The sequence below is a fragment of the Mytilus edulis genome, chromosome 4 (genome assembly GCF_963676685.1).
Source record: "Mytilus edulis chromosome 4, xbMytEdul2.2, whole genome shotgun sequence".
In the NCBI taxonomy this organism is placed as follows: Eukaryota; Metazoa; Mollusca; class Bivalvia; order Mytilida; family Mytilidae; genus Mytilus; species Mytilus edulis.
This window is the reverse complement of record NC_092347.1, coordinates 67,121,784-67,183,806: the sequence shown is the minus strand read 5'-3', so window position 1 is coordinate 67,183,806 and position 62,023 is coordinate 67,121,784. Positions and strand designations below refer to the sequence as shown.

The 62,023-nt window shown below is 31.9% G+C and overlaps 3 protein-coding genes across 5 annotated transcripts; all 3 read left to right on the top strand.

Moving 5' to 3' along the window:
* The first annotated feature begins 6,667 nt into the window (after nucleotides 1-6,667).
* LOC139520284 (uncharacterized protein C2orf42-like) lies at nucleotides 6,668-24,980 on the top strand. Of its 3 annotated transcripts, none has more exons than XM_071312800.1 (10): nucleotides 6,668-6,780; nucleotides 15,521-16,217; nucleotides 16,773-16,902; nucleotides 17,487-17,648; nucleotides 18,614-18,742; nucleotides 19,590-19,688; nucleotides 20,847-21,055; nucleotides 22,050-22,206; nucleotides 23,167-23,773; nucleotides 24,242-24,980. In XM_071312800.1, exons 2-9 carry the CDS (start codon nucleotides 15,522-15,524, stop codon nucleotides 23,343-23,345), a joined length of 1,761 nt encoding a protein of 586 aa, XP_071168901.1. In that variant the 5' UTR covers nucleotides 6,668-6,780; nucleotide 15,521; the 3' UTR covers nucleotides 23,346-23,773; nucleotides 24,242-24,980. The 3 variants fall into 3 exon arrangements, with proteins under 3 accessions (XP_071168901.1, XP_071168900.1, XP_071168899.1); XM_071312799.1 differs by having other exon boundaries at nucleotides 23,152-23,773; XM_071312798.1 differs by having other exon boundaries at nucleotides 6,750-6,832; nucleotides 23,152-23,773.
* On the top strand, nucleotides 7,871-10,519 carry LOC139520282 (uncharacterized). Its single transcript, XM_071312796.1, has one exon. It carries the CDS (start codon nucleotides 8,182-8,184, stop codon nucleotides 10,471-10,473), a length of 2,292 nt encoding a protein of 763 aa, XP_071168897.1. The 5' UTR covers nucleotides 7,871-8,181; the 3' UTR covers nucleotides 10,474-10,519.
* A 4,888-nt stretch (nucleotides 24,981-29,868) lies between the features above and the next one.
* On the top strand, nucleotides 29,869-42,880 carry LOC139520283 (trypsin-like). Its single transcript, XM_071312797.1, has 8 exons — nucleotides 29,869-29,951; nucleotides 30,851-30,911; nucleotides 32,841-33,042; nucleotides 34,556-34,613; nucleotides 35,021-35,138; nucleotides 35,547-35,696; nucleotides 41,238-41,377; nucleotides 42,595-42,880. The coding sequence occupies exons 2-8, from the start codon at nucleotides 30,857-30,859 to the stop codon at nucleotides 42,754-42,756; spliced, it is 885 nt and encodes a 294-aa protein (XP_071168898.1). The 5' UTR covers nucleotides 29,869-29,951; nucleotides 30,851-30,856; the 3' UTR covers nucleotides 42,757-42,880.
* Nucleotides 42,881-62,023: the final 19,143 nt, after the last annotated feature.

Below are 62,023 nucleotides of genomic sequence, written 5' to 3'. Positions count from 1 at the left end.
TTGCCTTTTCAGCGTTTTAGATGGTTTAGGTGTGATCAATTGTTCTTACCATAAACATGTGCGGGTTTTTTTAAAACCCATTCCTCCTAAATCCGTAAAGCATACAGTACGTCAGGTACATGCATGTATATATGTTATTTAGGATCGAAGTAATTTTATGAAATATTAACTACCTTTCAATCAATTGACTGATTTCCCAAACTTCTTTTTTTTTCTTTTTCCTACGTGGAATTTGAAAAATAAGAATGTATTTTGTTATCTTAATTTAAGCGTTGATATACATTATTCATATTTTTAATCAAACAGGTGGATTTGCGTATATTGTGATTGTTTAGAGTCTGGTTTTCCTTAACATCTTCAATCAACTAATTGTTAAATGAAAAACCCATCAGATGCGTCTAAATTTTTTTTTACTCTACTGTTGTAATAAAATCAAATTCAAATCAGAATTACTTACAGTATCTTAACAGCCGGTCGTTTGATGGTCGTTTAGATGTGATCGGTCGGAACTGACAAATTTGACCATATTATTCTTAAGGGTAAATATGTAAGTCAATACACATTATGTGAACGGACATGGACTCTTATGTCTAAGGTCACATCTACAAAAACTCTTTAGGGGATTTATGTACTATCATTCAAAAAATTCTTGAATAGGAATTATTCCACTACTTGCAAAAAAAAATGTAATATATAGTCAAAGGTTCCTGAGAGATATAGTTTATGTATGAGAAGATTTTTAACAATTAAAAAAGGGGCCCGATATCGGGAGAGATCCGTTTGCGCCAAAAATGCGTCCTTTTGCGCCACAACTTTTTTTTAAATTACATGGTCTCATTTGCGCCAAAAATAAAACATACGATTGCGCCAATTAGAAGAAAAATTACTTCCCTACCCCTTTATTCGGACTTGGAACCGGCAGTTTACTGAAACATATCTTATTATTACTGCTGCTGCAGGGGTACTTTCCAATTTAATGAATGAAGTAGGTTGTAACTTCACTTCATTGTCCAAAAAGAAAATCATTGAAGGTTGAAATGCATAAAACAGTTTATAATAATTCCTAATAATAATAAAGCCCATACGCATGGTTGGAACAAAGCACTGTGTCATCAACAAATGTGGTTAAAACATAATCAGCAACAGCTTCTATTTTCTTCTCTATTGGCATATCTTTATTAATTATTGAGCAAAGCAATAATAAAATTGAGAAAGGAAATGGTGAATATGTCAAAGCGACAACCACCCGACCATAGAGCAAACAACAGCCGAAGGCAACCAATGGGTCTTCAATGTAGCGAGAATTCCCGCACCCGTAGGTGTCCTTCAGCTGGCCCCTAAAATATGCATAATAGTACAGTGATAATGGACGTCATACTAAACTCCGAATTATACACAAGAAACTAAAATTTAAAATCATACAAGACTAACAAAGGCCAGAGGCTCCTGACTTGGGACAGGCGCAAAATTGCGGCGGGGTTAAACATGTTTATGAGATCTCAACCCTCCCCCTATACCTCTAGCCAATGTAGAAAAGTAAAACAATAACAATACGCACATTAAAATTCAGTTCAAGAGAAGTCCGAGTCTGATGTCAAAAGATGTAACAAAAGAAAATAAATAAAATGACAATAATACATAAATAACAACAGACTACTAGCAGTTAACTGACATGCCAGCTCCAGACCTCAATTAAACTGATTGAAAGATTATGTCTTCATCATATGAATATCAGGTACAATCCCTCCCGTTAGGGGTTTAGTATCATACTATCATAACATATATGAGAAGAACATAACCCGTGTCATGCCAACAACTGTTTTTTTAGAAATAAATGTGTTTAGTTCCGATGCAAAGACCCTATCAGTGAATCAATGTTAAAGCCAAAATATGCAATCTTTAATGACCTGACAACAGTATCGTAACTATATCCCCTTTTAATAAGTCTATTTAAAGGTTTTGTTAGTTTCTGAGGAGAATACTGACATTTTTGTGCTTTATAAAGAATATTTCCATAAAATTTTGGATGTGAAATACCTGAACGTATAAGATGTCTGCATGTTGAGTTATATTTACGAATTATTTCCTTATACCGGTGATAAAATTTAGTAAATGTTTTGACCAGTTTGTGATATCGAAAACCCTGGTGTAATAATTTTTCAGTAATACATAAATTTCTCTCGCTAAAATCTAATACATTGTTACATACACGAGCGAATCGTACAAGTTGAGATATATAAACACCATAAGATGGTGACAAGGGAACGTCACCATCTAAAAATGGATAATTAACAATAGGAAATGAAAAATCATCTCTTTTATCATAAATTTTTGTATTAAGCTTCCCGTTTATGATATAGATATCAAGATCGAGGAAAGGGCAGTGGTCATTGTTATCATTAGCTTTATTTAAAGTAAGTTCTACAGGATAAATTTCTTTAGTATACATACTGAAGTCGTCATTATTTAAGTTTTAATCTCTCTCTTTACATTGACTGTCTAATGCATTTTAAGTCATTTTTCTCCATATGCTTATCTTTATGGTGAAATATCTCCGAACATATGATACTGTTTAAGCCACAAATAAGAATACATATATATTAATCACTAATATTGATGGAAGATATGTTTACAGGTAAATTGTCGCAAATCAGTTGCGAATATTGGCGCAATTGATACATTTGGATAACAATATTTGGCGCAAATGATTCCCCTGAAAAACAGCAATTGGCGCAAAAGGACTGCTGCCGAAAAAAGTATCTAAATTTGTATATGTTCCAGACCATATAAGTATTTGGATCGTACGCGTATACTCGTACGGTCCGACCATACGCGTGCAGTCGGACCGTACGGCCTAGTACGAGGTGTATTATAAATGTATTTGAATCAGTATGGGTTAATTTTAGGCGAACAAATCTTTTATTGACTTTTACAAATTAATGTTATTACAATTAGATGAATAAAAAGTGAACATTAATTTTAATCAATTGAAATTAAGTATTTATTAAATTGTGTATATAGTTCATTCAACCTATGCCAACATTATGATTTTTAGGTATGAAATTGTGTGAAAAAATGTTGGCATAGGTTGAATAATTTGTTACAGATAATGTGTTATAAAAACATAATTAATCCAATTCTGGCACACTTACCCAGGGTGACATTTCTGCCACAAGGAACTTCAAATGCTTAATATGCAAAATTTGTATGACAGTTTGTACAAACATGAATCTTTACCACTAAAACCTTCAACCCCACATAACAATCGCGGGGAAGATCATATCAATTATTAGAGTAACACAGAACTCCACCTTTTTAAATCTTTGCATTTGTTTTCGACAAGTTTTTATTATTTTTTTTCTCATTTATTTTCCATAGATATTTTTTTATAATTTCTGACCATAATATTTGTGAGTGTTAGTTTTAAAGTCCCTATAAATATTCTCAAACAAAATCTTCCAACATTATGATTACTTCCAATAACTTCAATTATTTCAATGAGTGAAAGTTAATTCCGTGTAATTTGCTAAATACAAGAGATTAACAGAATAAAATAACCTGTCTTTTTAAAATAATTAAAATAATAAGTTTTTATTTAATTTACATTTAACTCTTGAAATTGGTTCGAGATTTCATTTATCTTGATCTGTAGTACATTCGAATCTAAAAAAGTAAACTTGACCATCTTCTTAAAATATAGGTCGAGGTAACCCATATTTTCATGGACTTTCTCCACCATCCAAAATATGCGCCTTGATAAAATGTCACCCCTCTTTGACTCGCTGTTTGTTTCGATCTAGACCTGAACCCAAAACTTAACAAATAACGAAACTCTACATTCACGCTCAAATTCCGCTTGGCAAGGGATATAAAAATAAACCACGTGGAAAAAAATAAATTGACTTAGTCTGGGAAGAGTTAAACTTTCATTATAAAAAAAAAATGTTTTATAGGAGCATCAACTCAAACCAGATGATTATCAGAAGTTATAAACTATGATGCTTTTATATATTATCGCTATTTTACGAAATTTTCCTTTGATATTGCTGACTGATAATTTCTTTTCTCAGTGGAGTCGAGTGATATGAAAAAATATTGCTAGAAGCTAAGGGGCCCGTGGCGTCGTCAATGAAATTGACATGAAAGTGACAACGTGGTCATAGGTAAAATAGCGGTCAACAGATTATCATTGGTCATCTCAACTTGATTGGTTTCCTTAGTTTGGCTGTACCGGCTCATGCGAGAAAGTCAATCTCTTTGAGATGATCAACGATAATCTATAATTATAAAAATATATTTTTGGCTATTGCTCATATCAAGTTAGAAAACAAACTGCTCTTCCTGCTTAAACAGCTTGCAAAAGATGACAACAGTTGATGCAAAGTTATGATGAACCGTGACCTGTAATGAAATGCTTTAAACTGCAGCTTTTCAAATCCTGTAAACATGAATAACTCTGAAATCGATACCAAATATTGGCTCTTACATGACATATATAAACGAGATATGGTGCAAGGAAGCAACCGTTTATCTCTTCGAGTCTGAGTCAGAAAGTTTTAATGTGACCTTCTGTTTTCGGTTTTACTTTTCTGTCTAATGTTTACTTCTGAAGTCATCTGGAGCAAATGCATATTTTTCTTCACATATTATTATGCACTCTTATATATATGCAAAGATAGTTCAACAACTTTCGTACAAATCCCGATATGTATGTATATATGTAGGACTCTAAAGTGCGATGGGGACGCTAAAGTACGATGGTCACGCTAACGTGCGATGGTATACGCTAAAGTGCGATGCTTACACACGCCGCTAAAGTGCGATGGTCCGCGAAGAAACGTTGTTGGATTATGAAGTTAACAGTCGTTTATACAAATCAAAAATGTACAAGCTAGAATATATTTTCGGGTGCTGGAAGGAGAACTTGTATCTGAAGTTTATTTTGTAGACACAAAATAGTATACGTATACTTATCCTGTATCCTGCATTTATTGAAAAACGGATACATTTAAATAATTTTTACGTTAATTAAAGTTTTATAAAGAACTTTGCGGTCCCCATTAAAATATTGTGGATTTTATGGAACAGAAACGTATGTTAAATAAAGGTACATGTTCTCAAGCGTATATTTATCATGCACTTAAATCACTACCGTTAAATTATAAAGCCTATTACATATTTAAACCTAAGCTTACTAGCTTTTGCAAAAAGATTTTTTTTAACAGCCATGTACTTTAACATTTTAGCTTTATATTATCTTATCCGTTTGGTTCATCGCACTTTAGCGTGCTATACCAGTGTACTTTAGCAAACAAACAACCATCGCACTTTAGCGTGAGCCACCATCATACTTTAGCGTAGACCATCGCACTTTAGCGTGAACATCGCACTTTAGAGTACCATCGCACTTTAGAGTCCTATATATATATAATATATTGTTTTCCGTCGTGAGGCGTTCGGAAATACTGTCAGTCGATTACCTTAGTAAGTTCTTCTTTTTACTTAAACTATTAAGTGTTGGTTTATTTTGACTTTCTCTAAAGCAAATGGAACAAGTTACTTCAAATGTGTATCAAATAGTATTAATTAACCCAGGTTACTATCCTCAAAACCGATGAAAAATGTTTAAATTTGCCGTTAAACATGTTAAAGCAATTTTGAACAGATATATCATGTTAAGGAGGGGTATTTGCGAAAAATACCAGTCGAGAGAATGTTAAATTTCACGAGCCGTAAGGCGAGGGAAATTCATTCTCAAGACTGGTATTTTTCGCAAATACCCCTCAATAACATGATATATCTGTTTAATTACACCGAATGTTAATGTACTAAAACGCATTGATGATCGTGACGTTACAAGCGTCCAGTCGGATAGAGTATTTTTTGGCAAATACCACGGCAGAGAGGGTAAAAAAGGCATATCCTTTTAGCAAATACCCCGGCGGCGTTAAAAATGAACGATATTCATTTGATAACAGCAAATTGGTGAAAAATACACTGGCTATAAACCAATCAAAACCCCGGATTCTTACATAAGGTGTAATTAAAAAAAAAATGCGTTTGACAAAATCTTTGTTGAACGAAACGCGCGTCTGGCGTACTAAATTATAATCCTGGTACTTTTGATAACTATTTACACCACTGGGTCGATGCCACTGCTGGTGGACGTTTCGTCCCCGAGGGTATCACCAGCCCAGTAGTCAGCACTTCGGTGTTGACATGAATATCAATAATCATGATAATGTGATCATTTTTATAAATTTCCTGATACAAAACTTTGAATTTTTCGAAAAACTAAGGATTTTATTGTCCCAGGAATAGATTACCTTAGCCGTATTTGGCACAACTTTTTGGAATTTTGGATCCTCTATGCTCTTCAACTTTGTATTGTTTGGCTTTATAACTATTTTGATATGAGCGTCACTGATGAGTCTTATGTAGACGAAACGCGCGTCTGGCGTACTAAATTATAATCCTGGTACTTTTGATAACTATTTGAATTGACAACTTCATTGTTTTCTGTTATTTAGTTTTTGCTTTTTTTTTATGTGTGAACATGGTGAAAAGGTTGGTAATTATTGATGACTTATCCGAAAAAACATACGTATCCGTCACGACAAAATTACCGTTTTTTATAGTCTAAAATGATTATCCAATCAAATAAGGTCAAAGATCATGTGTTAAATTCTGACCAATGAGAACAGTCGTCTTGACGATCTTTCGAGGGAGAAGACATCATGGCGGAAAATTACTAATATAAATATCTCCCCTGTTTGACAAGTAAGATAAAGGGTTTCCTCACTATTTTCAGTGTCATGCATCAATCCCAATTGTATGAGATCGTTTGAATTCATTATTTCAGTGGAATTGTTCATTTATTTATAATTAGTATCTGCTAAACGCCCACTGTCCCTGGAAAATATGTAAACCCGTTGTTGGCCTTCGGCTGTTTTGTGCTCCTAGATAGGGTATTTGATCGGGAATTTGTCTCACACATTTCCCATTTCCACTGAATTATAGTCCAAGATTGCGCTGACGTCAAACGGTTGTTATGCCGTGTAACGTGAGATCACAGCGGCTTGTTACAATTGCCGGGTTTACTATCCATACGAACCCCTAAAAAAACACAAGGGAGGAAGCTAATTTGCGACAATGCTTCAAATTATTGTTGTAAATTTTTTCTAAGACTTTCACTTACTTTGTGACCTGAATAAATATGTTCCCACTTGAATTATCTCTCCAATGACATATATTTGTTACCTTAAATAACCTCTATAACTATTGTAATCCATAAAACAAACTCGACATTTTTGAAATAGAACGAATCGAGGCCCTACATTTGAAAATGAAAGTTCTAAAGCGACACCTACCGGAAAATATATTTTCGGCTCTCTCAGGAGTATACCGAAATATGAGGACGAAAGACAGTATGTTCCTAATAATTCCCGCCAATTTTTACATTATTGCAATAAAAAATACCGTAGACTTCCGAAAAGCATATAACATTTATGTAAACACCCGAGAGTGCGGAAAATATATTTTCCGATAGGTGTCGCTTTAGGCATAAAAAAAAAGATATGTGTTTCCGGTAACATCATTTTGAAAAATATGGTCGGTAGGTCGGAATTTTTTTTTTTTTTTTCTTTTTTTTTTTTGACATCGTAAATGAAATCCGGAAAATTATCATGGTTTTTCCAAGTCCGGATCCGTAATTAGTTTCAAAAACCGGAAGTGTGCCATTTGCAATGTTTTTGAAGCACCTGCTGTGCAAATTTCTTGGATTTTAACCTATTTGGAATACCTTTTGACATTAATAAAATGTTTTACTGGCTTTCTATGCAAGTAGAAGCAAGAGAGAAAAAATATTATGCATAGATGCCAACCATTACGATTTTCCCGTAGTTTTTACGATTTTGCCATCAAAACTACGCTATTACGGTCAATAGTCCAATATTTACGGATTCCTAGTCGCCGCCGTTCAATTTTTGAAAAACGCGGATTTTTTACATTGCCTTTCCGGCATGGTCCGGTTTTTAGAAAACTCCAGTTTCAGTTCCGTTTTCTCGGGAGTTATCGAGTATCGTTAGGTAACTAACTGTCTTCCGAAGAGTCAAACACGCATTTGAACCATGATTTCTAGTGGCTTTCCCCGTTTCTGTTCTTCTCCTTTGCAGAATAAAAATGTCAGAGTCTGGGCCGTCTGCCCCCAAAATTAAAAAGAAAGCCAAGGGTCAGCGATATAGGGCTGAATATTCAATCGAATACCCATGCCTTATAAAGTCAACAAAGGAAAATTGCGTGTTTTGCACATACTGCAATCAAGATGTAAGTGTTTTGCACGGAGGTCGGGACGACTGTAAAAGGCATGTCGAGTCCAAAAAGCATGAGAGCAATGCAAATCTCCAAAATAACAACTCGAAGCTTTCATCTTTTTTTGAAAAGAGAGTATCTCCAATGGAACTCCAAGTCACAAATGCAGAAATGTTATTTACAAATTTTATTATAGAACATAACGTCCCAATTACCGTCAGTGATCACGCAGGACCTTTATTCAGGAAAATGTTTCCTGACACTGAAATTGCTAAAAAGTATGGTTGTGCAAGAACCAAAACGTCTGCAATAATTGACAATCTCTCAAGAGACAAAATTGAAACTATTGTGGAAACACTTCAAAAAACCTTTTTTGCATGTGCTACAGATGGCAGTAATGATGTCAACACACAACTATATCCCATAGTAGTTCGTTATTATAATAAAGAAATTGATCAGATAATGACTGCTTTGTTATCAATGCCAAGTTGTAATGAAAGTTGTACTGGGGAAAATATTTTCAACTTGCTCAATCGGGAGTTTGTGAAATACAACATACCATGGGGAAATTGTGTTTCATTTGGTTGTGACAATGCGTCAGTGATGACTGGAAAGCACAAGGGTGTTGCTAAATTTGTAGCCGATCAGAATGAAAATATCTATATAAGTGGTTGTCCTTGTCATCTTGTACATATCGCTGCACAGAAAGCAGCTCAGAAAATACCAATAAAATTTGAAGATTTGCTTGTTGATATTTACTATTATTTAGATAAAAGTTCTAAGCGTAATTTAGAATTAAAAAACTGTCAACTGATGTGTGAAATAAAAACCCACAAAATCTTAAAACATGTTGCTACAAGATGGCTTTCATTGGGCAAATGTTTAGAAAGACTTCTTGAGCAGTGGGATGCACTGAAAATGTTTTTTGAACAAGAAAATGAGATCGAAAAGAAAAAAAAGGAAAAACAAAAATTAGCTAGTGAAAAAAAGGAAAAGAAAAATGCTACCTCAACTGTGACATCTGAAAAAAGTAAGGGCAAAGCAAAAACTGACAAAAATGAAGAAAAACAAAAAACTGATAAAAAAAAAGACAAATCAAAAACTGAATCAAGACCTTCTGGATCAAAAACTAACACAGTTACGGTTTCTAAACCAAGCAATCCATCAACATTTATGGCAAGGCAAGCTTCAAATGACAAAACATGTAAACCTAAACAAAAGGAAGTCATATTGCCATCAAGGGTAGAAAGAGTACACAGATTATTAAGTAGTCCAAAGACCAAGTTGTACTGTCTTTTTCTGAAACAAACAATTCCATTATTTGATTCATTTAACACATTTCTACAGAGTGACAAACCTTTAATCTATGTATTAAGGAGAGAAATTCTTGCATTACTAACTGACTTATACACCAGATTTGTGAAGCCTTCATCTATCACATCCACTAGTAATCTGTTAAAAGTTAATTACACTGAAAGGAAAAATCAAAAGAGTAGGGAAGACCTTACCATTGGAGCAGAAACCAGAATTCACTTGAGACTTGTCAAACTCACTTCTGAAGAAGAAACAACTTTTTATCAATCCATCAGAGAGTTTTTTATGGCTGCTTGTGACTATATAATAAAAAAACTTCCTGTAAATGACCCTCTCTTACACCATGCAGAAGTTGTAGATGTAAAAGTAAGATTAAATCAAAAGTTCTGCTCAGTAGAATATTTTATTGATAAGTTGTCAATGGCACTAGTGTCTGATACTGCATCAGATAAAAACAGCATGAAAGATCAACTAGAAGTCCAATTTGCCCATTATCAAATTGAGAATCTTTCGCCTGACATCACTGAAGCAGAGAGAATTGACACTACTTGGAATATGATTGCTAAGATTAAGGGAACTGATGGAAAACCAAAGTATTCAGAACTGTCTAAACTAATGCTTGGCATACTAGTAATCCCACACAGCAATGCTGACAGTGAAAGAATTTTCAGCCAAGTCAGAAAAAATAGAACTGAAACTCGGCCTAATTTATCAGTGTCAACTCTGTCTTCTTTGATGGTTGTGAAAACTTACATGACCTCCACAGACAAGAAGTGTTATGAACACACTTACACACCAAAACAATTGAAAAGTGCTAAGTCAGCAACATACCAGGCATTACAGAATTGACTGTCCAGTTCCAGAATTTAATTGACTGTTTTATATATGTTTTAAGTTTGACAGTGTGAACTCATAAAGGATTATGAACAATGTACTTGTCACATTAAAACATTTAACTTTACTATTCTTTATTATAAAACTACTTCCAACACCCAAGTTGAAGTATTGTCATTGATATAAGATGTACTAAAATCAAGGGACATACAAAATATATAAATTAAAAGAACATGCCAGTAAACATTAACAAATTCCAATAAACAAAAACAATGGTACAAAAATGTCAATCAAAATGTCTATCAGAAACAAGACTAATTATGAACAACTTACGAATGGAATACATACTACAGATAACATATGCGAAGAGACATGTTTTTGCACATCTTTTTGCATCAATTCGTCAGTGTTTATTTGGTAAATGCATGTTTTTGAATGATTACTGAAAAGTTTTCAAAATTACTGAAAATTTGATAGATTGTTACTGATTGTGTCAAAAGGGGGTTGGCATCTATGTATTATGTCATCTATCAGAATCCTGTGTCAAAAACGGGGTCGGTTGATACAATTTTTGTTTTGTTTTTTGAAGATCCAATAAAAAAGTAAGGGTCGGGGCTAAAAAACAGGGTCGGTCGGGTTACCGGAAACATCGATCTTTTTTTTTCTCGGCCTTAGTACTTTCATTTTCAAATGTAGGGCCTCGATTCGTTCTATTTCAAAAATCTTGAGTTTATTTTACGGATTACAATAGTTATAGAGGTTATTTAAGGTAACAAATATACAGTACGCCCAGAGAGTTTGTAATCGCGAACTTTTATCACCGATTTCCGAGTGTAGCGGTGTGACACCGCGAATCACGGATTCTACTCCCAATTTCCTCCAAAGATTCTCTCCCAACACCGCGTGGCTGTTAATTGGTTTATTGCCCATCGGATGAACTGAAAATTAATGACGCGTGACAACATAATCGGATTAGCCAGATTTATTACCTTTGTACATTTAATCGATCTTGATTGCACCTGTGTGCTTTAAAATACGTTATTTAAATGTCCATTCATTGTCAGATAAAAGTGTGACATTTTTATTTAAAATAAGATAATTATTCTTGTATGTATATGCCCATGTCATTGTCATATTAAATAAAACGTAAAAACGTATAAAAATATGAATAAAACACTTATTTAGTATTTTCATTGTAGTCCGATCAGGTCATAATTTTTGTTTTTTCAACAAAGTTTCAACAAAGATGATTTTACCACAATTAGAACCTTTTATGACCTACTCAGTGAATATCCGGTTCATTAATAGTTCAATATTATATAATTAATATCAACTGGCTTAAAACAAAATGTTGTTTTTACGGTAATTTGTCCAATCTAAATCAAACCCTAGAGTTAATTTATCGGACCAACAAGTGAACTCTGTTACTTTCAATTTATTTTGAAATGTAAAATATTATGTTTCACTACCTCGGTAGATTACCGACTTGAAATATTTGAATTTAAAAAAGAAACTGTAAAGTGGCAAATAGTTTTGTATGCAATGTGGCAGCCCTATATTCATAAATACTGAGATAATTCCCCGCCCAGACACAACACAATAATCACAACCTTATTTAATTATATGAAGAAATAAAATCATGTGTTTTTTATCTGTTATGATCTGTTATTGATCTTTTATTATTTAAATATAAATTGGATTGGCGCAATCCGTATTTTACTGCTGTTAAAAGTCCTCGGCGAAATATAAAAAGAAGTATTTCAACAATTTATACTATAGAATATTAAAATGAAATTATATCGTACAAGAAAGAAATATGTAAAAAAAAATGTGGATCGGATTTTTACGATCGACACATTTTCACAGAGGATCTCTACCAACGCCCATCAGGAACTGAACGACATGCATCCTGTTTTCATTTACCATTAATGTATAGTGTTGACTATGGAAGTATAAATAATGTCCAGGTTTATGTCCTCTGTTGACTGAGAAACGTATAAATAAAAGGCTGATGTTCGTTTATTCAGAAAAGGAATAAAATTTAGAATCCGGTTAATCAGTTGTAAAAGGACCTTCTAGAGCCTCAATCTTAACGCATACAAATGTCAATCATTACATGAATTTTCCCACGGTTATCCAGAAAGGTCACCTGAGTTTACTGTTACATGATACTATTTCCCGCCAAATAAAAATCTCGTGGACAAAATTGATGTCACTATTTTTAGCATTCAATATTGTGAGCGAAGTCAAGTTCAAGTTCAACCACGCACTGTTGATCACTGAGATGCGTGTCGTCTTCCCACGGCAATTAATTGTTTTAAAAATATTTAAAGATAACTGTTCTAAATACAACACAAAGGTTTACATTCATTGTGCGTAAATGAATATTATGCAACGACGAGTTGATGCAGCTATAGAAGTATTCCTGTTGTAGCCGAAATGTATTATATCCTAAAGTAATGCTAATCGTGAAGAGAAAATGCCGTAGACTTATTAAGCATAACGAATGGTGAATAGTATTTTCTTTTTTACTTGCATATACAAGTTTTAAGACACGTAATTTTCTTTAAACTCACTGCTCACATTTTATACCTTCAGCGTTAGTTTCCGTTTATTTTCACGCAAGTATGTCTCTTTTCGTAAGTTATATCAATTACCGATAAATAAAAAACGAGGTCATAATCAAGTATATTTTTTTTTTATAAAACTTTAATGCAATTGAAAGCATTAACAACAACGTTTTGGATTTTAAAACTTTTATTTTGTAATCGTAAAATGGAAATGGCGTAGAATTATTAGCATAACAGATAAGGAATAATATTTTCTTTTTTACTTGTAGTATAAAAAACTTTGAGACGTGTAATTTTTCTTTAAACTGCCCTCATTTATTCAGCGTTAGTCTCCGTTTATTGTTGCACAATTATATCTCTTTTAGTAAATTAAATATTTATTTACTGATAAAAAAACGGAAGTCAAAATCAAATATAGTTGTTTAAAAGCTTGATTAAAATGTACAGAGTAATTGAAAGAATTAACAACGTTTTGCTTTTTATTTTAATCTTTCATTTGTTTCAAGCAATCAGATATAACCTGATAATCAATAGACAGGAAATACAATTGTTTAATTACATTAGAAATCTCTCATACCTTGACTGTCGCGTGCCGGCATAGATCAGACGGATTAGGGCAATTAATTACCTGGTGTCACACCGCGTCACACCAGACTGGGAGAGATGTCGCTAATACAATAAACAAAAGGTAGCGGATTTACGCGGAAGTCGGAGGGATACTCCCAAATTTCTCCGAGAATTTTGGGAGGGATGTCGGAGTTTCCTGGTGTTACACCAGGAAAAATATCGGAGTATGGAGTTTGGGATTACAAACTCCTTGGGCGTACTGTATGTCATTGGAGAGATAATTCAAGTGGGAACATATTTATTCAGGTCACAAAGTAAGTGAAAGTCTTAGAAACAATTTACAACAATAATTTGAAGCATTGTCGCAAATTAGCTTCCTCCCTTGTGTTTTTTTAGGGGTTCGTATGGATAGTAAACCCGGCAATTGTAACAAGCCCCTGTGTTGAGATCTCGGCCCTTGAACTTGGTCCAAATAATGGCCTTCTTTGACTTTAGGGGTCCCAACCAATGATTGAATGAAGATCTATACTAAACTTTTTTTAACCCTAAACCTTACACTAACTAATACCTAAACATAACACTAGCCCTTACCCTAAAATCTAACCCTTGGGACCCTTAAAGTAACAGAAGGCAAAAATAATGATGACATCTTGTATTTTCTTCTTTGACATGTACACCTTACTGTTACATGGACAATTTAATACTAAAGCCATCTTTTGTGGTTGGATTTTGAAAGGGAATTTCTAACTTTTAGACCTTATTTAGCCATAAAATTTTCATTGAAGGCTAAAAACTTTTGCATATATAAAATGATAAAAATTCTTACTTTTTATGTGTTTGTTTGTGCAAAATTTTCCCTGTAATTCCCTAAAGAAATGATAATTAAAGAAGTAACAATTCCATCCGTGGCAGACATTTAACCATTGCTTTTTTTGAAATGTTTAGCTGTTTTTTTTTTTAGGAGAGAACAAAATAAATTTTTGCACCAATCTCTGTATCTGGAAATTCATGTCTGTCATATTTTACGGAGATCCTACAAAATATATTTCATACTCCTACTAAAGTGAAGCATCTAAAGGAGAAATCTGCTAAATGATTTAATAAAGCAGTTAATTACCTCTCGTACATGTCAAAATCCAACTTTAAATTCGAGTTCGTCGTTCTGACATTTATGTAAGGCGTCTAAGAAGAAAAATATTATAGCTTTTCAAGAGGTCATAATTATTGGAACTAGTCGCATATAAAAAAGTGGATGTATCTGCCCGTCCAAAAATTATGGATATAATGCTTAAAGTTGATTCTGGAGCCCTATGACGACCTTTGGTCCATAAAAATGTGGGCTCTATTTGTTCATTTATTGCTTCATTTATGAAAGTTTCATCAACCTGCCAACCTTTACTTTGTCATGTTTGAAAGTTTTCATAGTGACTGACCAATCAATTTAGGCATTTTGACATGTTTTAAACTAAAATATGGGAATTACTGTAACTATTTTATAGCTAAACCCATCAAGATGGGCTACATAGTTACATTTTTCCAATTGTTTTTCAAATTTATATATTCTTCCATATGAATGAAAGTAGTTTTTAAATGCAATGCTTGTAAATCTGTGTGGAAAAACCATTTATCAGGTTTGGAAACTCTAACAACAGTTAAAATCAGTTTCTGATTTCATAAAAATGTGTTCAGTTGCAAATTGGTGTAAAAAGTTTAACAGTACATGAAAATACCTACAACATGAAAATGCATGTCCTAATTCCTCATGACCATATGACTCATGCATTCACATGCGCAGTTAACAAGTACAATGTAATAAAACTATAATTTAAGTATTAATTGGTTGTTCGAAAAATAATAAAGAGACCTCTACAAATGAAGTTTTTCCTCTTATCATGCTTACATGTATGATAATTTTTTTTTTTCAGGATGGCTAGTGCTTCAACAGAGAAAATAAAGGCATTGTTTGAAGATCTTGGTAAACCAACATTACGTGGTGTCAGGAAATGTCCTAAATGTGGGACATATAATGGAACAAGGGGAATAAGTTGTAAAAATAAAGCATGTAATGTTGTCTTTAAAGAAAAAGAAAAAAAGAGAGGTCATAGTGCAGATGCTGTAAAAATCATAACTGGGTCAACAGGGCAAGTTTTTTCAGTTCGTTTAAGAGACCGTGGACCAGACTATCGAGGATTTGTTCAGCTTCCACTTGTACAGGATTTAGATGGTAATCCAGCCCCAGTTGTTGACCCAGCAATTCTGTACCAGGCTGCAAGGTGTTTTGTTGACAGCTGTACTCGTAGTTCTCAACAAGGAATACAGGAACAACCATGTCCTCACATCAAATCAGCTGTTGAATGTACAAGTGAGGCAACACCTCTGACATTGAAAAACTCTGTTCTGAACACACTGCAGGTCCCAAATGAAATCAAACAGGCAATCTGGTTATTGGCTACAGAGACTACTGGACCCCTTGTTCAAAGGGTTACTAAAAACATAATGGTTGTCAAGTGTAAACCTAATTCCAAACAGCCTTTAGGATTTTTACACTTTTCCTTGTTTGAAACAACAAGAAATAGGGCTTCACCAGAACACAAGTTTCATTGTTCTTGTAAGGCCTTTAAGGTAATCATTAACCTACTCTTTTTTATCATTTCAACCAAATTGATAGTGCCTTTTATTTTGAGAGAGCAATAATACTAATACCTCATCTTTTAATTTTCTATTGAAATTATTTTTGACATGGCTAGGACTGGCAAGCTAATGCCAACCCAAAAATAAATATCTAATGTCAATCAAGGAAATAATTTTATAAATATGAATAATTTAAGCTTATAATATTTATTTATTATGATATCCTTATGCCAGGTTTCATGTTAACCTTACCTTGTAATTGTAATTCACTTTTCTACATTGTAAATAAAAACTGAATCTAATTCATACACAGGAGTATAATAGAATTCTTCTTGCAGCAGTAAGCCTAAATTTACGTCGAATAGACATGTACACTACAGTAGTCTATCATGTCTTTTGTTTACAATTTTATGTTAAATTCCTAGATTCTTCAGTTTTTGTTTCGCAAATAACAACTTGTTCTTCCTTTATAATTTTGTTTTGTTTTTGAGTATGAATAATATATACAAATGTATGCATGACACATGTATGTACACATATTTTTAGTACTCTAAACCTGGTGCTGTAAATGACTCCCAGAAAAGATGTGTACACTTCTATGCCTGTATATGTGCATTTGCCAGTGACGAAAAGCTTAGTGAGGAGTTTTCTTACTATATTAACTTGGACAGTCATGGTTTGTATTTTTAAATTACATCATATCATTAACATGATTAACATGGTTTGTATTTTTAAATTACATCATATCTTTAACATGATTAACATGGTTTGTATTTTTAAATTACATCATATCATTAACATGATTAACATGGTTTGTATTTTTAAATTACATCATATCATTAACATGATTAACATGGTTTGTATTTTTAAATTACATCATATCATTAACATGATTAACATGTAAAAATACAGAAATTTGAAAATGAAGTTCTCTTAAAAAGCACCACAATGGAAGAAAGGAAAAGTTTGCTTGTACTATTTTAAAGATATTGTGTATAATACAGATGTGTTTCATAAAACAAAGTCTACTATTAATTGTTGTTAATCATTATTTTTAATTTATTAAAATTGATAAATAAAAACCACACACACAAATCAATGTCAAAAGATGGTCATGATTACATAGATTTGTAAATTTTCTTTTAAATTAAGTAATATCATTTCATAATCAGTTTATTGTAATAGCAGAGCATGCAAATTCAGTGAATGTGAGTAAAATTGTAACTAAAGCTTACTGTTGTACTTGATTTATTTATGTAGAAGAAGTCCAGCAGGAGTCACCTGAAAGACAGATAGTTACCATATACCAAGCACAGGATACAGGGTTGGACACTGGTGATCCTACAACACTGGAGGTTGTGGTCACTGAGGATGAATTGTTAGAACCTCCTGGCAAAAAACAGAGGAAGGATGACCAGTTAGGTACTGATGCCTCTCCCATTAAAATTATACTGTAATAGAATTTTTTTAAACCAGAAAGAAATGATTTCTGTATTGGAAAAGCAATTTATTACACAGTTAATTTCAGACTTGATTTTGTGATAGTATGCATACAATAACCATGATAACAGTTGCATAGAATAAAAAAAAGATAATACAAAGAAAAAAACAACAAAAAGAACCTCAAAATTACATCTGCTATTAGAGACAAAAGCTAAATCCTGTTGGATGTGAACATTCCTAAAAAATATTTTAAAGATTCTGGACATAATTTTTTTTAGCAATTATAGTGTTCTGAGATCAAATATTAAGACTCAAGAATGATAATGCATGTAGTTTATTTACACATGTGTTTAGCTCATAATGTTCAAACTGCTTTTTCTTTTTATTTGTACGTATACAAGACTATTGTTATTTCTTTTTTTTATTGTCTTATTAATGTCTTATATTGTACTATGCTCCTTGTGAGCCCATTTAATATTATATAAATAAAACATCTTCTGTATACAATTATTGAAATTTCTCGTACACATTTAAAATGATTCCAAAGACATTAAGAATGATTTAGCAATCAAAGCTACAGTATCAGACATAAATGTGTATGGGTACTTCTTCTTCACAAACTAGTAACAAACAAATTACATTAGCATGCAACATGAGTGAAAAGGTTTGACTCAATATTATTTTGATTTGGGGGAAAAACAATTTGATACATATATTTTGTTTATCTTCACAAAAATGTCTTCAGCACTGTATACAGAAGATTAAGGAAAAATCATGCCAATTGTTACAAGGAAAAAAGTGCAAATTACATGTAAAACAATGTTAACTCAATTTTGATTTTCCTTTCATGGAAAGACTTATTTGTGGCAAATTTGAATGAAAGTTTTTTGTTATATTTGATTCATGATAACCTGAAATATAAAATCTTGATCTTTTATTTTCAGTCCAGGCCAGTAATGCTCTTTTAACACTACAGGAAGGAAATGCAATACAGAGTCCACCTAGTCCTCGTAAAATAAGTCCACAGAAAACACAGACTAAATCTATCACCCCAAATAATAAAAAAGTCCCAGGTAAGTAGAGCACAAATAAATGGCTGCCCAATGGTTATACTAAAGTGATTAGGGTATTGAAACTTGATTGATTTTAATCTAATTTCTGATACCATTTCCTGCAAATTTAATAAAACCACTGATTTTTTGGTGAATTTGAACTTTAGTGGAAAGATGTCTCATTGGCAATTATGACAGCACATCTCCTTTATTTGCATCTATCAACTAAAAAAAAGTAAAAACCTGATGCATAAAATCAGTATAGGAATGCAGGACCATACCACACAGAAAAACTAGTGACACTGTTAAATACAGTTGTAAGTCATACAAAACTGTAGTCAATTAAATTGTTGCTTATGATAGCTAAATAAAGAGAGGTGAAAATGTTGTTAGACATAATATCCCTAATTCTCCTGCATTTTGCATTAACTCTATGACAAATGATTTCGAACCAATTTTTTTATGGAAATTTAAGTTGCAAAGTAATGACTTTTCCACAGCCCTAAGTAACTTGAGGATTTTTTTTTGTTTTGTTGAATTATGTTGACAAATTAACATTAAAAAGATAAAGATAAAAATATTGGAATAGTGTAAAAGAATGTATTCTGTAAATTCAGGAATTATTGCATTCATTCATTATTACAATTGTTGAAGAATGGACAAAACATTAGTTAAATTATTGTGATTTCAGGAAAATCTGCATATAGATATATATATATCAAATACCAGAATGCCACTTTTAATTATGGGAAAAATTCATCCTTTTGCGTTATTCACATTAACAAAAATCTTGCAATAATTTCAGAATTTTCAGTATTCAAATATCCCGTTATCCTGCTCTTACCTATGTTCTCATTATGTTTTACAGTTCAACAGATAGATGAAAGTCAGATTACTATATCATTTCACCAGTGGTTGGCAAGTGTTACAGAAAGAATCAATCAGACAATGCATTATCAGTTTGATGGTTTGTACTATTAAAAAGAATAAAACACTTGAGAAGGTTGAGTAGATGGTTATTATCATCAAATCAAATGTTGAAACAGGGATAACATTGAAATAGTTGTGTTACTCAAAATAATCCAGTTTTGATAAGGAAACATGCAAGAAGAAGTTACAATTTCTCAAAGAATGTTACAATATATACAATTGGAATTTCGATGAATATGATTTAAGGATGTACTTAGGTGAGGTTATGTAAAAGTTAAGAAATTAAGAAATTAAAATTGATACTATAAGCTGGTAGATCATCAATTAAGGATAAAGATAAGCTTAAAATATTGATAGATCATGGACCTCCTTTTCGAGATATTTGAGATTTGAAATATGGCGGGAAAAGGCTGACTCTGACTTTAACCTTATATTTGCATTGGTATTATTTGGGTCTCAAAACAAAAGAAAGAAAATCAAGAATCTTCTAAAATTTTAGTAAATGACCTTTCATGACCTATTAAGTCTTATATGAAAAAATAAATGGGTGTTATGGGGCAAAATATTTTACATTGTATTGTATGGAAAAACACCAAGGAGTCCGAAAACATTTGACACACACATTCCAAAACCTCACCTAAGTACATCCTTAAGTTGTTGAATTTATACATTGGTAATACTATCCACTTTATAATATATCAAACAAGAGTACTCTCCCTTGTTTGAAAATTTAGGGGAAATATGTATAAAATTGTCATTTAGAATTTACATGCTATAGCCTTTTATCTTATTTTGCATGAAACACCTGCATTTATTAACTAAGTGTAAACAATAACTACCTGTTGTGTAAAGACCTTAGCAGTTAATGTTTAGTTATAGTTTTGGGTAAATGTTTCTAAGAGCTCAATAACTTCGTCAGAACTTTATGAAAGAATCTTTGGAAAAAAGCTTTAATATAGAAAAAACAAGAATAAAGAATACAGTTTTAAAATCTGTTGAGCATTATTTGTTTGCATAATGGTCTCGTGATGTCTGGTGGATAATTGTTTTATAGATGTTTTATTAAATCATATTACTTTACAGTACTCCTGCAGTTTGTTTCATCATTATTTAGTTAGAGAAATGTTAATCTAGAGGAGTGCAAAAAAGAAAAGAAAATAATGTAGTATAATAATAGTTTTATTTGCTTTTTTAGGCAATCCAGATCCTCTAGTCTTCCATGCTCCACAAGTGTTCTTTGAATGTCTTCAGCAACGCATATCTTCAGGGAGTAAAAAGAAAAGACTGCCAAACTTTACAACAGGCTTTGTTAGGAAAGATGCATTGCCGTTGGGAATGTTTACAAAATACACATGGCATATCACCAATCTGTTTCAAGTTAAAATGATATTTGATACCCCAGAGGTAAATACAGTTATTTTTATTACAAAAGTTCTAGAAAAAGATTCTGGAATGTGAAAAGATATTCTTTTGAAGGATGCTAATGTTTTCAGATATATTGTGTGTTCATGCATATTACAATGTTGATACAAGAAAGAAGTCACTTATTGTTAAATGTGAAAGCAACATTCAAATCTAAATTCACACCATATTGCACAAATTCTCATGTCGTTTTCAAATGTATGGTAGTGATTTCTTAGATATTTTGATTTTTTGTGTTACTTCAACTTTTGTTCAATCAAATATTGTTATATACCAAATAATCTTCATATTAAATGTTAAAAAAACAACACCAAGGCTACTTGTATTAATGGAGACTACAAAGAAACTAAAATCTTCTGATAATATGCATTTTTATGCTCTTGCCGTAAACAGGGATGGGGGAGGGGGGGGGGGGGGTAAAGATTTACTATTGTTCATCAGTGCATAAAGCATGTTGGTTACCATTCTCTTACTTAGTTTGCCTTGACCAAGTTTTATAAAACTTCTACACAAAGCTATTTCCTTCAAATACAGTTCAAGTAAAAATTTGAGTTATTTCCCTTTTAATGGAAAAATTGGTGAATTAGCTGTTTCTGCTCTCTTACTTGATAACTTTGCCTCTATCAAATTCTATCAAATTTATACACAATGTAAAAGTATTAAATTTTAAAGAAACAAAACATCAATAGGTTTGAATAAGTTAATTGACTCTTTTAATTTTACAAAGCTAGACAATGAAGAGAACACATTAATTTTTTATTTCCTTTAAAACTGGTAATGTAGCTGGAATTAAGTTTTTAAAGAATTACTCATGGTAGGATGATAAAAGATAAAATATTATGCAAGTACTTCATATATATAATTGTGGTATAAAGGATGAACACTACCTACAACTGAATGTCTTGTTATAACTCTATTTGAACCTTAAAATATTTATCTTTGACTCTTAAGACAATTAATTTCTTATGTATTGTAGATGTCTCTGGATATTACAAGAAACTTTGTAGAAAACCGAGATGGAACTTACGACCTGTATGAAGTGCCAAAGGTTGATGTAGAGAATGTAGAAGATGGCAAAGCTAACAAACAAATGCCTATCAGACCATTTGAATTGAAAACCTATCTCAAAGTTGGTAAGTTGACATAGCAATATCTCAAAGAAACTTTTGAAAAAGTTAAACACCTATTAAAATAAAACATAAATCTATTGTATTCTGTGTATATATGGATTCAATAATGGATGTTGTTGAATTTAAAATAACAGCCTTTTCATAAATGATGGATTTTTGACAGATGATGTATGATATTTCAAAATAATTGACAACTTAAGGCAGGTTCCTGTGTTTGTTTCTGATACATAAAATTTATAAAAAAATATTGAAAGTAACAATATTTGGTGGATAAAAGTTGTGTCATGATTTTTCAAATGAACTGTTTTGGAAAAAAACAGGTTCATGCTTTTCTGCATGCAATTTTAAGTTATCTCCCTTACCTGTCAATTCTAAAATATGCAGTAAAGCAGTCAATATTTTCAATTCAATGAATAAATATTTGAGTATAATTTGAAGTGCTTGTTAATACATAAAAAGATAACATGAATAAAAAAAATTATGACAGCAAGACCGAGCACACAAAATACTAACACTCAAACTGACAGAAAAATAAGGTGAATAATAAGTACAAGAAACCTATGGCAAGGTATTCTGACCTGATACAGACACAATCGTTTTGTTCAGGGAAAGCAGTTTTATTTAATGATAACTGCATATAGAATATAAAAATAAGAAGATGTGGTATAATTGCCAATGAGACCACTGCACTAGAGAAATTTAACAACCAGATTTATGAAAAAAAAATCATGAAAGAAATGCTTTTTACTGAAGTTTTTGTGATTTGCATGAATTGACTGGAAATTTATATAATAACACAAATCTGTCAGTGAATCAACATTGTTGCAATATTGTTAGAGTTTTGCTGATAGTACTTTCATAATGTCAAACTGTTATATCCTTTAACTACGAAAAATATACATGTATAACAAGTGCAGTTGAAAAACAGTTGATCTACATATTTTTTAGGTGCTGAATCACCAGACCAAAAAGAACCAACACCTTTTATTATTGAATGGATACCCGATATACTTCCAAAATCAAGAATTGGTGAATTACGTATTAAATTTGAATATGGACATCAGAGAAATGGTCTGGTAGAACATCGAATGATTCCACAAGAGATACCATTACAAACCATTCATGTTCAAGAATTTAATTAGACTATCTACATATATTATTGGTTTTGGTTATGGAATATAAGCTTTATGGCTTAGATTTGAGTTCTGTCAGTTTCAACTGTTATCAAATGGTTAATTTTCAGTGTTTTTAAACAAAGCAATGCTATCAAGTTATTAGGTAAATAGTATTTCAAGCTTAAAACATGAAAAAGTGACATGAACCTATAGAACAGACTGCCCAATGAAGAATTTGTTGGTGACTTATTTTGAAATTGTCCACTGTATCTGGTTGTGGTGGGTGTGGTCTCTGTAGACCAGTTTGACAGCATTATGGTAAAATGGCTATTAATTTATATTATGTCAGGGCAACATGCTAAAATCTGATTGTGAATGGCAAAGTGCTGCATGTTCAGGAAAAAAAATAAAAAAATAGAATTTTCTTGGAAAATGTCTTACTTTTTATCCTTTAGGTGCCATACCACCAATTAAAAGTCCCTATCTGTTCAACCACATTTTACAATTTTCACAGCTTTCTAAATACTTCACCTTTAACTTCATAGAATCCAGGTATATCCTGAATCGTACATGTATCAGCTTTCTACATGCCAATTTTCAACAGGTGTTTAAAATCATATAAAAAAGAAAAGGTCTTCCGAATAGAGGTACCACTAAAAATAACCCCTGGTTTTCTGGAAATCTTAAATTAGTATACTATGGAGTGCATTAATCCTCAATTTTGAATGCAAACTCATAAACAAGTAAATTTTAGCTCAAAATGGTCTCAATATATTTCTCTTTCACCAAAAGTTTCATTTCTGCCAATTTGTTGGTTAGTTTAAGTAAACAATGACATCAAATGCACTATTTTTTGTCCGAGTAGGCCTACTTTCACATACGTTCTAAATTTGAGGGAGTAATTGGTGGTATGACACCTTTAGCAGATTGTTAATTACTGTTTAATAATTTGGAAATAATGAGCACTGAATAAGAAATAATTGAAAAATTGAAGAAGTATGTTACTAGTGGTTTTTTTGATTGGAATAGGTTCATAATATTGTATAAGATATGAAAATCATAGTGTTTGACATCAAACATAACACAATTGCTACAAAGGAGGTAAAAGGTGGCAGTATTAAAGCAGATATCAAGTACAAATATGTAAAGTAGACTGTTACCATTATCTGACAGCACTGTAATATATTTTTACTGGACATAAATGTTATGAAAAGAAGAACTTTAAAAAGCAGTATTAATTTAAAAGCTACAAAGGTTTTGCTTTATAGAAAAAGAGTTTATTTTATGAAATAATTATTCATAATGAATTATACATAGATTGGAGATTTAAAGTAGCATAACTGGTTAAAAACCTAGTTTAACGGTTAAATATCATTTGAGCCTAAATCAGCAATGTACAATGGTATGAAGGTTTATCCTTATGTTGATAAAAATTCATGTAAATAAATTTTCTGTTGATTTATTTGACCCATATTAGGTCGTTACAGTATGAAATATTATTTGTGAATGCTATGTGTGGCTGCAAGATGTACCTGTATGTGTATAAATTGATGAAGAAAGACAATAATTTATTTTAGGCATTTGTGATGTCCTGTCTTGCACGTTAACAGGATATATATTTTGATTATGTGTTATGTTGTTAAATAAATTTAAAATACTCTTTTTCTTTTTTCTTTTAATTTAAATTCAGGAAAGTGTTGATTGATTTTTGTCAAGCCTGCGACAAAGTCACAGAAACTTGACATAGGGATAGTGATCCAGCTAACTTCTTAAAAGCTTTATATTTTAGAAGGTGGAAGACCTGGATGCTTCATACTTTGTATATAGATGCCTCATTTTACGAAGTTTCTGTCAGTCACATGTCCAATGTCCTTGACCTCATTTTCATAGTTCAGTGACTAGTTGAAAAAAAAAGTAAGATTTTTTGTAATGTTAAATTCTCTCTTATTATAAGTAATAGGATAACTATATTTGGTATGTGTGTACCTTGCAAGGTCATCATGCCCGTCAGACAGTTTTCACTTGACCTCGACCTCATTTCATGGATCAGTGAACAAGGTTAAGTTTTTGTGTTTTGGTCTCTTTTTCTTATTCTTTATGCAATAGGTTTACTATATTTGGTGTATGGAATGATTGTAAGTTGTACATGTCTAGCTGGCTGTCTAGTGTCATCTGACCTTAACCTCATTTTCATGGTTCAGTGGTCAAAGTAAAGTTTTTAGTCTTTTTTTCTAATACTATATGCAATAGGTCAACTATATTTGGTGTATGAAAATATTTTATGACCTATACGTCAGTCGCACAGTTTTTATTTGACCTTGACTTTGTTTTCACGGTTCATTGCTCATTGTAAGTTTTTTGTGTTTTTGTCTGTTTTTCTTAAACTATAAGCAACAGGTCAACTATATTGTAAAGAAGTTGAGACATTTCAGCATGTGCACTCTTGTTTTTTTAATTTCAAGTCCTGTAGATGGAACAAATTATTCAATATTACATAAAAATAATAATTGGAATTACTTTAAAAGTATATAACAACTTCATAGAACACACCAAAAACTTGCTCTTCCATGAAAAAAAATCCATGAATTTTAACAAAACAACAACATACAGCAGTCATCCCAATAGCCTTTATTCGAACTGGAACAAAGTGTTGTGAGGTTTATATAAAAAATGGAGATGTGGCATGATTGCCAATAAGACAACAAACAACTAAATTTCAAATGAATTAGAAGTAGGCAAATACAGGCAACAGTTAGGCCTTCAAAAATGAGAAAAACCATTCAGTCGGCTATACATGGTCCTGACATGGAAAATAGAAAACAAATCAATTGAGAAAATTTATTGCTTAATTTATAACAAAACAACTATAACAGAGATGAAACAAGGACAACCACTGAACAGGCTCCTGATTTGGACGGCACATTTGGAATGACAGGGTTCTACATGTGACCACCACCATCCCCTTTCTCCTTTCAAGGTCACAATGTATCTTGAAGAAAAGACATCTATTCTTCGTAGCAGATTGGGACAGTCCTATCATTAGAAATTACCAATAGGGTGAATTTCGTTCTGCTTTAGACCGGTTTACACTTCTTTGGCAAAGACTATAACTTTACAATTATATATATAGGTAAACAAATAATAATACACAAGTTATATTTAGAGTCGACATGGTTTACAAAACAAAGATGCATAATATCAGCTCCACTATGTAAATCGTTTATCACAAGGCATAACAATACAAACAAGCACAGTAAGATAAAAATATATAATGCACTATTATATTGCATGGTAATAGAGGGCAAAATTTACAAACATGATAAGTCATGGTTTCATGGAAATGTAACAATGAAAATTAAATTATTGTTACATTGGAGACTAATTGCCTGAATACATGGTTGGGTAAGGAACCGGTTAATTAAGAATGTAACAATAATATTTGTGTCCTGTTACATTACGTAATTGTTACATTAAAGACCGCAATGTACGTTAAATATATTAAACTTCAACCTTCTATAGTTTTATTGTTTAACTATTTCGATATGTACAAGATAATATTAGTAATAATGATAGTAATGTTAATATTATCCAACAAATAATGTTTAAATAGTTTAAAGCATTAATTGTTTTGATGTTCTTAAAGATACTTAAATTGAGAATGGAAATGGGGAGTGTGTCAAAGGGATAACCACCTGGCCAAAGAGCAATAGAGTAGTGGTAAAGGCTGGAAACATATAGTTCAATGGTTTGCTGTTAAGAACTTGTGCTGAGAAAAGTGTCCACTTTTATGTATTTACTGGTGTGATGGGTGCTTGGAGTGGTTTCACAAAAATTCGTCGGACTAAAACATGCTCTTAAAGCAACAAACTGGATTTGTTGAAAATGTCATTGTAAATAAAAAAAATTTAAAAAAATTGTATGCAATATTTAAATATCACGTAAAAGTTTTTCAACTTTTGTTTTAATACATATTACTATAGTCCCATTGTACATTGCAGTGCAGTTTAACAATAACGCAATGTAACCATAGTCACAAATATTACTGTTACAATCATAATCGGGTTCATTAACCTACATTCCGGCAATTAGTCTCCAATGTAACAATAATATTTTTGTTATTGTTACATTTCCATGTAACCGTAGCCAGTGCCTTAAAGATATGACAATAAAAGCGCACAATAAACATAGAAAAAGTAAAAACCATAATTTGTTTTTATTAATAATCTACACATGTACACTTAGTCATTTCCATTTTATGACTTCAAATATTTTTTAGCATCTTTTCTAAAATCCTCAGCTAAAATTTAATAACTTGTAGAAATTAAAAAAACTTGGACCAGGAACATATATATTGTTAGATATACTGTTCCCAGCTTGGGCTGAGCTTAAACAGCTGTTAAGGATAATTTCTTTATCTACAATTGATTGACTGAACCATCAATAATTACAGGTACATGTGACAGGATACCTTTTGAGTGCCCAAAAGTAGGTATTTCCCGTATAACTTCAAAGGTAATGAAATATGATTTAATTTTGATAGAATGATAGGTTCCTAACAAACAGTATTTGGGATATATGCAGGCCAGTCTCCAAGATATTAAAAAATTGCAAAAGTCGCATTACTGTGTTATGACATAAGCTATAACATTATTAGCTATTATCAGTCTGAATTCGGGGGACTTCCTTTACATAAAAGAGTGTATAATATGACGAATATCATTATGTAATCATTCAACTGTATATTACAGGTAATAACAAAAGAAAATTAAGTTGTGAAAACCAAAAGACGGTAGACTAGTTGAAAAACCTGAAACCTACAAAAAAAATTGCAATTAAGTAAATCTAAATTTACCACATTGCAGAGGAAAGATGAGTTGGACAAAATATATAAACATTTTTTTCAATTAAGGTACGAAAAAGAATTAAAAAAAACAACATTTGATATGATAAAAAAAAGTATGTATCGTATAGATCAACCAATTTATGATGGTGTCCATAAAATGTACGGAGTGTCATTTTTATGCCTTGTTCACACGGACATTTAATTCTAATTGAATTCGAATCGAATGCGAATCGAATTCGCTAATAGCGTTCACACTCTCTTCTTTTTTCTTTTTTTTTTTTTAACTCGATTTGATTCGAATAGGCTAATTCAAATTATCCAATTCGCATTAGAAATACACTTTTGTGAATACGAATTAAAAGTTAACGTCATTCGGACAGTAAAGCATATTTGACGCGCATTGTAATTCGAATTAGAATTGAGGTTAGGACGTAAAATGTTTCGAATGCGAGTTAAACTTATTCGAATTAGTTAATGCGAATCGAATTCGAATTACGTGTGAACTCAGCATAAATCTTTCCTCCTCATAATTGTCATGGAACAGTTTCTGCGCAAGGAGCACCCACACATATAACCCAGGCCATCATTCCGGCATTAATATCAAATGTAGCAATTTTATTAGTACAGACGATCACAGAATATAGGTTAATAACCCATGTTAAAGTCGGATTTAGTTTTTATGTATAGAGGCTACAACAGGAAGGGTTAAGAGATTTACATATGTACTGTGACATTTCAAGTATCCATTATGAATAGTCTTAAGCGTCACTTCGTATTTATTAGGCCTTCGTTATAGAACTATATGTTTAACATTATCGTCATTTCAGAAGAAAAATACAAGACATAATATATCACAAAGACACTTTTCTGTCGGTTCGATTTCAGAAAAAAGTATATAAACCTAACACATAACACCCTTCAAATGTTAAAAACGGTACTCTTTCAGACATCAGTATTTATATTTAGGAATGGCGTCGTTCACAATTTATTTTTTGGTCTTTAAACTTCTTGCATTGAAGAGGATGTTTTGGGGAATAGGCAAAGATGTCAAGATTTTGAGATCTAGTCATTACTTTAAAGATACGAGAAAGGTTTAACTCCAACCAATATTTAGCCCATTATACAAATGCCTTATACGAAGAGGTTGAGGTTCGAAAAATATTTAACTATTAACAGTATATTTTCACTAATCGAAATTGACCGGCTAACCAAAATATGTGCAGAAAGAAATTCAAAACGAAAGATTAGTATTGACGCGTTTTTGAAGTCAACGTGACAAAATTATATAATCCAGTTTATTCTATCAATAAGATTAACAAAACAAAATAATTAATGTAAAGAATTCTTTTTTCTTTGCAATCATAATTTCATGTATAATCATATCATTTTTGATGCAGATCAACTTAACGCATTGCATCCTTTACATATATACATGTGTGATGAAAATATACATTAAAGGTCGCGAAGTGAAAAAAGTTTAGCAGAACGTCTTTATTATTAAAAATTTTGATCATTTTTCTTTTTTGCTGTTCTTTTCCTTGTACAATGTTGATAAAAAATTATATATCCAAACTACCGGGAAAAGATATTTCTAGTTTATCATGAAAAGCATTTGAATATTTCAAAAGTTTATATCTCTTCTAGTTTACTGCTTTCCTTTGATAGTTATAGTGTTAAACATAAAATAAGATTTAGGTAAGGAGATACCCACTTCATACATTATCTTCAAATTGACAGTCCTTTCCTCTCCATGATTGTCGGATTAATAATATAGATCACCAGCAATTCAGGTCAGTTCACAGTATTTTGTCTTCAAGTTTTGAAATATTAAAAATTCATTATATTCTTTCAATTTATTTTTGGATACCAGAAATAAATCTGAGCTCGTAGTATATCAATATGTATCGTGGTGTGGGTAACTTTGAAATCAAGAAACTCGTATTAGTTTAAAACAAAATTCAAGAAACTATAGCAAATGAGAAACATATTCACAGACTTTTATTTTTATGGGTTTATTGTATTCACAATCATGTGGGGTTGTCTGTTTTAGGGCAATACACTTTTCCATGCATACGATTAAATTAAATACTTAAATAGCTAATTCAGTTGTATTCGTTTCTATTGCAACCCCTATACCAATAGCGTATTTTTCTTTAAAGATGACAATAATTTAAAAAATTCTGATGATAGTAATATTATTATAACATTATGTCTAAGCTCATACGAGACTGATATCTTGCCAGCTATACATTAATTTCTACGAACATTTATTCTAACAAAAAGTATTAGTTGCTTGAACCCACGTAATTTAAATGGACCATTGTCTCATTGGCTATACTATCACTTTCCTTATTTTAGATTGAGGTAAAAAAAAACAAAAAAAAAACGAACTCACCCGAAGCAAGCCGTAGAATCCTAGCAATGCTGATTTCATTTTCAAACACAGTTTTTAACAGCTCTATTTAACATGATTCCATTCAATTTAAAGTCTACTCCCATTTCAGTTGAAAAAAATTACAGAACATATTTTATTTATTTCTAAAGAAAGAAAAAAAAATTATAATATTTGAAATAATTTTGAATTTTGAAATCTAGAGGGCACAGTTAACCGGTTTTAGAATATCTGTATCGTAGGACATAGAATAATGCGTTGAACAATATTAATAATCAATATTGTTTTTCATTCCAGAAAAAAATGATCTGTATTACATACCTTCTTTTATTACTGGCAAGTGTTGCTCATGGAGATGGTAAGTAGTTTGACAACGTTTTTTCAAGGTTGTATCTTAAAGTGTATTTATTGATGAATTCAAAATAGCTATATCTAATTCTCATTTTCTATTGCCTGTCTACCTGAAGCTTATAAATAACGGTGTTCACGACAACGTTTTTATTTCAAAGGAGTCATATTTCTATTTTTAACTGTACCACGACGTTGTTGAGATTTACTTGATAAAAATGAAACAACTACTGTCACCTGACAATAAATATCAGGATGCAAAGATTTCAATACACCTTTCCAAACTTTGTAGTGAAATGCCGTCGGTATACCCCTAGCAGAACTATCGTCATGTAACAGATTGATGCAATAGACCCATTTACACTTGTATGCAAATTTGTCCGACATTACGTAAACTCGCACAGATTCCTGAAACTTTGACATCCCAAAACATTTGTCGTCACACTTAAAAAGTGATTGTTTCTTGACGTCAGAAGGTTATATGGAGTAGATCTAATTTCTTTTGGGGATAAAATTCAGCTGAATACCAAAAGTATAAATACGTTAATGCTCATAGTACTGAGTGAATGCAACATTAGCTGTAGTAATTCCCCCATTTAACAGCGATTTCGATAATTTTGGATTCTCAATGCTCTTCAACTTTGTTCTTTTTTGGCTTTATAAATATTTTGATATGAGCGTCACTGATGAGTCTTATGTAGACTCATTAGTGACGCGTCTGGCGTACGAAATTATAATCATGGTACCTTTGATAACTATTTACACCACTGGGTCGATGTCACTGCTGGTGTCCGTTTCGTCCCCGAGGGTATCAATATCCCAGTAGTCAACACTTCGGTGTTCGGTGTTTGACGTGAATATCAGTCATGTGGTCATTTTAATAAACTTTCCTGTTTTCAAAACCATTTAATTTTTCGAAAAACTAAGGATTTTCTTATCCCAGGCAAAGATTACCTTAGCCGTATTTGGCACAACTTTTGGAATTTTGGATTATCCATGCTCTTCAACTTTGTACTTGTTTGCCTTTATAACTTTTTTGATATGAGCGTCATTGATGAATCATATGTAGACGAAACGCGCGTCTGGGGTACTAAATTATACCTTGGTACCTTTGATATACCTATATAAATATATTAACATTAGATTAGAAATGTCTAAAACCAACCAGTTTATAAATGTGGACCTATACGATAGAGTAAACGTAACATAAAAATAATGAACTATATATAAAGGAAACGACACTTTTCTTTTTAACTTTTAAACAAATGTTCATCTAACACCCTTAAGTCAAGATAAGGACACGAATAATTTTACGTTTATGTGTCCTTAGATTCTATATTGTGACATTCATATGTAAATATTGGAAAAGATAGTTTACTTACTTTACTAAAATTGTCCGTTTATAAATTTTGAAATTATTAAGAAACTTAGGTTTCAAATCCCTCATGCAAAGATTTATTTTTTTATTTTTTATAAAGTTTTGGACAATTAACTGCAATTGATTGTGACATCAGTAATGTAACCAATGTTACTGTGTCAGATAAGCATTTGACCGTTCATATCTCTATAAGAGTAGCAAAATATACCAAAGTGACATTCGAACTCATAAGAAGAACACAAATTGACAACGCCATGGCCAAAAACGAAACACTGCAAAAGACAAACAACAGCAGTTCATACCTACAACTGAACACTGAACAACACGAATCCCACTAAAACCGTGTGTGATCTTGCTCTACATTGGCACTCTACTAAAAGTGACACACGAGACTTATTTGTAGACTTCAGTGCGGAAGAATCAAATTTAGTTTAACAAGTTCAAAAAATAGACTTATTATTATTGATCGAGGGCAATTGGATCATAAGACTTGACATACTTGGTTTCTAGTAATCAAGACAGTAATCAAAATTTAAATACGTCTTTTTTCTCTTATTTCAGAACTTCTTTCCCGTCAAAAGCGGATTATAGGAGGCAAAACAATTACCCGAGGTGAATGGCCATTTTTAGTCAGCTTACGTGGTAAAATTGTAACGGAAAGATTATTCGGAATATTTCCAATAAAGCACAGGCGTTTGTATTGTGGAGGTTCTCTGATTAATGAAAGATGGATACTAACTGCAGCCCACTGTTTCGATGAAGGGTATGTGTTACTTTCGTCTAACTTGAATCATTGATAGCAATGATAGGTGTGTGCTACAAGTAATATAAACTGATCATGAAACGTATTTTAAAGCGTATTTTGTTTCGTCACACATGTAATATAGACTATCATATTTCTTTTTAAAGATTTGAGTTTTAAAAACACATTTAAATCTTTATACTAGTATTTTTACCTTTTGTAATTTGTTAGTTATGCAATCAGCCAGAATAATATTTCTGAGTTCAAATGTTTGATATCAAAATGAGATAAAAATTATGTAATTATTATATTTATATAATCATACTTTATGCAAGAGTTCTCCTCTGTATCTGAATCATTCCCCTCAGCACTTGGTAAAAACCAAAATACAATTTTGTGACATTAAAAGTATTTGATATGGGTAAACATTTTTCGTACCAGACGTATCATCGACTGCATACTGTTCGACCTGGAGATTATAATTTTAACCGAAATTTGATAAGTTATCATATCTTCTTCTTTGTTACTTTTATAACATGGAACAACTTCTGATCAATAATACTGCACGATTAAAACCTGATAGTTTTGCAAAGTGTGAAGTTTTTAAAAACTCACGAATTGCACTCATTTGCCATAAATATTATGTTCTGACCTTCACATTACCAGTATATTTTTGAAATAGCCATATGCAAAAAACTTGATAGTGAATACAGTTATTACATACATATACGATGCATTTTTTGTTGATATTGTATGTTTACATTTTGCGGTAGCAATTCAAGGGGTTTTATCGCAAACTGACAATTCATCATTGAAAGCGTTTGATTGTACTACTGATCATTGATATATCCATGAAAGTAGAGCACAACACTAACAAATCTTAACAACCTGTCTGAAATGTCTGCATTATATCAATATTCAAACTTATGTTGTAACGACAGATTTGCTATCTGCACGTACTTATGTGATAATATCTTTGAATATCAGGATAAGACTAATTGTATGCCCCAAATAAGCACATAATGTTTCTGTTAGCAGTCAAAGTTCCATCCACACGGTATCGGGTACGTTCGCCCTAATAACATGTTCGCCCTGGGTCCGTTTGCCCTAATAACATGTTCGCCCTGGGTCTGTTCGCCCAACTCTTAAAAATATATATTAATTTTCACCAACCTAGTAGAATCGTAACCCATTAGATTTATTGTTTTTATAACGAATACGCATGAAATATGTACCACTGAATAGCAACAACATCCAATAGTTCACTAACACTTTTGTACTCATTTGAATAATACCATTTATATGAAAGTTAAACATCATTATTTTGTTTTAAAATATAGTTGTATTAGACAGTATAAAACACAAACAAATAAAGGGCTTTGGCTGATTTACATTTTCGGTTATAAAATCTGCCTTCGTTTATTATATGCTTATATCCTTACGAATTCTTTGAGTGTTCATAATCAGATTAGTATCTAGCGAACATAATTTTTCTATTATATGAATGTTAAGATTAAGACTTAACTTGTTGCAGATACCAAGGAAGAAACCCATCAAATTGGAAAGTACGTTTGTCAACAGTAGATTTAGGGGTATGTATAGATAATATTCATATTCATATAATTTTGTCAAACTTAGTTGTTAAGTATAAATAGTTATATCACAAATACCTATATGTGGCATTTGTAGTATTTTGACCTGATTGAAAACAATTAAAACAATTTGCGCCAAAAATACATCTGGAACCTAATAATAAGCATTCCTTTGTTCTCCAACCTCCCATATCTTTTATTTCCTTCACCTTGACTTAAGTACTTTGCAATGAAAATAACACTATGGAAATATCTTACGTTCGAATCACTTTCCTGTAGTGTATGAATATGTATAACCGATAATAGCGACCGATGTATGATCTAAGGTCGACCTTGCTTGAAGGAGTTGGATCCTAAGTTTCTTAACAATTTTTTAAACAATATATTGCTTTACTTTCATGATCAAGATAAATTTTGTTGATGGTGTGAAACACGTGTTTGGTAAACTGTTTGGCAGATCGGATTGGAAACAGTTGATCATCGACGCAGATAGGATTGTTATGCATCCCGAATACAATAAAAATAGTAAGGATGTTTTATTAGGCTAAGTTTGTATTTCAAAACCGGTTTTGCATACGATTCATTGGTATTGTTTTCTTGCTAAACTGACATGATTTTCTCACTATTTTCATAATACCATTTCTAAAGGAGAATTGTAAAAGGCAAATATGTTGAATCTTTTACCCTTTTAAACTTAAAAAAGAAAACATTTTATTTTGTGTTGCAAGATATCAGTCTGTCTTTTGTTTTGTTTTGATCAATGTTGAAGTAACCTATGTGTTTTCTGATTATATTTGTAATTATTAAGTAACATGTTAATGATTTCACCAGCTCTACAGTTCATGAGATTGAACATCCTTTCTTTCTAAAAACTGAAAGAGTTAACTGGTTTTTACTGTATTTACTATGCAAAGGAAATTTTGCAATTTTCAGATGATTGGGAAAATGATATAGCATTAATCCGGTTAGAACAGTCAATACCTGTAGGCAGATACGTAGGTAACATCAAACTTCCAAGCAGTAGTACAGCATTCCCAACAGGTACAATCTGCGCAATACATGGATGGGGATGCACCGCAAGTGGTAAGATCTTATTAATCGTTTTCAGATTTTTTCTAAGTTTTCTTTGTTGTTTCGATGTCTCCATGTCTATGGCAGGGATGGGGTAATCGTAATCTGTAATCGTAATCGATTGTAATTGATTACAATTTTTCAAGTAATCGACAGTAATTTGTAATCGAAGACATTTTCGATTACATGTAATCGTAATTTAATCGATTACAGTAAATATTTGGATGTAATCATCGATTACTTTTCGATTACATTTCGATTACTTTAGTAAAATAGTTTGATGAAAAATGACCTATTTCAGAGGAAAATATGTATGTTATCACTTTGTAGTACAGATAAAATATTATGCATCAACAATACTTGAGAGTTAAGCAACTGCCTTATTTCTATCTATTGTCTGAAGCTGCATTATGAGCAACCAGATCCCTACCTAAATTTACTTTATATCTAGCTTTTGAAACAAATGGATGTATGTGCTTGTCAATAATTCAAGAACTTTAATATTAAAACAAGAAAATAGATTTGAAATAATAAAATAGATCTTAAATAAGAAATGTGTCTGGCTTTCGTTAAGTTCTGTACTACATTTTTTAAAAGTAGTAAGCTTATATTTGTATTAAATTTCCTGAAAACATCATTTTTAATCAGAGTTGAAATTAAAGCTTAGAATAGATAAACAGTTGATTTCTTAAATGTTATGATATATATGTATATAAATTAAATTAAAAAAAAGCACAAAATCCTTTTAACAATGAACCAATGGCAATGCATATCAATTCCTTTTAGAAATAGATGTATCCCTTTGACACTATAAATATATTTTGTATATAATTTGATTGAAGAAGTTAACAAATCTTAACAACATTCTTGCCTTTACTAATGAGATGATCAAAGTCTTCTAGTCAATAACAATCATACTTTGTTTTTATTTCAATTATCTTAGTATGTCTAATTAAGAAGGAAATTTACAATATTTAGCCCCAGGTTATAAATTGTACTCCAGTGGCCGTTAAATAATCTAATTAGGGTGGTTATCCAAACAAAAGGTTTAAATCATGCATGTCATTATAAAACTAAATTTTGATCTTAAAAATTAGCTGAACTAATTGATTATTCTACTTTTTTTATATATTTCCTTAAACATTATTATTAACTATGCTAAAATATTTTATTTTAAAGGGTAAAAACAAAAAAGCTAACCTAAGTCAGTAAGAAAGCTAAAATTTTGAAAAATAATTAGTTATGAATAAGTGAGTATTGCAATGCATCTTTCATTTATGTTGAAAATCAAAATTTCAAGATTTTTTTAAATATTTCTAATCTTCATTAAGAGATTTGATCTAAAAAAACAACAGCTATTAACTTATAATTTAGAAACAATGCTTTGAATGATGCATTTGGTAAAGATCTTAATTTCCACTATACAAATGTTGAGCAATATAATTGTGTTTAACTCCTGTTATTTTTGTTGAAATGTTGAAGTATGTAATTGACAGTAATCGAAAAGTAATGTAATTACTTTTGATAAAGTAATCGATTGTAATCGATTACATACTAAAATTTGTGTAATCGATTATTAATCGATTGCACAAAAATCCTTCATGTAATCGATTATTAATCGATTACATTTGTCAGTAATCGTGCCCTCCCTGGTCTATGGATTCTTTGAAACATGTTTATTTAGTCGCAACTTTTAATATCTCCATCCTCTTACATTAGGTTTGGTTTGGTCTTGCTATATACTTTAACACTTGCTATTTGAAATGACTTTGCAATCATAGAAAGGACGACATTCGACGCAAAAGACCAAAATCGCATCGACAAATTTGCTCTTACTCTGATTCAAATTCATGTGATTCATAATATTCGTATTTCCGTTATTTGTTTTCATGTAAAGTTGATACAATGTCATGCACGACGTTAAACTATTGCTTCTTATTAATTTTCTTTTTAATTACACATAAAATGAAATATAATTGATTAACAAACTATGTTTGATTTACTTAAGGTCATATGAAACGAGTGACTGATGAAAAATAATATTTATCCAATTCTTGAAACAATGCATGCATATGTCATAAACTTAGTAGTTTTCTTTGCATGATTTGATTATTTTTTACGCAAACATATCGTATTATCGTCATTTTCTTTCTCTCTGTCTGTTATGAAGTGAAAATATGGCAACTCATTTATTGTCGTGTTTTGAATCCGTAGATTATCGATTGTCACCTAATAGTAAACAATCAACAAAGAAGCATGGATATTGAGCACGTGTATAACATGTACAATCAAATACTAGGTTATTTCAGTGACAGATCCATACGTATTGCTATCACCGGATTTTTACGAGGAGGGTTACGCTAAGGTCACTTTGAATACGTAAAAATGTTGGCGAATTGCTTCCTGGAAGCAAGCAATAAAAAAAGTAAACTTCTTTTAGATGTGGACAAATTAAAAGAATTTTCTGCCGAAAAAAGTATATTTACATAAGTTTAATAATGATAACTATCCATTTTGTTAAAAAAAACCATTTGCATCATTTTATTTTAATTTGAGGTTTCATATGACTTTAAAGATAGCTGATGAATCTTCCTGTTTCGTGTTAGAATGTTTATAATACTAGTAGTATTTAAAAAAATATATAAAGAAACGTCGAACAAAAGAATAAATTACCGTTAACCATATTTTCATGGTTTGGATCATCAATAGAAACAAATACAATGCATGATGTCAAAGTTGATATATCCTTTAGAAATCTAATGATCTATACAGTCTTCCTGGTAAGAAAGATTTAAAATTTGAGATAGCATTAGTGCAACCTAGTTTCTTAAAAACATGAATGAAGCCATCAATTGCTGTTTCAATACCAATTGAAAATGCATTTATTTTTCTATTTATATCTCTCAACCAATTCACTTTTTAAATATTTGACATATTTCTTACTTCTCACAAGGTCAGTAGTCGCCACTCTTACACTGACAATAAATATTGTCATAATGCAATCATGTTATGTAATGAATGAGGTATAATAAGGCCACTATTTTCCGCTCCATGGATTTTAGAGTAAATAAGTACGGTTTATCTTACAAATGAAATTCTTCATATGTAATGTTCACAAGAATTAAATCAGTGAAAAATCGGTATTTACATATTGGTGCTGTCTTATAAATATGGATAGGGGCTTTCTGTCTTATTGCTTTTAAAGCATTACAGCAAAAATTGCCAAAATAATTTGATGCTGAGAGCTTTAACTATTATAAAGAAATGAGCAAAGGCCTTATCCAAAATTATTTTTTCTAAAAGATCAGCTTTCCAATTGTGAACTTTCCATTTCTAGGTAGCAACATTCCAGCAGCACCTGCATACGGTGTATATATCTCCCAATTGATACGATATTCACGTGCATGTATTTCCTATCATGATTTTCTTGATAGTGGGTTGTTGCTCACAAGGAAGCTATGAAATCAAGAGTTCCAAATGGTGAAGTTGAAATCATCTCTTCGTAAATTTAACGGACGCCATCACGAGTTGGTTGACCGTTATGGAATAACCGTTTTACAAATGATATCGGATATGTTCCTTGCATCGTAACTGAAATCCCCTTCCCTTTCATAAATGTGACCTACCGAATTAGACTATTTATCGGATTTGTTACCTCATAAGCAACTCGAGGGGTGCTACATGCACCCTTCCGGAGCACCTGAGATCACCCCTAGTTTTTGGTGGGGTTCGTGTGGTTTATTCTTTAGTTTTCTATGTTGTGTCATGTGTGCTATTGTTTGTCTGTTTGTCCTTTTATTTTTTAGCCATGGCGTTGTCAGTTTATTTTCGATTTACGAGTTTGACTGTCCCTCTGGTATCTTTCGTCCTTCTTTTATAAAAATATTAATTTGGTTATAACATCTTGGGTATGGTATTTGCCCTATTTGATTGTACTAGAAACCTTGCATATTAAAGCATTGCATATTATATTTCACAATGTTTATGTCGTCATATTGAAAGCAATACTGACATTTCTTTGGAAGAAACAAGACACCATTCTATTTGATAATCGGTAAAACTAATTTTACATGATTCTTTTGGAATTAAAACTCTGAGCTAAAGAATAATAAGCACTGTCTGTTATTGGTTGTAAAAAAATGTAAATGATTTTAATTTGAAAGTTCTTTCTTATTCATTTGCACTGTTTTCCCACGTGATTGATTCAGGGTAAAACAAAACCACTAAATTCTGGATTTTGCGTTGAAACCAATTTCTATAGTACATGCCATTTTAACCATGGACGATGCGTCTACGTTAGGTGGGCAATGTTTTACGTACAATATAACGTAAACAATATAGAAGCACAGACAAGACGGAAAAGTGCATTTGCGTGATAACAATTGCGTGTACGAGGGGGAAAATGTCTTAGAAGAGTAGGCAACAGATTGACAAGAAGAAAAAGAAAAAAAAAAAAAAAAAAAACCCACGAAAACAAAAAACACATCACAAACAGCATTATCGAACATAAATGTATTGACTTTTTATAAAATTATACAAATCCCCCCAAATCCCTAGCTAAGCTCAGAAAGAAAAACATTGACTGTTCATTTAAACCATTTTGTAATTGATGACAATTCCGATGTCATTTTACTAGGAAAAAGAAGCTAGTATTATTGCAATGAAAACTGTAACATATACATGTGTGAAAAATATTTAAAACAAAATCCTAATTTAATCACAAACCTTTATACCATAACATGTACAACAATTTTATATGGCCCAAAAGTATACAAATTAGAGTCAATTTGTTATTAATTAAATCACAGGAATAAAAAGTTACAATTTTTTACATACAATTTAAAGGATGTTTTGTAATAAAATGAAAGTATTTCAAAAGCACACTTTCTTTTGGAAAACGAGAAATGTGTATTAACATAATAAATTCGAATTACAAGAAAATTAAAGTTCACACGATTCACCGAATCCTCATTGTTTTCTCTTTCCATGAATCAAACGTTGACTTTTGTGTTGTGGTAGTCCTTGGTAATCTTGCTTCATTCTTAAGCTAATTCTAAAATAGAGATACTCTCGAAAGAACCATAACAACCAAGTATGTCCAAGACATTGTAATAACAACTACAATTACGAATTCATCAATTGAACCATGGAATGAGTAGACGGTAAGCATCGGTAATTCGAGAGGTGGTTTGAGTTGGTATAAAATATTTTTTGGTGATTATTTTTATCACTGACGCATATTTTCTACTTGTAAGCACCCATATAGTATGTGTTGCTCAGTCTTTAGTTTTCTTTGTTGTGTTTTGTCTTTTGGTCTTTTTATTTTTTAAGCCCTGGCGTTGTCTGTTTTTTTTCTTCCGTCAAATGAATTAAGATGTCCCTCTTGTATCTTTCGCTCCTTTTTTAAATATTGTTCATTATTAGTACCCATTACATCCTCTTGTTTCACTTTCATTAATAAATCTATTTTTTTTTTTTATTAATTTTCATTTTACTTAAACACATATTTTTTCTAGGTATTTTAGTACATGATCAACTTCTCTTTTTTGACAGGACAATGGTTATCAAATACTGCTATGAGTGTTAATCTTCCAATATTCAGTGCTGAGTATTGCGGAAGGTTATTTGGCATGCAAAGTATGGATAGTAGAATGTGTGCTGGTTATATATACCAAGGGAAAGGAATATGTAAAGTAAGAACCAAATCGTGCTGTTTTTTTAAACTCTGTATCAATGATCTTTAAACATATACATTTGCAAGATAAAAGCAGAAATTCGAAAAAGTGAAATATAAAAGGCACAATCTCAAGTAATGAAGTAGATTTTTTAGTTGGTTCCAATGATTTTATGCCAATGCATTGAACATACTATTTTACATTAAAAAAAATATATAATCTCCAAATACGAAATATGAAATATAAACAATATACAAAATACTGACAAAACTTTGGTAATTTAGATGGTAGCTAACATTGGAAATGAAATCTCTGCAATATATTCATAATGCAGTGTACAATAATTACGAAGAAATGAGAGAACAAAACTAGTTTTGTTCTGCAAGGAGTTTGTCATTGTTATAAAAAGCGTCTGAAACACTTTCAGCAAATCGTATTTTAGCAACAAGCAAGATATATAAAGGAGTTGTGGTCAAAACTGCTTTTATATATATAATATCTTTCAATTTTGCAAACATAAGATCATAAAGATGTATGCATTTCCACAATAAATAGTACTTTGATGAATAAGTTAATATCTATTTAGCCTTTTATATTATTGCGAAAGAAATTATACCTTTATACAGATCGACAGATACTTGTCGATTCAAACTTCTGCAATTGTTTTGTTCAATAAAATAAATACAATTATAGCTATTGTTCTATGTATTGTTTATTCAATGGGACCATTTAACTTCTTCCAAGAGAAATCTATCACTCACTGATTAATTTCTCTGAACAAAAAATTTAACTTTCAATGATGAATATATACCAATACTAAAACAACTGCATGTGATGTTGTATTTAATCATCATCAATAACAAATTTTACATATTTTACATACATTTTTTCTCTTTTTCTGTGTTAATAGATCTTAAACTAAGGCCTTCATAAATGTATTCTAATACTTAACATAAAAAAAAACCATGCAAATTGATTGGAACAATACTACTTTTTTGTTTATAATTAATTCTGTGTTTATATTGAACAGATTGAAAAGATGTAAATAATAATGAATCAGATGCTTGGTCAGGTAAATAAGCCTATGAATGATAAATTTCTCCTATAAAAAAAGTAAAGGTCTCAGTAAATAAACTACACTTAGAACACTACCAATAGAACATAAAAACGTTTAAAGCAGATGACTGTTGAAACTCTCATTTTGTTCGCTAAATGTATTATTTTGTCTATTACAGGGTGACAGTGGTGGCCCATTGACTTGCAAAAATTCTGCTGGTGACTGGATACAAGCTGGAATAGCCTCGTTTGCAAGTCGATCAAGTCCTGGAAATTATCCTGGTGTATTCACTCAAGTATCCTCATTCATTCCTTGGATTAATAGCATCGTTGGACAGTGAACAATTAAACTTGCGAGTTAAATGGATACAATTTTAAATGTTTTTGTCAGTTATATAAATTTATTTAAAAAAAGGATGCCTTTGTATTAAGAATAAATATAGTAAAAAAATGATAGGATTTTGATCTTAAAGTGTTGAGTCATATGTGCATTTCGTACATGTTTGCAACTAAATATTGAAAATGCAGGTATTTTCAGTAATTATTTGCATATTTTGGGAACAAAAGGCAAATTCTACAATGCTGACTTATTTCTCAGTTATATTTTGTCAAATGAATGTGTCGCGGACGTGAGGACAGTCCTGTTCTGAATGTCAATCATTGAATGTGTAAAACGTCAACTGTCATATGAAAAATAGCAATAAGGTCTTTGATTTATACATGTAGTTATTTCAAACAGTAAATAAAGATGTGTCGAGTTCCCTCTTTAACCCATACCAGTTATTGGTAAACAAGTGACCAAAGCACTATATAAAGTACAAAACACAATATAGATACACATTGCCCACATTCAAAACATTGCAATAAAAACGAATATACCTTTTACAAATTGTGACTTTGATGGAGGATTGTCTCACTGACACACATATCCCACATCTTCTTTTATCTAATAAAGTGTATAAACTATCAATGAATTAATAAATAATAATAAAAATTTATAGCGAAACAAATAAACGTTCATAATGCAATGCCAATTCTATAAATATTAATTTGATAAACTGAACCCATCACTTTGATGCTTTTGCTTATACATTGAACCTGTTTTAATGAGATTTCACTTGAAAAGTCTTAAAGAAATGTATAACTGAAGGAAATAATCAATTTTAATGATAAACTCATCATAGATACCAGGACTAAATTTTATATATACGGCAGACGCGCGTTTCGTCTACAAAAGACTCATCAGTGACTCTCGAATCCAAAAAAGTTTTAAAAAAAGCCAAATAAAGTACGAAGTTGAAGAGCATTGTGATCCAAAATTCCTTAAAGTGTTGCCAAATACAGCTAATGTTATCTATGCCTGAGGTAGAAAAGTCTTAGTATTTCAAAAAATTTTGTAAACAGATAATTTATAAATATAACAATATCAATGACAATTCATGTCGGCACAAAAAGTGCTAACTACTGGGCTTGTGATACCCTCGGTGAAATAAATCTCCACCAGCAGTGGCATCGACCCAGTGGTTGTAAATAAACTCATCATAGATACTAGGACTAAATTTTATATATACGGCAGACACGCGTTGATGCATACTTTTGTTTAATTGAAAGAAAATAGTCATTAATAACAGTAATAGATATAGAGCAATGATACACTTAAATTATCAAAAATAACTGGGAAAATGACATGACATCATAGCTATCACTGAAAACAAGTACTTGTGTTATTTTTTGGATGACATATCTTTGAAAAACAAAACATTTTGTAAGAAATATACCCCCTTATATGTATAGAAAAAAGGGGGAATGATGATAGGCTTTTGAATTACGTAATTATATCGGTAGTCAACGACACGAAACCAGGACAAGTCATATCGATTGATTGATCGATAGATTTCTGCTTACAAACAGGTGTTTTAAAAGTTTTCAAAATAATTTTCCATAGCCCAGTTTATGAAACAAGGTTTTGACATTCAAATGAAAACTTTAACTTCTAAATGCCAAAATTGCATAGAAAGCTTTTGTATTGACACTTGGTTGTTGTTAAACACCTAAAGAGTATTTTGTTACCATTGAATTGTCATTATATTTTAAAAAGTTTTAAATAGTGTTTTAAGTACAGAGACAATTATTTTGTGCATTTAAAGTTGTTTCATATACACCGGGCTGAAGTACGTTCACTATTCACTATTCACTTTTCACTATTCACTATTCACTTTTCACTATTCAAAATTCATGAATAGTGAACTGTGTTTTTTTGCACTATTCACTATTCAAGTTTATGAAATTGAATAAATTTAGTATGAACTTGTATATTTTAAAAATGTGAGAGAAAAAAAACCCAGATATGCTATGCTTGCCAATGAGACAACTCTCTACAAGAGACCAAATGACCGGCACAGACATTTAAAACAGCTACTCACCGTACGGCTTTCAACAATGCACAAAGTCCCTACCGCACAGTCAGCCTTGAAGGCCCCGAAATGACAATGTAAAACAATTCAAACGAGAAAACTAACGGCATTATTATTTTATCAGGGTTGAATTCATAACCTTTTAGAATAAGTTTATTTAAAAGATCGTTAAGTTGATTTGTTAAGTGTAATGTCTGTAATGATTTGCTATAGGAATTCGATTAGAATACGAATTCTGTGTAATATATAGTATTAACGTAAGGGTATAAACAGATAGGATATTTGTTATGCTTATCCATTTTATCTAGAATTATTTATTTTTTTACGTAAAATTGAACTTGATCATGCATCTCAAATCCACTTATGCATATCTAGGAGCTTATGGTACAATTGTCGCACATATTGTCACAATTATTACATATATTTCAATGGGTGTGTGGGGTCCACTTTTATTAATCAAGCATTAAAATACGCATTCGTTTCCGGCTTGGGATGTCCACATAAAATGAAATCAACCGTTTAAACGGTACTCGATGTGTCAGGGGAGGGCAAAAGAGTAATCATGTCTCAAAGTGCCAATTTTAAATTTCAAAATCTCATTTTCCAATATTAAAATTTCTCACATACTTATACATTTATATATGAAGACTTTAAGTAAAATATGAAAAGTCGATTAGGACTATAGGAGGTAATATACCCAAGGACTGAAAGTTTCGTATAAAAAACTAGGGGTGTTTCCTCGATAAAATCTAATAATAGCACTAACTAATAGGATATCTGTATTTTGGAGCGCTCGAATACCGAAAACGACCAGGACGTTATGATAGAATTTTGAACCCTTGAATCCCCTAATTACAGGTATATCCTATATATCCTACGAAAGGTAATAGAAGGGGGAACAAAACCTTTATAGTGAATATAGTGCACAGATACGGTTTAAGGGAATAAGGAGCGCCCGAATGTCAAAAACGGCTGATTTGAAGAAAAAATGCTTCCCCCAGGATGTTATGATCGAATTTTGAACCCTTAAATCCCCTCATTACAGGTATATCCTATATATCCTAAGAAAGGTAATAGAAGGGGGAACAAAACCTATATAGTGAATATAGTGCACAGATGCGGTTTAAGGGAGTAAGGAGCGCCCGAATGTCAAAAACGGTTGATTTGAAGAAAAAAATGCTTCCCCCAGGATGTTATGATCGAAGTTTGAACCCTTGATATATCTGTAATTAGTGGATTCAAGGGTTCAAAAATCGATCGTAACATGCTTGTTGACATATTTTTTATTAGGTTCGGCCTTTTTTGGTATTCTGCCGCTCCAATACCCCTTAAATCGGATCTGTGAACTATATTCACTATATAGGTTTTGTTCCACCTTCTATTACCTTTCTTAGGATATATAGGATATATCTGTAATTAGTGGATTCAAGGGTTCAACACTCGATCGTAACATGCTTGTTGACGTATTTTTTATTAGGTTCGGCCGTTTTTTGTAATTCGGCCGCTCCAATACCCCTTAAATCGGATCTGTGCACTATATTCACTATAAAGGGTTTTTTCCACCTTCTATTACCTTTCTTAAGATATATAGATTATACCTGTAATTAGGGGATTCAAGGGTTCAAAAATCGATCGTAACATGCTTGTTGACGTATTTTTTATTAGGTTCGGCCGTTTTTGGTATTCTGCCGCTCCAATACCCCTTAAATCGGATCTGTGCACTGTTTTCACAATATAGGTTTTGTTCCACCTTCTATTATCTTTCTTATGATATATAGGATATACATGTACCTGTAATTAGAGAATTCAAGGGTTAAAAGCTCGATCGTAACATGCTTGTTGATGTATTTTTTTATTAGGTTCGGCCGTTTTTTGTAATTCGGTCGCTCCAATACCCCTTAAATCGGATCTGTGCACTATATTCACAATATAGGTTTTGTTCCACCTTCTACTACCTTTCTTAAGATATATAGGATATACCTGTAATTATGGGATTCAAGGGTTCAACACTCGATCGTAACATGCTTGTTGACGTATTTTTATTAGGTTTGGCCGTTTTTGGTATTCGGCCGCTCCAATACCCCTTGAATCGGATCATTGCACTATATTCACTATATAGGTTTTGTTCCACCGTCTATTACCTTTCTTAGGATATATAGGATATACCTGTAATTAAGGGATTCAAGGGTTCAAAAATCGATCGTAACATGCTTGTTGACATATTTTTTATTAGGTTCGGCCTTTTTTGGTATTCGGCCACTCCAGTACCCCTTAAATCGGATCTGTGAACTATATTCACTATAAAGGTTTTGTTCCACCTTCTATTACCTTACTTAGGATTTATAGGATATATCTGTAATTAGTGGATTCAAGGGTTCAACACTCGATCGTAACATGCTTGTTGACGTATTTTTTTATTAGGTTCGGCCGTTTTTTGTAATTCTGCCGCTCCAATACTCCTTAAATCGGATCTGTGCACTATATTCACTATAAAGGGTTTGTTCCACCTTCTATTACCTTTCTTAAGATATATAGAATATACCTGTAATTAGGGGATTCAAGGGTTCAAAAATCGATCGTAACATGCTTGTTGACGTATTTTTTATTAGGTTCGGCCGTTTTTGGTATTCTGCCGCTCCAATACCCCTTAAATCGGATCTGTGCACTATATTCACTATATAGGTTTTGTTCCACCTTCTATTACCTTTCTTAGGATATATAGGATATATCTGTAATGAGGGGATTCAAGGGTTCAAAAATCGATCGTAACATGCTTGTTGACGTATTTTTTATTAGGTTCGGCCGTTTTTGGTATTCAGCCGTTCCAGTACCCCTTAAATCGGATCTGTGCACCATATTCACTATATAGGGTTTGTTTCACGTTCTATTACCTTTCTTAGGATATATAGAATATACCTGTAATTAGGGGATTCAAGGGTTCAAAAATCGATCGTAACATGCTTGTTGACGTATTTTTTATTAGGTTCGGCCGTTTTTGGTATTCTGCCGCTCCAATACCCCTTAAATCGGATCTGTGCACTGTTTTCACAATATAGGTTTTGTTCCACCTTCTATTATCTTTCTTATGATATATAGGATATACCTGTAATTAGAGAATTCAAGGGTTAAAAGCTCGATCGTAACATGCTTGTTGATGTATTTTTTTATTAGGTTCGGCCGTTTTTTGTAATTCGGTCGCTCCAATACCCCTTAAATCGGATCTGTGCACTATATTCACAATATAGGTTTTGTTCCACCTTCTACTACCTTTCTTAGGATATATAGGATATACCTGTAATTATGGGATTCAAGGGTTCAACACTCGATCGTAACATGCTTGTTGACGTATTTTTATTAGGTTTGGCCGTTTTTGGTATTCGGCCGCTCCAATACCCCTTGAATCGGATCATTGCACTATATTCACTATATAGGTTTTGTTCCACCGTCTATTACCTTTCTTAGGATATATAGGATATACCTGTAATTAAGGGATTCAAGGGTTCAAAAATCGATCGTAACATGCTTGTTGACATATTTTTTATTAGGTTCGGCCTTTTTTGGTATTCTGCCACTCCAGTACCCCTTAAATCGGATCTGTGAACTATATTCACTATAAAGGTTTTGTTCCACCTTCTATTACCTTTCTTAGGATTTATAGGATATATCTGTAATTAGTAGATTCAAGGGTTCAACACTCGATCGTAACATGCTTGTTGACGTATTTTTTTATTAGGTTCGGCCGTTTTTTGTAATTCTGCCGCTCCAATACTCCTTAAATCGGATCTGTGCACTATATTCACTATAAAGGGTTTGTTCCACCTTCTATTACCTTTCTTAAGATATATAGAATATACCTGTAATTAGGGGATTCAAGGGTTCAAAAATCGATCGTAACATGCTTGTTGACGTATTTTTTATTAGGTTCGGCCGTTTTTGGTATTCTGCCGCTCCAATATTCCTTTAATCGGATCTGTGCACTATATTTACTATATAGGTTTTGTTCCACCTTCTATTACCTTTCTTAGGATATATAGGATATATCTGTAATGAGGGGATTCAAGGGTTCAAAAATCGATCGTAACATGCTTGTTGACGTATTTTTTATTAGGTTCGGCCGTTTTTGGTATTCGGCCGCTCCAGTACCCCTTAAATCGGATCTGTGCACCATATTCACTATATAGGGTTTGTTTCACGTTCTATTACCTTTCTTAGGATATATAGAATATACCTGTAATTAGGGGATTCAAGGGTTCAAAAATCGATCGTAACATGCTTGTTGACATCTTTTTTTATTAGGTTCGGCCCTTTTTGGTATTCGGCCGCTCCAATACCCCTTAAATCGGAACTGTGCACTATATTCACTATATAGGTTTTGTTCCACCTTCTATTACCTTTCTTAAGATATATAGGATATATCTGTAATTAGTGGATTCAAGGGTTCAACACTCGATCGTAACATGCTTGTTGACGTATTTTTTATTAGGTTTAGCCGTTTTTTGTAATTCGGCCGCTCCAATACCCCTTAAATCGGATCTGTGCACTATATTCACTATAAAGGGTTTGTTCCACCTTCTATTACCTTTCTTAGGATATATAGAATATACCTGTAATTAGGGGATTCAAGGGTTCAACACTCGATTGTAACATGCTTGTTGACGTATTTTTTATTAGGTTCGGCCCTTTTTGGTATTCTGCGCTCCAATACCCCTTAAATCGGATCTGTGCACTATATTCACTATATAGGTTTTGTTCTACTTCTATTACCTTTCGTAGGATATATAGGATATCGGGTGCTCCATAATACAGATCTCCTATTTTTGGGGGGCTATTTTTAGATTTTTCTTCAGGATAACACCCCTTGTATATTATACGAAACTTTTGATATTTATTTATAATACTTTTTATAGCTTTTTCATATTTTTCAATTTTTTTTATGCATATATAATGTGTAAAAATGCGAGTATATTAAATTGGAAAATGAAACTAAGAAAAGAATTATTGGAACATTAAGACATACGGTACTAGTAATAATTATTTTGCCCTTCCCTGACACAAGGTGTACTGTTCAGCCGGTGGATTTAATTTGATGTGGACATCCCGATAAAATAATGTTGGCAAAAAAATGCTCACTTAAAAATTATTTCACAAAACAGACCAACTTTTGAATAAACTTATTCTAAAACGTTAACGATTCAAAATTTTAATTAGATCTTTAAATATTGTTTTTATTGGTATTGATATTGATTTTGTTATCCATAAATTAAACTATATAGTATTATCGTATACATGACCTATAGTTGTTCATTTTTGTGTCATTTTGGTCTCTTGTGGACGGTTGTCTCATTGACAATTATTCCACATCTTCTTTTTTTTTTTTATATATTTCATGGATCTAATCAATCAGTCAATTCCTATATCTTGGAATTGCACAGGTTATGTTTTTCTCAGACAGTTTATGCCGTCTTTACTCTAAATCAATGTTGAATGACTGTGTACGGATTGTAATCAGTGAAGTCGTAGATGTATGATTTGTTTTAATAGTTGTTATTGGCTTTGAACTAGCTGACAGTAAATGCGAGTACTCTCAGTTTGTACTAAGTGGCTTTTTGTAGTTAGGATGTACAAGTATCTGGCCACGTTCACTCTATGGTTTTGTTGTATATATATTTCCATGTTTATCCATCCTATGAGTTGCAGACTTTTACAACTGATTTTTGTCGTTGGTTCTTATGTTGTACTGTTTTACCACTGTCCGAGGTTAGGAGAGGGTTGGGATCCCGCTAACATGTTTAACACTGCCACATTATGTATACATGTGCCTGACCTACGTCAGGAGCCTGTAATTCAGAAGTTGGTATTTTTTTCGCTGTGTTACATATATTTGTTTTTGTTCATTTTCTGTGTACATTAATTAGGTCGTTAGTATTTAGTGACTTTATATGCGGTATGAGCTTTGCTGGTTAATTGTTGGGAGGCCGTACGGTTACCTGTAGCTGTTAATTTCTGTGTCATTGTGGTCTCTTGTGAAGAGTTGTGTCATTGTGAATTAGACCACTTTTTATTTTTTATATATACAAGCAGATATTTCAGTTATTCAATTTGAATAAACTTGAATAGTGAATAGTGTAAAAAAACACAGTTCACTATTCATTAATTTTGAATAGTGAAAAGTGAAAAGTGAATAGTGAACGTACTTCAGCCCGGTTTCATATACACGTTTAATATTTAAATACAATATGTTTTCCTTTATTGTCTATTTCATATCATTGTACCAAATCATTATTTATTGTTTGGTTTCAATAAGATCTGACATTTCAAATATTTAAATTTTCGTAAGCTCCTCCGCCAGTGTTGTTGTTACTAATTTCTGAAAGTTGGTCATAAATATCTATTTGCTGATGGTTTCCACCATGGCTGGCAGATGACATTTCATATTCATTTGGCACATATGAGTTATTAGCAAATTGATTTGAGTTGGCGTCATTTGTCGGCCATTTTTTCCTTATAAACACAAATATAAAAATGCATCCAAAAATGTTCAGTAAAACACTTAGAACAAGAGCAGCACTCGTTCCATAAACGGCTCCGTTATTTGAATTTGTCCCTGAGCCGGATGTTGATTTACCCGTTATTTCAGCATGGTTTATATCAACACAACGTTCGAATGTTCTGTCGTTAAAAAATGCATTTATGCATAAATGATCCGCATCTAAACTGTGTGGTAAGAACATAGAATTAGTCTGTCCAGTATCATTCACCACTATCTCTTTCACGATTATCTGTTTTCGATAGAGTTTCATCTTTATCCCTGTTTGTTTTAAAGGCCCAAGACGTTTCCATCGCACAGAAAGAATTCCGTCAACCTCAAACATAGTTATTCTAATATCAAAATAGTCGTCTTTCAAACATCTAGACTTGGTTGCCTTGTAAACGTAAATGGGGACATTACCAACGCAGTTATCTGCAGGAAAGCAGGATACTAAATATCCTTCAAATTCAGGTGGAAATGAACATCTCCCATGTGTATTTAAAGAACTATTTCTTAAAAATTGGACGTCACAGTCACAATATATCAGATTATCTTTCAATCCCTGGCTTGGAACAGGTCTCGACAAGCTAATCGGTATTGATGGGTGAGGAGCAAGACCATTACCTGTTACGATAAGTGAAGTTAAAAGATCCAACCTTCCAACTATGTCTGATTGCTTTATATTTATTATATCATTGTAGCTTATATCAAGTGTTGTTAAGTAACGTAATTTATGCACGGCATTAGGAAAGGATCTAAGTTTATTTCCTCTAAAATTTAAAATCACTATGGATGACATATTTGCAAATGCATAGTCATAAATATAGTGTATTAAGTTCCATTCTAAATCCAGTTTTCTTATACTTGATGTAGGTAATGTCCTTGATATTTCTGTAATCTTGTTATGACCCAGGTACGTTTCTGTTGCATAATGACAGGAATTATCAGGTATTTTTTTTAATTTGTTGTATGTTAAATCAAATATACGAAACTGTAAACTTTTTTGAAGACAGTTACGATAGACTTCCAAATCATTATGAGACACATTTAGGTTCTTTACAGTAATATGTGAATCATTATTGTGAGAAAATATGACTGACGCTAAGTCGAATGAGTTTAATCTGTTGAAACTCAGATTAATCGATATGTAAGTAAGCCTGAATCTACCAACGAGTTCAATCAAGGTGAGACTGTCTTTAACTTTAACTACAGAATTATTCATATACTTTAAATTGATTTCATGAACGAATCCGACTACATAAGTTTTCAATGTAACTTTTTGAAATTTAGTTATTAAATTGTTCTCAAGGTTTAATGTAAACCTATTTGCATCAGTGATGGATTCCAATCCATTAAACTCTTTAAGAAAGTTGTCTGAGAAATCAAACACTTTATCACCATAATTGTTCAAACTGGCATACCTTATGAAAGGAAGTTCTCTTAGATGCGATTTGTTTAGATATATAGAGGTAACGTGTGATATTGTATTCGTATATTTGGACATAAACAAAGCTACACCAATTTCGGTCATTCTAGTACCTGAAAATGAAACAACGCCAAACTCGTTTGTGTTCGTTTTGCAAGGCATATCATCTGTGGAATTGTATTGGTTTTTGTTGTTATCAACGTGTAGATCGACTTTACTTTTTCCAATGTGACATAGAAACGTAAGTGGAATACAGTTCCGTCTTAAACTGAGTGTACTCATTTTCGTAAATTGTAAGTTTGTAAAATCATACTGTTCAGATTTATTGCACAAAAAATCTATTTCATCCATCTCTATTTGTGTTGCATTTTTCATCGTAGTCTTCAAATGTTTTAAAACATTCGTGGTAATCAAAGGGTTATTAGAAATGATGTAACGGTTTGCTTTCGGTAAGGTTTCCGGTAAAGTAACCAGGCGATTACTGGAAATATTTAAACTCACAATTTCTCTGTCGTTGGTGTTAAATTGAATGGTAGTTAATTCATTCTGGCCCAAGTTCAGTGACAATCTTGTGCTCGTTGATGGCATGTTCAGCTCGATATTATCTATCATGTTATTTGAAATATCAAGTGTACAGTGGTAACTATCTCTGAAGGTAATTTTATCATGGATTAGATTTGGTGGAAAATTTACCAATTTGTTTGAATTGAACAAAACAGTGGCCATTTTTCCTGACCGAAGTAAAACATCTGTTAACAATTTTATGTAATTACGAGATAAATCAAGATGGATTAATTTAGACAAGCGAGTTATCACGGATGGACTCACTGTTTGGAGCATATTTTTCTTAAGTTTTAATGTTTCCAATGATGTTACACCTTTTAAAACATTCCAGATATCGTCATCAAGAGCATTATACGAAAGCTCTAAATACACCAGATTTGAGCGTGAGTTATGAAAAATGTCATGATTTATTTCTGCGAGTTCGTTTTCAATCACCTGAAGATGCTTAATACAGTTAACACCAGATATATTCAGATAGGAAATCTTATTGTTATCAAGAACAATTGTTATATCATTTTTGTTGTTGATATTAGAAATACTAAAGCTAATTATCTTATTTTGTCTCATTTCTATTTTTGATAAAGAATCCAATTCTATATCATTAATAATTACCGATTCTATGATTTGGTATGAAAAGTCTATACTTTTAAGATGATTCATATTTTTCAGAGCACAGGATGGAAATTCTCGAAATAAGTTTCTTTGCATTTCTATTGTGTTGAGCGAATTCCGCAAAGGTTGGAAAATATCGCAATTCAAATTTTCTAATCCAACATCACTCATATATAGATATTGAACATTAGTTGCCCAATTAAATAGTCCGGAGGGTAGTGTTTGCAATGACCATTTTAAGCCATATACATCATACAAATATAATCGCTCTACATTTGACAGATTCCATCCATATATCTGAATAAATGATGGTATAACAGGATAACAAAACATACTTGTTCTTCCAGTACATTGCGTCGGCAATTCACTTCCATTCGTTTCCTGTGCCAATCCATGAAAGAGGAGAACACATATTAAACTTGCAATCAAGAAAGCCATGTTAGTTATTTATTAAAAGTGAAGTCTTCCGGGTGAGAAAAACAAACATTGATACAATATTATATCATCTGATTAAAAGATAACCTTTCACGAGTTGTTTGAAATGAAATATGTTTGTCATGCAAAATTTTACTGAAGTGTAAACTTTGAAGAAGACATGCACATTTTAAATTTTCTTTTATTGAAAAGTGTATCAAAGTATCGCACCTTTATTCACATGGATGTCAAAATGTGTATTACAAATCTTAAAACAAAAATAACATGAATAGTACATACTATAAAACAAAATATAGGTGCATTCCAATGCGAAAACAAACCATAAAGAAAAGGGAATTTAAACCGAAAGAGATATCTAGAGATAACCATGCAGTCTTTATAATAAAGTCCTTGATATCTCTGTAATTTTGCTATGACCCAGGAATACTTGTGTTGTGAAATGACAGGAATTGTCTTAATTTGATATATGTTACACCAAATAGAAGAAAATGCACTCTTTTTTTGTTGCTAGCTACGGTAGACTTCCAGATCAATGACGATTCATATCCTATAGTACAGTGCCCACATAATTTGATAAACACCAAGAGATCATAACAGAATATATTATTGAACTAAAAATAATTTCTCAGGACAACCCCCACCAAATACACACAAAAAAGGAATGAAAAGATTAAGAGATCTGACGAAAGCATATGACGTAACACTAACATCTCAATTATCTAGCAATCGTGTTTACGTGATTTTGTGAACAAGATATTCATTAATTACTTCTAATTTCAATTTGTCTAACAGAAACAATAAGAAGACGAAAACGTTTTTTCTGATTCTAATACAAAGTTTCATTTTTATTATGTCTTTATGTCTATTGCTTACCGGAGAATCAGACATGTTTCTAATTTTGAAGTATTTGATATGACCTACTCAAATCCTATTCAGCTTTCGCATTCGAATTAAGCATGCTACGGGTTCAATTAATTTAAACATCTAAGGTTTTACTCATTCGTGTTAATACGATATATGTATCTTATTATGGAATCTGCAAGTTCAAAGGATATTAAAAGGTATAAAACTAAGTTTAACATTCTATAACGAAGTAAAAACACTTAGTTATTATTCTTCTTGTTTGATTATCATCTTAAACAGCTACACACTGTAACTTATAGGCAAGCAGCTTTCGATAACGATGAATTCTTAAATTGTAATCTTTGAGTACGAAGACGAAAGAAGAAATTATAAGCACAACTAACTCGAAAAGATCTTTTGACAATTTGCTGTATACGTTTGCGTCATAAATGTTCTTTCATACAATCGTTTTGTCAGCATTAAAGTTCAAAGGACCAAATCAGTGTGTTTGAATCAAAACCAAAACAGTTGAAAAACATTAAAACAAGATTGAAGTTTGTCTATTTTGAACAATCTTCAATCCCCCATTAGAGGTTTCTCAACATCTTACGAACAAACGAAAATCGCCCTAACTTGACGTAACTTGCCGTAACGAGAAAAGAGGGAGCAGTAATTTATCTTAAAATATTGGATTATCGGCTGTGCTCTTCTTCCCTTTGAAATGTCTTTTATATGTAAAATATGCATGCTTGATTTTTTAAAAACATTTTGAATCAAATACATATTATATTTATTTGATATTATATATAATATACAAGTTACTGTTCAATCAACACAGTTGACAGTCTTACTGATCTATAAATTTAAACGAAGAATATATAATATTTAATCAAAGGACAGTAATCGTACAAGAACTTTTAATAAACATGATGACAACATCACTATTTAGTATATGTGAAAAAGGTAAATATAGATCTATGGATGGAAAGGGATAAGAATCTTTTTGAATCTTAGATAGAAGTTGATTAACGGTAAAATTTCTTTCGTGGACATGAGGTAAAATAAATCTAGAAGTGAACGCCTTTCGATTTAAATTTGAAAAGAAAACATCCCAATAAGTTCCGGAATAACTTCTTTGCCCAACCACTAAAATCCAAATGATCTCTTCTTATTGATATATTGTTATAAATTGGTAGACTTAACAAGAAAAATAAAGGAAAATATTGAAATACATATTTAAACTTATATATTGTGTCTTTTTTTTTGTTATCATGGCCTTTCTTATTATATGTGTGTAAGTTTCCTTTATAGTATAATTATAAGTATATACATATTTTTTTTCTTGTTTCCGTTAAGCTTCTATGGCATACTGTGCATATTTCCTCTGTTTTTTCATATTTCTCATTTTTCTTTTTAGTTAGGGGTGTAATATATAAATATATATATTTTGATATTTATGCGGCTACCAGTTTTGTTAGGTCTGTAGCACTCATAATTTCAACAAAAACACACAAAACTCTATTTCTAACGATAGATAGAGTGCACCTATAGGTTGCATTTTTGTAAATATTGACAATGCAATTTCCCATAGGAACTCCTTTTACGGCTAAAACTGTACCACTTTTACTATGAAGTTTTGAAAAAAATCTTATCCTAGAATTAAAAGTTCATATGCACCACAATTTTTTTCAACGGTCAAAATATAGGGCTGTGCGGCATATTTTCAACATTTATACGCCCTGAACTTCTCTGAGTTTAAACTTACACTAATTTTCTTAACTACCCCTACCTCGAATGAAAGGTTACCACAGATTTCAATGTAAACAATATGCACGTGTTTATTTACTGGTAACATTCCCAAGTTCTGTCTCTGCGACATGGAACACAGAGAGCATAACTGGGAACCAGTATGTAAACAAAATTAATTTTCTATGAATATTCAATTACTCCCCAAAAGAGGCGTGTTTTGAGAAACAGCTGTATTTACAAAGTGCAACCTTTAAATTTCTTAAACTGATTCCCAATAAATATCAGAAATAAAAAAGCTATGTTACGACGTATCTATCCAAGATTCTCTCCGACACGAAAAAATGAAACTCATAGTAACTCAAACCAATTGGACCCATAGCAGGGACGTGTGGATATATGAAATATATTAAAGTTGTGTTACTCAATCACTTATCAATCCTTTACCAAACGCTAAATTCGCAATAAAGTGAATGGAATATTTGCCAATGAACGTTAAACACAAAACAATCAATCAACCAATTGCAAACTAGATGTTTTGAATTTTTTAATCAAGGACATTATAAAAAAATGTTCTTTTTGAATAAATAAGGGAGATAAATCGAACGCATATATACGACATGTCAACAAACGGAACTCGACGTATGAAAACGAATCAGTCAACAACAGAAAATAAATTAGAACACGGATGTTTGATGATAACAATAAAATGCAAGGTTGCAAAAAAGGATATTGAGTTGTTTACTGTTGTCTTTTAAACACACTACAGTATCGGAAGACATTTATTATGGATTTTATTATAACAAAATTACTGCTCCATAACGATACGTTCGTAGAGTTTCGTCCGTTCATAAGATGTTGAGAAACCTCTATTAAAACTTAAGTTTACGTCTCAACTTACGACAAGTACACATAATGTCTACGCGAATCAGGACATATGTACTTAAATGTAGCAAAGATTTAGTGTACATGTTGGTTTTCGCTCATGAAAAAATATGTTATTTTGAACTAGACATATTTTATTGTTCAAAATTACAAATGGATGAGACACAAGTTTTACATTTAGGTTCATCATATTGATTTGAGATGTCTCAAAAGCAGTAAAAACAATAAGGCAAGTTTTTTAAGCATGTTTTTGTTATACAAAGTTTGCCATAGTTTTGGTTCTTTCAAGGTCTAATAGTGACACATGTGTTTTTTTTTATTCATTCCTGGGTAGTTGTATGTCAGTTTTCTGGACTCAGTGACAGAGGTCGACGACTTCATTAAAGTTCGTACGACTTTATTATTTCTCAAGGGGAGGCTGATCTTTTTCCTATGAGCATGTTACGTGTCTTTTTCAAATTAAATACCACTTTGTCTGTTATACTGTATGCAATAGATCAACTATATTAAGTGTATGAGATTATTTTTCGATATACATGTCAGTCTGGCATGTTTGATTTTGACTTGACCTCATTTTGACGGTTCATTGGTTCAAAAAGGTGAGATATTATTCGTTTACTTTTGTCAATGCCAAATTCCTCCTAGGGTTGGAGTGACATTGCCTCGTAACTATTGGTACTTGGCAGATAATCAGGTGGCTATCGATGCAACTCCAAAGAGTTAATAATATAGTTGATCGTGTTATCATTAAAGACGAATTAAATCATGTCCTTGTTATTTGCCGTTCTAATATAACAGCTCAAGAAATAGATGTGTTTTTTACGGCTCAGGAAATATGGAGTGCGCTTGTCAGTCAAAGGTAATGGTAAAAATTCTGGCTATCCATTATAGATTGGATTAGAAATTATGACATCTTCTTGCCTTACGGTGCATAAGATGTCATTTTAGGTGAGTCTGAGGATTGTTTAAATACTATATTTACAAATGTAGATATAAGAGCATATTGCCAACAACATATGGTGAGAATGAATATTTAAAATATTGGATTGATATAAAAAAAATATACTCGGTATGTTTCTCAACTCCTGCACAAAAAATAAAAAATGGATCAGAAGTGGCAATTGTTAGAAGCAGCTTTTAATAAACAGAATCAACTGTAATATTTATATATTATTATACCATTATGAATTGCTCGATCTTACAATAGTTTTTTTTATAATTTGTGTCTAATACTGTAGAATGTAATTTCACATGTTTTCTCTTGAAAAATAACAGAAATGACAACTAAAATAAAGGTAATCATTCTTTCTTGAACAATGTACAAGGAGCTTGAGTCTGAGTTTGTTCGTCGCGTATTTTGTATTAGATCAGCATTATGGTAAGTCAATACAAACAACCATGTAGTAAACTCGTTTTGTTGATGGATGAGTGTGGATAGACCTACTCATTTTGACAGAATCTGGCATGATGACGGGGGGGGGGGGGTTGTCATTACCCTATAATTATACGTTAGACCATATGCCAACATATTTCCTGCGATACCACAGCGAAGTTGTGTTTTTTATAAATGGTTTTCCCTTTTACCACAGCGGTCGGTTGGTAACTGCTACCAGTTTTGAATTATTTTATCCCACGAGTACCAGGGAAGCGTTATTTAGATTGAGGCCGATCGTCAGTGTAGGGTCGTGCTCCTCGATCACTCTTAATATTCAAAGGAACTTTTGTTACTTCTGTTACCAGTAGAGCAACCTACTTGCCAATATTACAAATGCCGAGGGTTTGAATCGTCTTGCCAGACATCGTTTAATGTTTTTTTCCTGCTGATATTAGTCCAAATAGTATTTCTTGAATTATTTAGTTCTTGAGTCAGAATATAGGAGTTGTGGATTGATTGTCTATGAGACAACTCAAATGTTTAAACAACGTGGGTATAGAAAACCACAGATGACCGTACAACCTTCAATAATGAGCGAAACCCATACCACATGCAGCCGATTTTATTCCACACAGTATTTCAAGAATCATTCAAAAATTTAATTAATAATGTTGATTAGTTTACTGATACTACAAGTTTGATAAAAGTTTTAATTCCGTATTTGTTCTTGAGCCCCTCTCTTTTTGTATTCCTAACATTATACGTGTCTTTGTCTTTTCACTGTATGACGCCACTAACATACGTCACGTTTAGAATTCTCTAACGCTCGATAAGGAAGCGTGCTCATCAGAACAAACACCAAAGTAAAACAAAGAAAGTCCACCCAATCTGTTTTTGTTCATGACACTGTGTAATTTTTGAAAGTTTTCGAAAGCATGTTTTTCGACTGTGTTTTATAAGCACCGTTCTGTGAATATCTTAAACAAAATAGATTCCTGGTAATTATTAAAACATTTAACGTTTATGATAGATTGTTGATAATATCTGTTTTATCTATTATGATTTTTTTAAACATGATTCCATCTAGAACCTGATATTTAAATTATGCATTATTGTCATTGTTTCAGATAATATGCTGAGGTTACAGTCTATTATTACAACTCTAGTTTCTGGTGCATGTCAAAACATGGAGGGAAACAAAATAGTCCATGATTTCCATTTTTTTTCTGGACCCAATTTTTTTCTGTTTGATTATATAGGGTTATGCTGAATTGAAATTAAATATAGATTTAAAATCAATCTTGCATCTTTTTGGGGCTATCAATCCAGGAAAACGGAAGGTTACCATTTTCACTGGAAGTGGTGCGGTCTAGTAAAAAAATGTTTTGACTTCAGGGTTACGTTACTTTTTATTCTTCGTGGCATGACCCACTTTTTTTCTCGATTTAATCATAATTTCACATTAGTACATACATGATATGAACATTAAAAAAATTCTAAATAGCAGTTTCATTTTTTTTTCGTATTTCCAAGATCAGCTGTTTTGCATGTAAGCCCATGGAGCAGTCAATTACAAGACTGCAAACTTGAACTCTAGATTTATTATTTTTCATAACTACTTGGATTATACCCTGCATCTTATTTCATCTGTATTCTAATGGAATACAGGAAGTGTTGATGGAATGAAATTTTTTTTCGACTTATCACCCACGACTTCCTTGTTGAAAACTAAAGTGACATAAGAATGTGCTAAGGTAAATTTAAATCGTTCATTTTATCTTCAAAATGAAAAATATATATATATCAATTTCAAACGGATATATCTTACTCTAGTAAGTGAACAAATACGTAATAAATATTTTAAAAGATATGCTGTCCAATAACTAAGTCTAGTTCTCTGTATTTTTTTCTTAAATTGGTAAATGTACAATCAAATAGAGATAATATTTCCACCCATTAAATAAATATTTACCACCTACATCTATTAGTCTATTTGTTAAATTGACGGTAAGGAAATGACCGAAAGTGCATATTAGATTAAACTGATTATTGTGTCCCTAATTATAATGGTATTCTTCAAAACATAAATGGAACTAGAACACACCCGCGAAATTTAGAGCCTGGTTGAAAGTACGTAAACTGTTGTTATATGATTTTTTGTAAAAATATTTATGTATCTCTATATATAATAGGAGTATACATGCAAAATAACACAACAATAAGTGTCCTGAGCGACCCCGAGTAATTATATAATTACGGGTGCATAATTATAGTATACGTGCATAAAAACGCAAAAATAAGTGTCCTGAGCGACCCCGAGTAATCATAAATCTGTTGTAAGTGTATAATTATAGTATTCATGCACAATAACGCGAAATAAGTGTCCCCGAGTAATTATGAAAATGATGTTTAAAAGTTTACAACTGGAAGTCTTGTCTATGACTTAAAAAAGTCGGTCTGATGACTGAAACAATACCCGAAAGCCTTTTTTCGTTTTTCTTCCAAAATAACTCAAGCTGAATAATCATAAGAATGGAAGACAAATGCGACTATGCATGGTACCTCTAGGACACAGAAGCATGATGATTAATTTTAAGAGAAGCGACACACAAGATGAGGTCTTCCATTTTAATAGTATAGATTCCCTCTCATGATGTGATATGATTATAAAGCGACAACTCACCACAAGATACAAAAGGACACCTTAATTATAGAAAAAATTATAGGTCACCGTAGCATAGTGTAAAACAAAAGTAAATCAATCCAAACGAAAAAAAAA

Coding starts and splice junctions, on each gene's coding strand:
- LOC139520284 (XM_071312798.1), top strand. Junction 19,689..20,846: donor AATGCATTATCAGTTTGATG/GTTTGTACTATT, acceptor TTGCTTTTTTAG/GCAATCCAGATCCTCTAGTC. Junction 22,207..23,151: donor GAAAACCTATCTCAAAGTTG/GTAAGTTGACAT, acceptor CATATTTTTTAG/GTGCTGAATCACCAGACCAA.
- LOC139520282 (XM_071312796.1), top strand. CDS start 8,182: ATGTCAGAGTCTGGGCCGTCTGCCCCCAAAATTAAAAAGAAAGCCAAG.
- LOC139520283 (XM_071312797.1), top strand. CDS start 30,857: ATGATCTGTATTACATACCTTCTTTTATTACTGGCAAGTGTTGCTCAT. Junction 30,912..32,840: donor AAGTGTTGCTCATGGAGATG/GTAAGTAGTTTG, acceptor CTCTTATTTCAG/AACTTCTTTCCCGTCAAAAG. Junction 41,378..42,594: donor AAGGGAAAGGAATATGTAAA/GTAAGAACCAAA, acceptor TGTCTATTACAG/GGTGACAGTGGTGGCCCATT.